Source organism: Pelecanus crispus, chromosome 2 (assembly GCF_030463565.1).
Source record: "Pelecanus crispus isolate bPelCri1 chromosome 2, bPelCri1.pri, whole genome shotgun sequence".
Taxonomy (NCBI): Eukaryota; Metazoa; Chordata; class Aves; order Pelecaniformes; family Pelecanidae; genus Pelecanus; species Pelecanus crispus.
The window spans coordinates 27,986,303-28,040,309 of record NC_134644.1 but is presented as its reverse complement, the minus strand read 5'-3'; the positions used below and the strand labels follow the sequence as shown (position 1 = coordinate 28,040,309).

Below are 54,007 nucleotides of genomic sequence, written 5' to 3'. Positions count from 1 at the left end.
GATCTAAGTCTTTGATGTGATGTTTTTGCTTTTGCTTTAAAAACACTTGTACTAAGAGGCTTAACTAACAGAATATGACCTTCTCTAAAAACAGAACAAATACATCTGCAGTGAAACCACTGAAGCCCACATCCTTCAGCAGCTCTCTCGTTATCATTTTGTGAGTCAGCCCTTCTCTCACAGGGAAAACTGATAGGGCTCTCTCTCCACTGCCCATCTGCCTGTTTTTACGGTACGTGCAAGAATTTAATCTTTTTGAGATGTCTTCCTTTCTATAGTGCTGGAGCATAAGGATCTAAATAGTAGGAAAGAGGCAATCAAAATGCTGTTTTCAAAGCTGAAGGCAAACACTCTGGCGTACTATTGGCTTGGGAGCAGGAAGCAGACAATTAGCTGGTAAAGAGGTGAGCCTATAGCCAAGAAAAAATGCTGGCCTTGATCTAGATGCAAAAGAGCAGCTAATAAAACCAGAAGAGATCTTTGGTCTTGTCTGTTGGCTTCATCAGACTGCTTCCACTCTACAAATAAGGCACCAGTCTTAAAAACACCTCCTGGTTTTCAGAAGATGGCTCTATGCCCTCAAGGTGGCAGAAGAGTGCAAAGCAACTTGAAAATGGAAAAGAAGTCCCTGTTGGTTTTCAACAGACTAGCTCCAGATCATATCAGATAACCAGTTTAAAGCTGTTATTTTTTAGAAGGTCATGCTATCATAAATTTCAGAGCTTCAGATAGTAAAAGGCTATGAGTTTAACTGAAATATCTATTAAACTTCATAACCATGCTAAGAAACAGAGGAAGGGGTCAATAGGAATCAATGCAATTATTCTTCGTGTTGTGTTTGAACAGTGCACAAACTGTTTGTGGCAAAGAGGTAGAAGAGTTGTTTAGACAAAGCCCACAGAAAACAGCTACTGAGTTGTTGCATATGAAATTTCCGCTGTATTTATGCAGAATTAACATAGAGAACAGGTTTATAGATTAAGCTTCTGGAACAGAGGATAAGGAGAAGATAAGAACATTGATACAGACCGGGGAAGAAGGTGAGAGAGAAACTCAGTTAATCCAAAGGACAGTCCTTGGCCGTAATTTATTAACAGTGTGGTCACACCTGGAATGGATACCCAAGTCTTATTACTAAGAAGTGATCAATGAGATCCTGATATATGGAAAACACTAAAGGCTATGGAGATGGTAATACCATTGTATACAGGGCCAGAGAAACACTGGCTTAAACATGAGCAAGGTCTAAGAAACAGTATTGTTTACTATTGGACATGCTTGTCAAAATGCGTATAATGGTTAACCTTCAGCAGGGGGTGGGGTGGGGGGGTAGGAATGTCATTCCTGAATTCCCAGGAGGGTCAAAGAGCTGGTACTCCCAAAGGAGCCGAGGGCATCCCAGCTCAGGAGGAGGGAGCTGAAACGTTAGTTCCTCTCACCTGGCAAAGAGAGCAGGCACGGGGAACGGAGCCAGCCAAGGACATTCTCATCTGTAGGCACAAGCCACCAGTTTGCCTTGCACAGGGAAGGAATTCTTAACCTTAACTCTTAAGATATTCAACAAATTGGAGACTGCTAACTAAAACAATAGTTTCAAAGTTACAGGAACTATATGAAATAAAGTATTTGAAGTCTGTATCCCAGAACCAAATACAGAACTGAAAAAGTTCAAAGGACCTCTTGTATCTATTTGCAAAAGAAAGTAGCTGAGAGAAATGAAAGTGATACATGCTTTAATTCTACCCTTTGTGTACTGTGAGGCAGGTGCTCTGCATGGATGTGGTTTGCCCTCTTTGCTCCTCTTCAGAAGAATAAGCAGAGGTCCTTTGGATCTCATTGCAGACTCTGGGGAACCAATCATTTCACGTGTGTGCAGCTTCTGCAGTAATCGAAATTTTAGATGACTGTGGTAAACCAAACATGGTGTAGAGAGAGGTACAACAGTAATAGCCGTGGATGCTCTTTTGAACTGAGGAATTAGTGTCTTATTCCCTGTTAAATGCTGAAAGATAAAAATTAAGGAGAAGGTAAAAACGACTATCAACCAGAAACAACTGTATACATGAAAAGCATTTTGCCTAAATTAAGGAAGGCTTTGTGTGGGTGATTCTTCTTGACACATATTCTAGGCATTGTGTAGAGAATTTACTGGGAATCAAGAGACTAACACCTTGAGATGCTAAGTACCTTAACCAAAAGGTAGTGGTAAACCCCTTTGGACAAAATTGCCCAGAAAAACCTATAATCATTATGGAGGGAGGATTTCATGAAGACAAAACCCTGCCCTTTAGACCATGAAGTAGAGAAGATAAATTCAGCAATTAGGCTATTGCATGATTTTTCCCAGGCCTGAGAACCTGGCCATATCTACTGCTTCTGGGAAGAATACAAAAAACATTTGGCTATGGCAGTGGGGTAATGGAAGGATCCACTTAAAAACTATCTAAGTGTAGAAGTAGAGCTGGCAGGGTGATATAGTTTGCCATACTGGCATTAAGGATGGAAGAAGGTGTGGGAAGAAGAAAGGGACAGATACTCCTCCAACAGTCATGAACATGGTAGAACCACTTGAACAGAAAACCAAAAGCAAACACTGTTTTTTAATGGGAAATTTCTAATTATCACATTATGTAATTGTTTAATTGTTGCTTTTTAATAGTATAATACCAGCATTAATCAATAATGTCCTAATTAAATGTAGTTAAATGGTGAATTGATTAATATCATTAATATTTACAATAATTATCTAGTTATTACTACTACATTATTTACTTACTCAGACATCCTACTGTTCCTGTCAGTTTTTAGGTAATCTAGAGTTTTTTTCAGAAAGCGTATTGGTAGGCTGAGGAAATGCTGCTCCTCTGGATAGTTTGAATTTTACCAAAAAAGTTAAACCACAGGACACAGGACCAAAGATCCCTTTCTTGCTTTCTGAAGTGAGTACTACCTTCTGTTTGAATAAAAGATGCATGATGATAGAAATATGAAGTCTGTGCCATTGCCTGCCTTTGCAAACTGTAAGTCACGGCCTGATTCTCCCCTACTCTGACTCTGTAATACAGAGGAAAGACTTTCTGCACTCCTACTGTGGAGTTAATGCTTCAGGAACTTGATGCAGAGGTTGTTCATATCAAACACCCAATAAATGCTACAGCCAATGTGTTGTCATGGTAAGAGTCTTGGAATACGGGCATTTCTGAAATAACCCCGTCGGACCATCAGTGAGGAGAGGGCATCCAAACACATTCTTACCTCAAACTGGTTTGCTACCATTTCCCCCCATTCTGAGCCTCATGTTAACCCTGTATATATATTTGTGTAAAGCATAATTGTTGATGCCCAAGTCCCACCGTGAGGTCTGGAGGCTAATTTAGTGGGTTGTGAATAGTTTACTCGAGTGTGGGTGCAGTTGTTAATGGCTTCCACTTACTTCTCAGGACAAGGCTGCCTTTGCCTTGCAAAAAATAACTTTTGACCTTTCCAGAAGTGCAGGCAGACAACAGGAGCAAAAAGTTGAAACCTCACCCTGGATTAAGATGAAATTAAATAGTCCAGGGTGATTCCAGTGTAAATGGATTGCTTAGAAAGAGAGGCGGTATAAATGCTCTACTTCTCCAATCGATTTTCTTGTCCGAAAACACAGCGTATGTGCAAAGGCTAAGGCCCTGACCGTGGGGGCTGAGTAAACATCTAGCAGTTTGTTAGGAAGATAGAGAGGAAGAAAGAGACGCCTGTGAGATGCCATCTTGAATTTCCTTTCTGCCACCTGTGTCCTTATAAACCTCATAGCAGTGTTGTGCAACAGAAAGAACTCAGTTCTGCAGTTCCTCTGTAAATTAAATTCTTTTTGCTCTGACCTGTTCCAGATCACTACCAGGTATTGCATACCTAAAATGACAGAAGTCCATTTAACAGCAGGATCTTTGCACAGAGGTGGTTGCAGGAGACTGATAGGTGAGTTACAGGCAGCATGTTAATAAGCATTTGCTTCATTGGGGAGCTATTAATCAGATGAATTTGCATCTGCTGTTTCAGATTCATAGAACATGACAACTAAAAGACTATATTATTGTCTTGAGTCTTCTCTACCCTGAGTGAGACTGCAGTTTGCTGCCAGGAGCTTTCCTGGTTTGGACGGGTGTTCTGATAAGCTAATATATTTTTAGGATGAGTTGTGATGCTGGTATTTTGCAGAAATAACCCTTGGGATATTCTTGGCCACAGGCAGCTCAGAAGATTTGGATAGTAGCCATGAGAGTGAATTCAGGAAAAAAAACCTAGAAAACTTCTCTTTGGGGCTGGTAATTGGTGTCTAAGTCAATAGGTGGTGCACTACGTGTGTGGAAATGGTGGAGAACTGTTCTTGCTGTTTCACTAAGGCATTTGGGAAAACTTGTTTCATTTCACCAAAGAACCAATTTTGGTAGCTTGAAAGCAGTAAGAGAAAATGAAATATATACATGTTTTTAAGATGGTGTTGACAATAATTATTGGAATGAATTACACATATTTCAAATGCTTGTGTTCAAAATGGCATTCAAATGTTGTATTTATTTGTTTGGATACTTATATTTGGCTTAATGAGAAACATCATTTCATGAGTATTTGGAAATTATACTTAAACATGGAATCATGTTTAAGAAAGTTTGCTCATGTAACACCTATTTTCCAGGAAAGGACAAGTTTACTCTAGCCTAAGAGTATGGAAATACAGTAATTTCTGTGGAAGATCTTCGTTTATGCACCATAGATTGCATTCATTTTGCATCTGAGATTTATGGGGGAGCAATACAGAAAATTAGTGTGTCCTGGTTTCAGCTGGGATAGAGTTAATTTTCTTCCTAGTAGCAGGCACAGTGCTGTGTTTTGGATTTAGTAGGAGAAGAATGTTGATAACACGCTGATGTTTTAGTTGTTGCTAAGTCCTGCTGATGCTAGTCAAGGGCTTTTCAGCTTCCCATGCTCTGCCAGGTGCACAAGAAGCTGGGAGGGGGCACAGCCAGGTGAGCTGACCCAAACTGCCCAAAGGGCTATTCCATACCATATGATGTCATGCTCAGTATAGAAACTGTGGGGGGTTGGCCGGGGAGCAGCGATCGCTGCTCAGGAACTGTCTGGGTATCGGTCAGCGGGTGGTGAGCAATTGCACTGTGCATCACTTGCTTTGTATATTATTATTATTTTTATTATTATTATTATCATTACTATTTCACTTTATTTGAATTATTAAACTGTTCTTATCTCAACCCAGGAGTGTTTCTCACTCTTACTCCTCCGATTCTCTCCCCCATCCCATCGGGGCAGGGGGAGTGAGTGAGCGGCTGCGTAGTGCTTAGTTGCTGGCTGGGGCTAAACCACGACAAGTGGTATTTTAATGAGCTCAGAATGAAGCCTGAGTAAAGCTAGTTGAATTAGAGATTACTTCTGGTAGCATGTCTAAGAACTTCTTTATTTGAACTTGCTATTATCTCATTGTTTGAAATTGGTATACTTTATTCTAATACTGTAAAACACTGCATCAAGTGGGTAGTAGAAAAAGAGCTTCTAGGAGATCCTGTCTGAAACCACTAAGCGTAACAGCAGAACTAATCAAAAGTCATGTCAAAAGCTGCAATTTAAAGCTGTGTGGTGGAAATGTAGATCTGTTAATCTGTTAATGTTTTGTCCCTTACTTGTATTAAAGGAAATTTGTGTATTCATAGTCTTTGACACAGTATTCATACTTTAAACTGATAAAGAGAGATCTCTAAGATAATTGCCAGTGACTCATTATTCTCTTCCCAGTGAAGCAGCCTGCACAGTTACAACTGTCCCTTCTACAACAGCTTTCCAGGTTTTGAAGTTTCTTTTCACTCTGCCTTGGTTGAATTTACTGTGTTCTTATCACATATCTATTTTTTACCTACTTAACGCCACGTTCACGCAAAAGCACATGCTACAGGGAGCCCAACGTGCTGCCAGCTGAGCCTGCTGAAACGGGAAACAACATATATCAGCCTGACACTGGGCCCAGGAGAGTGCCTTACGCTCAGGAGGAGCAAGGAGAGGGGAGACTGAATCCATCACCCCCTGGCGACTGCTGGTTTGTTTGGTTCCCGTTTATCCAAATGATTCCCCTGCATGCTGGGATCACAGGCTGACTGAGAGCAAGTTGTGCTCATGGAAATACATGCTTATAAAAGCACAAACCAGCCCCAAGAGCTGTTGCCCATCACAACTAGTAAAATTCAGGTGTCAAGAGGACTACGTAGCAAGCCCAGTTCATACACGCAGAGGCACTTTAAGCACCGCTGAAGACTTTTTAGTAAGATTTATGGATACAGTAAGGAATATTTGCACTGGAGACTTCAGGCTTCACCTTAGATGCAATGTGAAGCACCTGCTGACAAGAGCCTTTTAATCTCTGTTCATCTCCTGGGGAGACGGCGCGAGGACGCGTTTATTGATCGCAAAAGTGGGTGATCAGTCCCACAGAGGCCAGGGAGGAAAACGGTCTGAATGCTGCAGTACTTGAACCGACACAGTCACACCACAACTGAGCACTGCGTACGGCGGTGAGCCCTTAGGCTCTCCGCCCAGCCTTACGCAGCTTCCCCAATTCTGTTCCTATGCAGTACAGCCAGCGCTTGCCGCAAACTTTCTCTTTCAGTTACTCCAGCTGTTTTCCTTCCCCTCCAGGTTTCTTTCTTGTTCCGAACGCAAACTTTAACCTATTCTAACCCTATTGTTTTAGCTAATTTACGCTAATGGTCTAGTTGCATTACTGCTGATGCATACCTGCTTATAATTAAATTCTCCAGAGATAATCCTTATAGGGAGGCAGACTGCTCTCAAAGAAGATTAAGCTCACTTCACCAGAAGTTTACTCAACATTTCATATTCCTGAAATTAGACAATATGAAGGCTCCCTGCGCTGTCTGCAGTTTATCTCACTTATTTTCAGCTACGGTCCTTGAGAGGAAAGAGTTTCTTCAATATTGTGCATAGCATAAGCAAAATGCTTGATCGGGTGGTAAGTCCTGATAAGCTCAAAACCTGCAGGCCAAACTGAGTATCTTCTCGGTGCTAATGAGGCTAGAAGTTGTGAGGTAGGTGCTATGTATTTTGTCTGGTTTAATTTCCAAATGAGTTACTTTTGTGGCAAAGGTGTGAAAACACAGAAGAATTTGAATGTTACCAGTGGGCTGGTAGAAAGGAAGCGTTCCCTGCCTAGTAGAACGTGCTGTAGAATAGGTTGCAGAGAGCAAAGGAGAAATCAGAAGATGACAAAAGAGACAGCATTTGCCCTTTGTAGTTTCCTTTCTAAACCTCGTGTTACTTTAACTGTGGGGTTTTTTTCCCCTTCCCAGGCAACAATAATCCACTTCCTAGTCCTAGCAATAACCTTTGTGTATATCCTAGTGGATCACATACGCTGAGGGATGTAATCTTATCTTTTCACTCCTTGTAGGAACTTCCTGGCGTGTAGCTAGTCTACGTGAGAAAAGAAACTCTTACCATTTTAAAGCATTTAATCATTTTCTTTTTACAGCAACAACAAAAATTAGATTTTGAAATACTAAGACAATGATTGAAATACTAACACTTTAAGAATCATCATGGTCCAATGAATAAATGCAGGTGTTTACCTGCAGTATGTTTTACTCACTTAAGAAAACAATGGGCTATATTTTATCATGGCAATTCCCCTTCTGTTAATTCAGCACACAGCAGCTGCACTTAGGGCCATGTTTTGGTATTTGCCCTTTTTTCCTTAATCAACTCCTTGCAAGCAAGAATGAAAAACTTTCTTTAGGAACAGTTTTCAATGCTTATTCCTCCTTGCACTGTTTGGAGCTGCCTTCAGACTCTCAGCCGCTAACCTCCGGAGTGGTGCTTTCTTCGGGTTACAGGGACCTTCTTCTGGATATTTTCTTCATGCTTCCCTTTGGGGGTTCCTGCTGACTAAGCCTGTCTCACCCCTCCCCTTACCTGCTTTTGCTGTTGTCCTCATGGTCCATTGTGTTTTCTCCCAAGCGCCTTCCCAATTCCAAAAACATGGCTGTTGGAATTGCAGTTCATTTAGGGTTTTCAGAAAAGCACTGTATGACAGCAGTCTCTTAAAAGGCCTCAGATAAGAACAGTCTTTGCTTCTCATGGTGTTTTTTGTGATACTAAATTATTAAGGTTAGCAACAGCTAACAGTTCTGTGTCTCATACAGAACTGAACGAACTGGAAGGGCCTAACAAACCCTGATCTTCCTGACAAGACAACTGAATTTAGAGATTCCCTGCATGGACTTCTGCACATCATTTCAAGAGCACACAGCACAGTTGTGCTGTCATGCTGACAGCATGGTGTCAGCCAGCACAGCTCTCTCAACACCAAGGAACTTTCTGTCATCAGGTGTAAGACAGAAGCCTCATTTTCCTTCTTTTGGCTGTTAATCTGCTTAGCATTTGGAAAAAAAAAAGGAAGGAATTGTCTCTGCTTTTGAACTTCTCATACTATGAGTGCAGAGTTACTGAGTTTCTTGTGGACTTTTCGAAAGATGTTGAAGAGTTGAAGACAATCACACCCATAAGACAGTTGTAGGCAGACTTTGAATGCTCTAAGCAAATGTTTTACAGCAATGGGCTAAGATAGTTGCAGTAATGCAAACATATTGTAAATTCTGGGTATGAATATCTGCCAATGCATCTAAGCAAGTAACTCATTAAATAGTTTCTTTTGGAACACTGGACATGCTTTATTTCATTTTTTCACAATTTATTTAAACATCTCACATATACAAAATACATTTTCTTTCTTTTTTTGAGAAATGATGATTTTTTTTTTTACCCATTGTAGAAGATGGAAATGAGATTTGAAAGCAGGAGCACCTGATTTTGGAGGAAGAGGACGAAGATGAGGAAAAATGATCCACATGCTTAAGCTGCGGGTGAGACAGGACATTCTAAGTTTTGAGACAGACTTCAAAGAAACAGAGAAGTGATACTTCAAATGCTACTAGCACCATCAAAGTTCAAGTATTGGAAAGATACTCTGTCATAATGCAATTAGCACCACTGTATTTTGAGTGGAACTGGAAGTACCTCAGATCATATGGAGAAGTACCTACAAAAGATGTGGATCACACTTGATTTAGTGTATGAGGTAGTTTAAACCTTTGGAAGTCGTGGTTTTAAACTTCCTCCGTGGAAGATATTCAAAGGCCACAAGTGGTGCAAACTTTCATGATTTTTTATTTTGGTTTTTTGTCTTTACAAAGGTTGACATTTCCCAAAACAAGGTGTTAAATCTTGAAAGACTTCCAAGTCCTTTTGGGGCTGTATTAAATTTCATTGCACAATGCTCCAATCAATTCTTCTCCTTCTCTTTCGCCCAGAGTTTAAGCAAGTAGATGAACAGAAGAAATGGAAGGAGTCAGCTTTCATTATAAAAAGAAATGACAAGAGAATAATTTGGGAGAGGCTTTAAGTTAATTTTAGTTCATTCATTTGAAACAGACTGGGCCAATGTCCAAACCGAATTCTTGGTCAGCGCCGCCAATATCCAAAGGTGCAATGTCAAGGATGGGCAAGCGAGATGGCTTATTTGTTCTGTATTCAATGATCGTTTTGCCCCATTCATTGTTCTTTCTCTGCAAGAGAAGATTCATTACAACTGTTATTGCATTGTTCATAGAACTGAGAATTGTTTCACCTGAATGGATAATTTCTGAAAGAATTTCATATTAATTTTTCTGCCATTGTTTGCAAAGCAGATACCCATATCCAACTATTTAGATCTCTGATACAGAGAAAATATTTACTTTAATCTCCTGAAGTCATATGTGTGATGGTCTACATAAACTACCATATTATTCACACTGATGTTAAATCCTCAGAGAACCCTGCCTGAGTTTTTCAGGACTTAAAGATCTTGCCCCTCCTACAGCTTGTGCTTGATTTTCTCAGCAATCTTCAGCTTACATAGAATTTGGGTCTTGTCCTTCTGAAAAGCTTTTTTTTTTTTTTTTGCCACATTGCACTGTACAAGGTAGGCTTTGTTTGTACCCCAGTCCTTCCCACTTGTTAAAGACCTGGCATAGTTGGTTTTGTAGGCTATTTATCTTCACTGTGTAAAATTTTTCTGGCCTGACTAATAATCTAATCCTGAATCAAAGCACAACTCTGTCCTTAATCACGTGCTTACAAATGGGCAATCATGGTGCCCATGGTTTCTACGTTACTTACAGAGCAGCCATCCTCAAGAACACTGAAAGTGAATCTGCTGTTGCCTTCAGCTCGTAGTTCAACATCGTTGGATCCCTGCAGTATAACAGCCTTTTTAAGGTTGCCAGTTTCCTCATCCATGTAGGCAATGCTGTTTTTGCAGTGGTAGGTGATGTTCTGGGAGGCATGGTTGGCCAGCAGACGCATGAAGGCAAGTTGGGTGGCCATATCCTTTGAGGTCACTCCTTCATCATTGTATTCAAACTGAAAAAGAGAAAGGAACCCAGTCAATTGTATTGCTGGGGAAAGGTGGATGTTTGTAATGGAGGTATGTGACATTTGCTCTAGGAACATTAAAAAAAAAATCACGTAAGTCTGCAATCACTTGTCTATTGCAACTAAAGAACATCAAATAAAACTAGTAGGAGGTAGGCTGAAAACCACACAGGAGTGGATGTAGCTAAATTGCAGAACTCTGTTCCAAGACAGGGTGTTAGCAATTTATGTGGATTCAAAGACAAGATCAGACAAGTTCGAGGAAGATCTGTGTTTCCATAGTTACACAGAAACAATGCCTGTCTCAAGAAAACCCTGAAATTTTTTTTGAGTCTAAGAGAATAGTGTCTGTGGATATTACAAATGTTTACTTCATTCTTATATTGTCTTACAGCATCTACTTTTAGCTGCTGTAAGAAATAGGACCCTAGACTATCCTTGACCCTTGTTTAGACATGGTGTGATCAATCTTATGTTCTTATATTAAAGATCTTGGACACTGCTATTTCATTGTAAGATCAACTCAGTTTCATTTAAGAATTATGTAATTAGATCTCCTTAGCTGTACAAAAGTGATTTATTTGCAATTGGCTGGTACAGTGTCTAATGTGCAAGTAGACATATTTCTTGGTTTTACTTACACTGGCAATTCTGAATGTTACGGTGACATACACTCAAGATCTGTGATGTGTAATATAAATATATTTCCAGGAACAGTGTCATATGTAAAAAATCTCTATTAAAAGCATAAGCAAAGATGTTTTTCTTAACTTTTTCAGACAGTTTCTGGACTGTCTTTATACTAACATACCCTGTTCCAGTCCAGGCTTCCCTTAGCAACAGCCATTAGTCATGCTGAATTGATCATTTGCAGACACCAAGAAAAATGAGAACAATACTGAGAAATCCTTTCAGCAAATTGTGATCCAAACCAGAACTGGAGCTCTGTTCCCTTGAGATGAAAGGTGGTTCCCTTTTTCATATTTCTCCTCTAAGAGAGTTTAATTTATGTGTTTGCTTGCTGAGAGTCAGTGAATTGGGAATTCTTCAGACAACACTGTAGGAAACAATCATCCTTCCATACACCACTTACCTGGCTGCCGCCATTGATAGTTTCACCAAACCATACGTGCTTCTTGTCCTTGGGATTCTTGTTGACATACCAGTTCTTAGCGGGAATATTGTCAGGGTTGGCATGGATGCAAGTCTCACCAGTGGCAAAGTCACAGTATGCTCTAATGGCATCTGCAGAGCAGCCTTGGTTAGGATCAATCCAGTAGAAGCCTGCCATCGAGGAAAGAAATGCAAATAACAGTCCACTCAGCCTAACATTTGCATTCAGTTTATATTCATTTGTTTGATATAGGAACTCAGAGAGGTCATCAATATCACAACTAGGTAGAATATTAAGGTGATAACTGGGATAAATACATATTTTAGATTGTTAATGTATAAGAAACTGTATTTCAAAACTATTTTTGTATTACTTTGAAAAAATATTGCAATAATTGCGCTACAATAGCTAATAAAGAGCTTTTCAGAATGTCCTTGTATCTATTGTCAGTGGAGGCAGAGACAACTTTTTCATTGGTCATTTAAGTATCTTCACTGAGTGGCCAAGGATACCATTCAAAGAAAGCTAATAAACTGGAAGTACTCCCTGAGCCAGAAAGGGCAAATATGTGGCACTAACATACCGCTGCTCCATTCTGGGTGGCTAAGTCTTAGGTCACGGCAGGTGCGAGCTGGGTTCTTTCTGGAGCCTTCTGGGGTCAGCAGGGTCTCAATTTGGTTGTTCAATGTTTTCAGAGTGGCATCAACTTCATAATCCTTGGGTCTGAGAGAAGGCTGATCAGCCCGGTAGTATTCTGCATCATAGCCAACTTCGTATCCACCACCATTGGGACCAGGGGGACCAGGAGGACCAGGGGGACCAGGGGGACCCTAAAGTTTTTCAAAAGCAAAAGACAAGAAACATTCTATTAGACATATCGTTCTCTCAATTAAATGCTTCCACACATGCATAGTTCTACTTAACTCCTAGCACCCTCAGCTCTAATCTGAGGCAGCACATATGGACCTGCTCTGTCATGACTACTATGGGCTGAAGCAGCAGAAGATGCACAGTGTAGGACTACCACATCTTTTTGTGTATTTGCTGTCTGGCCATAAGGAATGAACAAGGAATTCAGCTTTAGGCTTATTAGGGAAATGTTTAATGCTAAATAACAACAGACATTTGGAATCTTTTTTCTTTAACAAACCAACCCACATCTTTTCCTAAACTGCTAGGCTTTCGAAGTGATTTTCTTGTAACTGTGACATAAATGTAATAAGTTTACTCACAGCAGGGCCTTGGCTACCATGAGAGCCACGCACACCAGCAGGGCCAATAGGTCCAGGGAGACCATTGCGACCATCTTTACCAGGAGGACCAGAAGGACCAGGTGGACCCTAAAAGGAAACTCAAACAGTTTAATGACAGTAAAAACCACTACAAATAGAGATTCATATAAATAGGAGTGTACATATATATTGCACAAAAGGAATGAGAGAGTTATTTGAATATGTTCTTAAATTCACATACCCTTGGGCCAGCAGGGCCGTTGTTACCAGGAGGACCTTGATCACCATGTTGGCCCTATTGGGAAAGACACATGCATAGTCATTAAAAAAATGCAGTTGCACATATTTGTATTAGCATGATTCAGGAGGGAGCTACAGTCAGCATGTGTGTTTGGGCTCAGAGAATGGGAATCTAGGGCTAATGGCATTTATTAGTGCAGCTGGGGTATAAAATGCCTGTTTTGGGGAGGGAGGAGAGAGTGGGCGTAAAGAGGTGTGTAAGGGGATAACCTATAAAAGTCTCTATATTGTTTCTTCAGATTTTCAGAGAAGGCTTTAAAATAAAAGTCAGAATTCCTAAAGGGGATACCAGAATTTAAAGGGAAGAAAACCTACAAATTACTTCTGCTTCTCTGTGATACAACGGCTTTCCAATTTCTGGCCAAAATAGGAAATAATATTAAAACAAAGGCAGAGTTTTTTGAATTCTGTGCTAGTTGAGTATCAGGGCAACTAATGGTACTCACAACTATCAATGGCAATATCAAAATTTGCCATTTATTGTGAAGGGTGTTGAGTGTTAAAAGAATGTTATGGCCTTTGAAAGATGATGCAGAGCGGAGTGGCATCAACCTGCTGGGTTGTGCATATGTAACTCTACACTAGGGTGACCTTATTTCCTTTTTTTGCTCTTTATATTCAAAATACTGAAAATCATTTACTTACAGCAAGACCAGGAAGACCCTGCAATCCGTTGTGTCCCTTCAAGCCAGGCAGACCTCTAGGCCCCTTATCACCAGGTTCACCTTTCTCACCACGTGGACCTTGTGGGCCCTAGGAAGGGATACAGGTGTCAGAGAAATAACATAGAAGACTTCAAGTACATACTACTGTCAAAGCAAAAATTAAGCATGAGCATTCTACATTACGCCATAGGTTGCCCCTGACACATATATATATATATGTGTACATCCAGTTAAGACACCAGGAAGAGTGTCAATCCCAAAAGCTTCAGGATCAGTCCCATAAGAGAGAATGCTGATCAAGATTCTAGGTCTATAAATATTTACAGCTCCTTAAGCACTACTTTTTGGGCCCATATCTTGAGCACAGTCATGAGTCCTTATTAATAAAGCATGTCTTATTAATAAAGCATTTTTTCTCTTCTTGCATCAATGTGGTAATGTATTTAGAAATCAGACTTACAGCAAGACCTCTTGGACCAAAAGCACCGGCAGGACCGACAGCGCCAACAGGACCCTGAAACGGGAATAGAAAATGCATGTCACTGCTGTATATTATACCTAATAAAGGTTCCATGCTCAACACATCTCTGCAGAAAGCGAAGTAATTATCCACATATTGTAGGGGTTTGATGTATCATGTATATATATGATGGACAAATGTTAGTCCTGTGTTAATCAAAAAAATTAAGGTCTCATCAACGTACAGGATCACCACGGTTTCCAGCCTTTCCAGAAGGACCAACTTGGCCATGAGGACCAGGAGCACCCACAGCACCACTGGGACCAGGGCTACCAGGAGCACCACGCTCACCCTGGGAACAAAGGAATGCAAAGGGAGAGACTGTGTTACTACTGACTTACACATATTGGAATATTTCTTCCATGATTACGAAATAAAAGAAAAGAACAAGTTACCTTGAAACCAGGAGCACCATCACGGCCTGGAGGACCATCGTTTCCAGGACTGCCCTGTTAAAATACCATGAAAAAGCATTAAATTCCATCAACCTTCATCTCACGTGGAACTGTGTGTCAGTCTGCTCCCACTGAGAGTAAGAAGACACTGAGATGCGATAGCATAAATCTTGAAGATAAAACTCTTCCTTATAGATGCCACTCTCAAATCCCTTAAAAATATTAATGTTCTCAGAAAAATAAGGTGGTCTTCAAATATTTTAGGTTTTACAAGTTGAGTATAGAAGAAAATTACTGGGTTTTGCTGTATTTCTCTAAATGAAAAGGTCAAGACAATAGTGGTCTTCATCTAGCTTGCACTCTTGTAAAACAGAGACCTACTTTTTAGATGAAAAATGCCAGCAGCAGGAAAAGGACTTCAACAGTAGTCACAGCTAAATTACTTTGTTGTGGCACTTCACAAGCTTAAATGGCTTCCTTTGTGAATGTTAATTTCACTTCAACTATGTACAGTTCAACACTGTGTACACTAGCAAACCTTTTCCTTCAGAAAATTCCCACAGAACAGAAAGTTTATTTCTTTTTAATACTTATAAAATAAAACTACCATTCTCTGATCTCTTTGAAATCCTGTGTCTCAGACTTGCAGGAGTCCTGTATTAACAATGCTTCAGGTTATCATATAAGCTTCCCTGATAAGGCCCAGAGGAAGCTTTATATAGTTATCCTTACAGGAGACAAGATAATGTGTTAATACTTTAACTGTTCTTATAGTGTAAGTCTTGTATAGCCACTGTATGGATACCCTTCAAGCTGAACTACTAACTTGGATGGTTAAATTGGATGGGTAAATTTATTTGCTGGTCTATGAAGAACTGGGAGCAGGGCCCTATCTGCCAAGTAATCACCCATAAGGCAGGGCATTAGAGGGAGCAATTTGTTCCACTCCAGTGTTCCCACATTCCCCCTTTTGCACAGGACTCAGGTCCTCCATTGTGGCTTAACCTGCATTGATCTCTGTGGTTCAGCAGTACCTGCCACACAGGCCACAGCTTGATCCGTTGTGTTTTTAGCCTACAAACATACTTTACATTTTGTGGTGAGGGAATGAACACTGGGAAACGTTCTGTAGCTCAGCCACAATGTTAAAATGTATCTGTTTTGTTAGGACTCCAAAACAGTGCTGAGTGTTGCACAAGTCCAATAACTGAATTCGAACATTTTGTGTTATGTGCTTCATATGCCTTCTAAGTGGGCCTTAAGTTAAAAAACACTTTGTCTTTAATACCACAAATCACTAGCTCCCTCAAGTAAAAGTGACTGCAATTTTTATACTTCCCTGAAAGATATGTGTATTGCATCTAACATGATGCTTAAGAAAATTTGCTGTTAGCAAGCTTTCCTGATATATTGTTCTCTATAGCCAAAACCTTATCCCTTGGGATGTACTATTTTTCCCAGCTTCGACAACGAAGTAAATCTTTTTCCCTCTCCATCTTTCTTGGCAATTAAGTAAAAAGTCAAAAGATTCTGGCAGTGACTCCAGGATATATTTCAGACACAACTTGTGCCTTGAAGAATTTGTCACCTAGTTGGGGGCAGGAATCCGTATCTATTAGAATCCTGCTATAATTTTCCCTGAAGACACCAGAAGGTACAAGTTTGCTAGCAGAACAATCTCCAGTTGCATCCATCTTTTCTGTGTCTTTAGCTCAGCATAAAAGAAAAACAGTCCTGAAGAGGAAATAAGACATAGCTTACATCACGACCAGCTTCACCAGGAGCACCATTTGGACCAGGAGAACCCACAGGACCAGAGGGACCACGGGCACCAGGAGGACCAGCAACACCCAGGGGACCAGGTTCACCCTAACACAGGAACAGTGGTAACAAAATGTGACATTATAATACAACACAAACCAATCTTACAGAACTTTTGGCCTATATCTAAGAGAAACATCTCTCTGCAATTGGTTCTGGAAGTGAAACAGATCCAGGACACAAGAAACATATCTAACTATACCAAATATTATCTTAATTCTAAATTTTCTACCTCTTCTATCGGAAATCTCTGATGCCATTCAAAAATATGCTCACCTGCAGACACAAGTCTTATTTGTCTGCAGCAAGCGTTAATTTCTTCCACTGCTCTGTTAGGTCCACATCCTCTGTTGGCAGCAGCAATGGAAACAGCAGACTCTACATCTCCTTTTCCCTGGTTTCCCTTAAGAGAAGACCTCAACTTTTTTCTTTACACCTATCTGTTTAAAGCAGTTAACTAGTCATATACTCACTGTTGCTCCAGAGATGCCTGGAAGACCACGTTCTCCCCGAGAGCCAGGCAGACCAAGGATACCAGGAGCACCAAGAATACCCTGAGGACCTGGGGTACCAGGAGGACCCTATGACACAAAGAGAACATTATTTATATTACAGAGAAAAATCAATTTTTATGGCCCTCCACATTTCTCATTTGTTTTGCTCTACAATAGTACCAACTGCTTTCCAAAGATCTCAGTGTGTGTCAGTGCTAGCTCCTGCATAGAAGAAGTTGTAACCAAGCCATAAGACTTTAAACTCCAAAGCTAAAGGTCTGTAAGAACGTAATGCTGGTTGTACTCCCCTCACAACTGTTTTCCAGTGAAAATGCTGTTTCTGAACAACACTATACACATGCTTTTTCCCTTCCCATTCAATAACAGGGGGTGATGCATGAAAATTGCAGTATTCAGTACAGAGAAGATGACTATGTAATGGGATTCCATAGCAAAGAGACTGATCATCTGAGACTGATCCTGAGACAGCCTCAGAAGATCTCTAGGTGGTATCTGACATTTCCAAACAACCCTTAGAGCTCTCTACTGACCATCTGAAAGGTAAAGATTGTTTAGTTAAGTGACTTCTCCATTTCCTTGAAATTTGAGCATGTGGTGCTAGACTTGGCATAAGTAATCATCCTGACAGATTGCCCTAAATTATTATCCTAACTTACAGTCAGGCCTACTAGTTCAATTATGTTTTTCACAACTGAAATGAAATTAGAACATAAAAATTAGAAAAGATATTGCTTTATACTGGACATTAAAGGGCAAATTTTCAACTGTCACTTTCAAAATTTTAACATACATCTCTGACAATGACACTGACAATTTCATTCTTAGCTGCAACTTCTGCAGATCAGGGAAGAAATTCCTATAAATTTTTATTGGGAAACAGCAGAGTGATAATTCACACAAATGCATATTTCCGTAAGACAGCAATGTGTCTGACTAAAAATGCCAGTAATTCTGGATGTGCAAGCTTAAAGACACTCAAAATTAATTTATTTATTTGCATAATTATAAGCCATCCTGGAGTCAGACAACTTTAACCTTGTGATCCCCACAAATTAGAGTTTCTGATGCAGAAATGAATTGAGATTGTTCTAAATGGATGTTCACATGTTCCTCGTTTTTCCATCCATGATGCTCAATTTCAAAGCAGGAGACTCTGCTTCCCTTTCTCAGACTAAGTAGCAATTTCTTCTGCAGTTAGCCTTGTTGCTTTTACTTGGGCTACTTGCAGAGAAAGATGCATCTCACCATAGGAAGACAAAAGAAAAACCTGACCCAAAGATCAGGTTCACTTTTTACGGCATGTTTGTCCAACATGTCTATAAACACTTTCTTTAGTCTCAGCGGAGCTTCTACTTAAAAGCTTTGCTAAATTTGCAGATAAAGGAGAAAAGCCCTTCACAAATACCAAAAGTATCTTAGAAGCCATAACATTTACATGAAGAGAAACATTTTTAACAAGACGTGATACTCAGTAACTTACAGCAGCACCAGCCTCTCCAGATGGACCTTTCTCACCAGCAAAACCAGGTGGGCCAGCAATACCTTGTTCACCAGTACGGCCAACTGGACCAACATCACCACGTGGACCTCTAGCACCATCTTTGCCAGCTGGGCCAGGAGGACCAGGGGGACCAGTGATGCCCTAGGATTGAGTATGAATATGACATCATCACAATATACCTCCATTAACTGGGGAGAACAGAGATAAGTTTCATTTTATGTCCATGTACAAAAATTGTGCTTTGTAATAAACAGGTTATCAGTTGTTCTGAAGCAGCAACTTCTATTGCTTTTGTTAGTAGTGGATAGCTGGAATCAGTAGAATTATTGAACTGAGAGATCGTTTTTTTTTTTACTCAGTGCAGGTGAATGTGGCAAAATTTGGCAGGAAAATACTGATTTGGCTCTGGAGACATGAATTGCAACTACAAAATCTATGAAAAAACCCTCTTCCAATTCAACAGGATTATTTGCCTTGGACACTGGGATTTACAATATATTTAAATGTAAGGTATCTAAGGAAAGAAGTGCCTTATGGTAAAGGTTGGAAACACCTTGGAAAAGAAAACTACAAATGTCAATCTGAAATGAGAATTTCTGGCTGAAAAATAAAGCAGGGATTCACATTCTTAAACACAATGAGAGGTTGCCCTACTTGAGACAGTGGCTGGAACTGCAGGTACTTTAGAGTGGACAGAAGATAACCTTGACATTCTTTTTCAACTAGGACATGACCTTCTTATTCCACTCCAGATCAATGGCTACGCAGTTACTTGCAGTGAACAAAAGCAAGAGAAACAGATTTTTACAAATGATTAGGCAACTCAAGATGCAGAGGGATGCTTGATGGATTGTAAAAAAAGAAACCCAACAAACTAAATGCATAACTCCCATTCTGGAAGTTTAAGCAGTTAAGAGACTTTTTCTTATCTCATCCAGTCCTATAAGGATCTGACATGATTCCAGTGCAGGTAGAATTTGTGTCCATGTAACAAAAATGAGGATTATCCCTAACCAATGCCACTTCTGACTTCTCCCCCATGAGAACTTCTTCATTAGTTACTTACAGCAGGGCCAGGAGGACCAACTCTTCCAGCAGCACCAGGGAAACCAGTCATGCCCTAAAAATAGAAGTGAAAAGGAAGATTTGGTTTAAAGGAAACAATGACTTCATGAAAAACAACAATGTCAGTGCCAAAAGCCTGAAGACTTACAGGAGGACCAGCATCACCACGAGGGCCAGCAGGACCAGCAGCACCAGCAGGACCCTATGTATGAAGGATTGAAAAAGACAGATGAATCAAGCAAGGGTGTTAATGTTCACTATGTAGAATAAGGGCTCAGTCTCACTCTCATGAAAGTTAAGTGCAATTTTGCTTTTTACTTTAACAGGAGCAGGACTGGGCCCAAAATCACAATTCCTGTCCTGATACTAGGGTAGTAAATTCTCAAAGACAGTTTAAATCAGTATCATAAGGACTGAGAAGAGTTGCATAAGGCATTTATGATTCAAATAAATTTGCCTTGCAAATGTTATGCGCATCTAAGTAAATCTGGAAGTCGAAACATGAAAGACATAGTAAGGCAAAGAACAATAAGTCCTCTGTTTGCACTGTATGACTAATACAGCCACGTAGCACAAGGGCCTGGTATTGCTCTATTAGAAGTATACAGTAAGAACCCCAAGCCATATCATCTTGCAACACTTTACAGTATTTGAAAAACCAGCGTCTGACTTTCTGCATCATTTCAACAAGTTCCCCAATAATGGGCTGCATGCATGTGAAGTAGTGTGTACCTTTGGGCTATAAAGGTGTTAGCACATAAAAAGCCTGTGTGCAAGTGGGTGCATGGACAAATTTGCACATATGCTTCTAGATGACTGGGTCTGAAAGCCAGACTGCGACAGTACATCCTGCCTTTGAGAGGAAGATACCATCATCCTCAGCTCAGAACTTACCCACAATCACCCCCTGAATGGCCCAAGATAGACTGATTTTGCTGATCTTCAGGGCAAGTTAAAATTTTTTTTTTTTCTCTTCAGTTCCAGACTCATGATTTGAGCCCACATAAATAGACTGACAAAGTTTATATAATGTGTGAAAATCAGTATGGTGACTTTCCTCACAGCCTAGTTTGAAGTTTTGTTTCTTTTTTTTAATTACATTTTCAAAATTTAATGCCTTCAGGCTAGCATATTGCTTCTATAGCACAGTTAGGAGCCATGCATTTTGAAAAGACACAGTTCACTTACTGGTGGTCCAGAAGCACCAACTGGGCCAATAGCACCTGTTGGTCCAGTCTCACCCTTTGGTCCTTTAGGCCCACGCTCGCCTTTAGCACCAGGCTGACCAGCTGCACCCTATGGGCAGAAAAACACACAGAACAAGGAGTCGGAAAAGCATGCAAAGGAAACAGAGGAATGGCATGGCATCAATAAGAGGAAAGCGCAAACGATACTCACAGGAGGTCCAGCAAATCCACTAGGACCTACGGGACCAGGCTCACCACGTTCACCCTAAAGAGAGGACAAAGAAGAGAGGACTGGTTGGAATGGGCTTTAAAAGGGCATTTTTCTGAACATCATGTCTTTGACACAGGAACAGTTGTATGGTTTGCTACTTACAGGGATACCACGGGCACCAGCAGGACCAGCGGGACCAGCAGGACCTGCTTCACCCTAAAACAGATGGCAGAAAACATTATGACACTCTGGGGGAAGGCCTCACTGCAGTCAGAACAGGTGTGATCTTGTGGTACAGACACATATAGCAAGTCACCCTGTGTCTCCAATGGAGAGAGTGTTACTGAAAATGCTTCTGTTTTGACCCGTCCTGTATTAATAATTTCTAACAATACTCGGACAGGATAAAGAATCATTCTGAGCTACTATGTGGTTGTTCATTACCGTACCAAAACCTCTTCTCACAGTGTGAGGAGTGTTGTGGGGATTAGCCTCAACTGGGAAGAATTAAGACAAAACCTAAATGAGAATCTTCTCCCCATATAACCCACTGCCATGTAGATGTGCATCCCTTCCCTGCCCTTTCAGGAAAAAGGTTTGGGGTGCTATGGCAAACTTCACTGAATAGTTCTACAATCCCAGTAACACTTGCCTCCGAAATCTGAAAAACTTGCAGAACTCATTCACACTAGAAAGATGGAACTGGTTTTTATGGAACTCCTCATCCTAAATAGTCATGCATGGGTAAACTGCATAAACAAACAAGACACTTTTTCATTCAAAGAGTAGACTCACCCGATCACCAGCACCACCAGCAGGGCCAGGAGCACCAATAGCACCAGGGAGACCCTATAGGTCAAGAGACAGGACACCATTTCTAACAAAATGTAAGTAGGAGTGACTACTTTTAGTATTTTTTCTCTTTCCTCCTGGAGACAGGTGTGTGACTTTCTTCCAGCTGTTTTCAATATAAAGGACTATGATTTTATAAAACAAAATCTATTCTGTTATTTTCCTTCCAAAGTATGAATTCTAGGACAGGCAGCCAAAACCTCAAATTAATTATAATTTTGTGTGGCTTTACAGGCTGCCTTTATAATCAGCTTTCTGGGCTGAGCCCATAAACAGGAGAATGTCACACTGAACAACTGTCTATGAAATACAAGGTTCTCATCTGATGTCATTTCTCTGCTTGTATGCATGAGAAGTTACAATTTTTCTCTCTCTTCCCATAGATTCAAGCATCCCTGGACAAGGGGCAACAAAATCATATTGATTTGTATCAAAAGTGAGCAGATATAAGAGGAAATGCAATACAGTGGGAAATGTAAGTCCTGAACATCCTTTTTGTTCACTTAAGTTCTGAGGCGTAGCAAGGTAAACTCAAGTAGAACCAAAAGATACTCACACGAGCACCATCTCTTCCTGTTGCACCAGTATCACCTCTCAGACCTGGGGCACCCTAGAATACACACAGGGGGAAAAAAGCATTATATTGGTAATGAACACAATAGTTTGTATGAAAGAAGTCTTGAACTGTTTGCTGAGTATCCATGTATTACTTGCATATCATATGAGATGGTTATCATGCTTGTTTGTTTGGGGAATGGACTTCAGTATTTCATTCTTATTGCTGAGTATGTACTGACTTGTGAAGCGAGAATTTGCAGACAAAGGGGACTGATGTGCTTTTTAGAATTATGAACCTGCTTCTTTCATGGAAAACCTATTTATTTTCCCCCAGGTGGCAAGAATTTTGAATGGAATTAAAAATTCAAAACCAAGTTGATGTATATTCCAAATGATGATTGTAAATGCCTGCTCAAAATTCCTTTTCTTCTGGTCAAGAAATAGTCATACATAAAAATACTTCTGGGTATTCATGTTACGCTTTCTATGTGAAGCAGGAAAAGAACTGTTAAAAACAGTGATGTCATATGAGTGGTCACATAAAGCGCCATATGTTTTGTATAACAAAAAGTTATATCCAGGCCATCACTAGTGTCAAGGAATCAGACCAGCACTGTGTTCTATCTCTTTCTTGAATACATCCTACTCTTCTGCATTAATCTGTATATCAGTACATAGTGTTTTATAAAAAGTTGCAAGCAATTTTCATCTTAATTTCCTTACAACTCCATTTATGCTACATGACTATGGAATTTTTTAGTCAAAACAAATAAAACAGTTCTAGAAATCTCAGTTTAGAGTTCAAATAATGAACAGAAGACAACATGGAATGAGTTGTACATAACAAGATAAAAATCAGTTTTATAGATAATTATATGGATAAAGCAGAGGTAGCAACAGGGCTTGCAACCAGACCACAGCTTTATATAAGGGCTTATATTGGCTAAAATGTTTTCTGATTTTATAGACAACTGATATAATCACAAAATTTTTGTAACTGATTTACTTATATCATAGTCACTGCACCTAGAGCAGTCAAGGATTTGATCAGAGACTCAGTCCTTTGTGATCAGTAGGTCCATTCCTATTCTAAAGCCTGTACTCAAAGACAGCTTTAGTATTTCTTCTGTAAAGATAAGCTCACTGTTAACCAATCCTGTGAAGCACTAACTGCCACTTAAACCAATTCCAAATGCTGAGCAACGATCAAAATACAACCTTAGAAGAGACTGTCAGTCTGTTAGACCAACAAAACCTCTACTTACTGACTACTAATGAGTCATCATGTAGTACAGTTTCATGGTAAATAAAAGTCGCATTGGGGTAACTTGCAGGTTTTTTTACGTTAATGCAATTCAAGCATCTTCCAAACCTGTGCATGCCATACAAAGCCGGTTAGACCATCCACCTTACCTTTTCACCCTTGCCTCCTGGAACACCAGCAACACCTCTCTCTCCTGGGATTCCACCAGGGCCAGCAGGACCAGGACCACCAGCAGCACCAACATTGCCAGGCTCACCCTAGCAGCAACAGCGTATCGTGTAAGACAGGTTAAATCATTCACACAATTTGAAACAAAGTTTTGTCATTACTACTTTGCCAATCATTCTGCTTGCTTATAAATAGTGTGAGTAGTAGTATTTCATCTTAAGCTATTGTACTTATTTTACTTTTTCAGCTACTGAAGATGCCAGATGTGAACACTCTCTCTGATTCTGTGGTCTCCTGAGATTTTAGGGTGTCCCATATTCCAAACTAAACTTTTGTGGAAAGACTACCCACAAAAATCTTGAAAACTAAAACCCATATTCAATTAGCATTAAGCCAACATTATTTTGGTAGATGATGGCTCATTATTGTGCTAATGTTTTGGGGAAAATATTGCTTACTAGACACAAGAACTTCCTGTATATAAGTAGAGGTGGGAATAAATAGATGTCAGCATGAATTTTGGCCAAAATCTCGGACCTTATCTTAAAACAGAATAATGGTATACCCAGCTGACAAGCTGTATTCAAACAGATTCCAAACTGGAGTTCCCCTCCCATTGTCTATAGGGCTAAACATAAAAACCTTAATATTGCTGTGGACTAGCTGGGATGGAGCTTTACCATTTGAAGGAATGACCCAGTAGCCATGGTGTATAGGTAACTAACTGTTACCAGTAATCACTTATGCTCTTAGGAAAGAAGGTTTTGGATTGCCTTCATCAGGAATTCAACAGTGAGGCAATGGCAGCTGGAACAGTAAGGCAATGCAGCTGGAAAAGGCATACCTTGTTACCATCAGGGCCTGGTGGGCCAGATGGACCACGGCTTCCAATGGCACCAGCAGGACCAACAGCACCACTTTCACCAGGAGGACCACGTTCACCCTGCAGGAGACAGTCTGGTTTGAGTTTTACCTTGAATTGTTCTGTAACTTAGAGGTTTAAAAGCACTGCCTCATAGCAATGACAATGCAATGCATTTTTAGCTGAACAAACCATTAAGAACTGTATTAGAATTGTGCAGATATGAACTAAACTGGTCATAAGAATTGGCTCTAGCTTTTGACACAAATATAGCAAAGTGAAGTACTAAAGTCTTGCATCATGATAACAGCTGACAATTAAAGTACAAGTACTTCTTAAACATGGATTTTGGCTACTGTGCTCATTCCGGTAGCAGTGTTTTGCATTCTATTGTCAAATGGAGCTTCTCATACAAATTTCAGGGCAGATAGTGGATTCTAGTGAAATTAGAGCCATAGTAATTGGCAAACAATTATTTTTACAGTGCCAAATGCCTGGCGAATGTTGGAGAATAAAGGTGACAGCTAAAGCCTACTAATGTGACCTGTACATTATAACAGGTATAAGGATAAATTCTGAAACAGAGGTCATCTGAAGACATGGAAGTAGCCAGAAACTGGGCTTAAATGCACAACAGATCTATCAAAGGTGGAAATATCAGTTTTACTAAAGGCATCTTAAATTATCCCAGTGTGATCAAGCAGTGAATAATCTGGTAAGGCATAATGGAGATTTTTAGTTATGTTGGAGAGTCTGGGAGTTTGAATAAGAACTATAATGTGGTCAGAAAACTGACTCAAGGAGAGGAACCACACTGCTGAAAAGCACCAATGATGCAGAAGGCTAACATATTGTAGTGGTGCTCCCCAATTAATATATCTTTTCATTATTTTTAAATAGATTTTGTTAATGACAGAGAGGCAGAAAAGGAAGAAAGATATTTATAAAATATGCAGATGTCACAACGATGGAAGCTCTTGTCAACAGGAAGAAGGGCTGGCATACTACACAGGAAGAAGTGAATAACCTGCTGGCTTGCTGTCACAGTAGAAGTGGGACAAAATTAATGAATGCAAAGTACCAGGCCATTTATTCAGGTACCAAAAATGAGTATTTGTGCTGTGAATGGGGGTTCACCTGATGAAAAGGACAGACGAGGAAAGGCAATAAACAATAGCCAACAATATGATGCAGACATGAAAGAGGCAAATGTAATCTGGCACAAGCAGTGAGGTATTTTTAGGAAGTGTTAATTTTGTTGTGCAAAGCATCACTAAGACCTAATTTGGAATACTGAATGAAATACACTCTGGCTGGGTATGAGATGCTTAAGGCAAGCTAGGGTAGAGACAGATAACTGCTCCTACAATGATAAAGGGAACTTGGCTTGGATAGATTAGCAAAATGAAAGTTTAAAGAGGACATGGTTACTAATACAGCCCCAGGGGACTAAATATAGGGAGGAGAAGTGCTATTTAAACTGATTGATATGACTGATAGGGAGCATTTGTCATGAATACATTTCGTCTGGAAGTCAGAAGAAAAGAGAAAGAAGTAGAAGTAGTTTAAATATCAACCTTTTTACAGGAGGATTTGGAAACCAAATAATAAATGGAGCATTTTATAAACTACTCATCGCTCTGCATAAATGGGACTTTCCTGCCATGCAGGAAGGCCTCCACGCAAAGCTGTCTACAGATAAACATCTGTAGAGATTCACAGTGCAGGAATAAAGGGAAGTGGGGGGCAGTATCTTCTAATGACTATTCCAGGCTCTGGACTTAGCCCACCATTTGTTCACAAAGACATTACATGGGAGGTAGGAGCTGGCTAGTAAGGGATGGTATGGCTGAACTGGTCAGGGTAAGAAGGCCTGCGCACAGGCACCAGAGATGAAAATTCTCATATGCACCAGTCCTTAGTGTAACACTATAGGGCCAGTCTTTTGTAATCCACATTCTCATTGTGAGGTTCATTAATAAAAAAAATTAGATCAGCTCATCCAGATATCATTACTTGGGTAATATTCATATAGCTTATCTAGAAGTTTACTAACACTGGCAACTATTATGTTATATAATCATATATCCTGACACATACAAACAGCAGAGAAAATTCTCCTTTGTTCCTGGGAGTCTGCTGCAATATGTTGTATTCTGTAACTGAGAAGAGCCATTTGTCTTGAGAAACTTGGAAATGTATATAGTTACTACTATTACCGGACACATTATTAACACAGTCTGTACTAGATTTCAAATGAGTTACTCACTCTTGGGCCAGCAGGACCAGGGAGACCAAATTCACCATGAAGACCCTAGAGGAGAGTAGATGTATTAGTGAAGCTTATTTCTAAAGCAAACTTATTAGCTTAAATTGTGCTTTGTTTCCTAGTAGTAAATAGAAGTGCTTCTCAAATTGCAGCTGCATATTGAAAATCTTCAGACTAAAACCAGTCTTTTAGATACGCAGATATAAACCCTCTTCATATAGTGGCACAATATCTCAAAGCACATGTGAGAGAATAATTTCTCATCTGAAGAAAGAGTTAGCTATTAAATTCAAAGCTCTTTTTTCAGGTACATGCAAAGTAAACTCTTTTACAGGGACACAGAGAGATGTAACTATAAACTTTAAGGGTGGTTATGACACATAGGATGCACAATTTGCAGATTACATCACATACCTTAACTGCACAGAACCTAGAACCTGAATTACCACTGAGATGCCTCAGTTGTATGCCATATGAATTCACTGAAATCAATTGAAGTGCAAAAGCATACAATTGGAGTAATGCAGGTTAGACTGAACCTTGAAGATCTCAAAAGAAATTTGAAGTACAATATTTTTCATGTATTATCTTGTCTTTCAGGGGAGGGGGCATATTTTATTGCTGCTTAAGGCCCAAAAAGCAAAGAATTGGCTTTGCTCAGTTTCATACCAAAACTGAGAAAAAGAAGTATGTTGCACATTCCAACGGACCTTCTTCATTTGTGGCTAGCTTTAACAAAAGGGACTAATAAACTTTGCATATAACATGGATTGCTTTGTTTTGGTAAATGGATTCAACAGGCTTTTGCTTCACCACATGTGCAATTGTAAACATAATGCTTATGCAATGCCTGCCCCTACTTGTGGAGTACTGTATCTGTCACTCACCCTTTCGCCTGGTTTACCAGCTTCACCAGCTGGACCCGAGGGACCTGGCAGACCCTAAGTGTAAAGAAACAAGAAATCAAATAAAATTAAGGCAGAAGCACTTAATGCTTTGTAAACCATAGATAAGATTGAGCAGAGCACATAGCTACCTGGAAGCCAGGAGGGCCAGCGGGACCTTGTTCACCCTTTCCACCTTGGTTGCCCTGGATGGAATGAAAAGCAAGTGATTAACTTGGAAGCAGAAATACAGGAAAATGGATTTTAAAATGGGAAAACCCATTGATGAAAAGTAAATCACAAATTGGATTTGTGTGGAGGCCGTTACTTACAGTGACTCCAGGAGGACCTTGAGCACCGTTGTTGCCCTCTGGACCAGGAGCACCCTAAATGTGTTCAAGTAGAAAGATGTTAAAGTTTTGATTTGTTATGAATAATATCTCTCTAAAGTACTTCTGTGCCAAAAAACAAAGGTCTCTGGCTGCATATTTTTAACTCACACTGGTACACTTGAAGCAAAGTCCTAGGTTTATTTGACTTAACCATTTGCTTGTAAGAGCTTCACTGTCAAAAGGTACTAAAGATGCCTGCAATTTTAAATTCTGGTGATTGTTTTAGTTACTGCAGCACATTCATCCTTAAGGAAACTTCTTTTGGAATTACAGATACAGGGACTTGGCTGATAGACTGCATTTTTCCCATAAAAGACCGACTATTTGATCCCTTAAATGGAAGATTCAGTAAATTTCAACTATCAGTAAGAAGTTGCAAATTTACAGGATAAATTAGAAACCATACACTGTCCTCAAATTTGCATGAGGAGTGCTATTTTTACATCTTCATAAGATGCTAAAACCCCGTAAGTAATTACCCAATTAATACCGAAAAAGAGTAATTTTCATTTATGCCTTACTAGTCCCCACTGACATGAGGCTAGACGAATGCATTCCAGAGCACTTTTCTGTTTCATCATCTGTTCATGCTTGCATAGGACAATGCAATCTTATTACAGAGGTTTTGAAAATCTACTTTTTTCTCTCTGGAGTTTGTTAAAGAAAACATATCCACATACCCGTGGGCCAGGAAGACCAACATTGCCTTTTTCTCCAGGTTTGCCAGGTTCACCCTGAAGTTGACAGAAAAAGATACAAAAGTTAACCAAGACTTCATATCAGATGTACTGTACAGAGACTGACATTATTGCCAGAAGATTTACTGTAATATTTCTTTAACCCTAATTAAAAACCCCACAAACTCCATCTGGCTTCTTGAATCAGCTAGAAAGAATAGCTACACAAATATATAAATGTCTTTTCTTTTCAAAACTCCATTCCTTTATTTATTGAGATCATAATCTGTGAAACTCTGCATAGTATCCTATGCAATACACACAATATATATGTGTGCGTTTGTGTGTATGTATAGCAACACCACAGATCCAGGAGATGATTATTGTTATCGGTGGCCTCTGTGTGACACATCAAGAAATCACCAGTAGCTTTTCTTCTAAAGTGAGTGAGCCTTGGATTGTGCTCCATAAATAATGATACTCTGGAACTGAAACTTAGGCTTGGTGGCCAACTTTTATGGCACTTCTACTGAAGTGTATACACAGAAATGATAAAATGGACATGCAGAAATTATAATATAGACATATATTATTCTAATCACTTCAATGTTCAAATATTCCTAAAACAATTAAATTAGTTTTCATTTGTTTAATCATATTTTAGATAACTGGCAAATAATTTACAACAGAACTCTTGAATTAAGTGGATGCCATCCAATAAGCAGTACAGGATGACCCAGGGAGATGTGTTTGACTGTTAAGAGTTGGGGACCTACAGCTTAGTCTGGAAATGCCTTCATAGTAATGGAAAGTGTCTATACTGTACTTACAGTGGGACCTTTTGGTCCAGGGAATCCAATGTTGCCAGGCTCACCTCTATTACCAGCTGGACCTATTGGCCCAACCCTACCATCTGCTCCAGGGAAACCCTAGAAAAAGAAATCATACAATTAAATGGCTGGGGTAATTTAACTGGTGCTTAGAGTTCAGTTTTAGAGAAAATGTGTACTGACAGGAAGCAAATGCTATTTAACTCTTAAATACTGTTTATACACTGCATGCTCATGCATTCCTCCATTTTCTCCTTTTTGTAGAACTATTTCTTCTTCCCTTTCCAGGGCATAGGCCTGACCTGAGATCCACAGAAGTGAATGGAAAGTTTCTCACTGATCTTCTGAGTAACATGGTAGTAAAATCTTGCTGGTTTTACACATAGTTGTGTTAGAGCTCAGTGCTGAGCTGTCTGCTTTTTAAAATCTCAGTTTATGTCTATGTTTCTCATGCACTGGGGAAACAGAATGAAAAGCAGGGTACTTACAACGGGACCTTCCTTGCCAGCAGGGCCTGGGCTTCCAGGCTGACCTGGGAGACCCTGAGAAAGGAAAGGTTTCATGTTTTTAGAACGACCAACTCACCCAACAGTTAACCAAATTTTTTTTCTATATGTGTGCGCACACACACACACACACAGATGCTAAGTTATCAATATACGTTGTGGCAACAGGACTGTGAGGTTTAATTTGGTGGTGTGTACTCCCGTGCCAGTTGAAAATCAGTATAGGTAAGCACCTGTTTCAGTCAGATAAACTCCCTTAGGCTCTACCTTAGCAGAGAATGTGCTTAAATGTTTGCAGATGCCTAATAGTTCACACATGCATTGAAAACTCTTTCACTTCATGGCATGGGGTGGGAAGAGGAAGAGTAGATTAAAAATGATAATAGACAATGACATGGACATAATCTGGCTGGAGCCAGCACCACTGAAGTGGATGGTTATTTTCAGAGAAATAATTTGCAAAATAAAATTAAAATAATTAAGATCAGCTATCCCACAGCATTTCAGTAGGGCATGCTTTTCTTTCAGTTAGTTACAGAGAACACACACACTTCAGCTGTGATCTTAGTGATCACATTCTGTAAATAATCACAAGTGGAATCCCTCTCAGAAATCAATGTAGTATCCAGTACAAGGGGGCACTGCTCCATGACAAGGCAATCACGTGCTACCACATACAAAAGAAATTAATTTCAATAAATTTTGATGCTTCTTAATCATTTTCTCATGAATGTTTTTTCTACGGAGTGGTGGAAGTGCCCTAATTGTGGTTAGCACAGGCTGAATTTTTGCAGTTGGATTTCTGACTAATTTTGTGCCTAAATTGTAAGTAATTTTCTTTTTGCATAATTTAAACTTACACCACAGAGTTCAAACTTACTCTTGGACCCATAAGACCAGGCTCACCAGGACGGCCAGCATCACCACTAGGACCCTTAACACCAACAGGACCACTAGCACCACGGTTACCAGCAGGTCCCTACCAAAATAAATAAATAAAATTAGGCAGAGGTAGCAAAAAGCATCACAAATCTGTGTATAAAAGAGGATGGTTTAGAAACAGTGACCCAAAAAAAAGTCTTACCATGACACCAGCTCTGCCATCAGCTCCAGGGAGACCACGAGATCCAGGCACACCCTGCAAGTGAACACAAATCAAATCAAGAAAGGGAAAGAAATAAATCTGTTCCTGTAAGGTGGATAGTGCTTGATAAATTTCAGCCTTCCAAACAGGCCTGCTGAATTTGAGGTAAGTGCAGGTCTAAGCACACACACCTCAGTGTAAATGTATATTGTGAGAGAAATCTCTCTCACTTCCTTCAGATTTCTTTTTAGGTCTAATATGCTTGTATCAGAGCATTTTCAGTGTTCACTGTAATCTAATAGTGGCTCTAGCCAGCAGCTAGGATCCTACAACCTGGCCCACACTGTTTCACCTTCGCTTCTCTGTAGAGAGGTACTGACGTCTCTATGACTCTGTACACCCTACCCAAGGTGCAATACCGTATCCTTATCTCTACCAACAAAGTCTGGTAGAAACACTGCCATTTTTCCTATTATTTTCCTGTGAATTCTATTCCTGCATGAAGCCACATGTCTCCTGAAGTTCATGGAGTGGTTTCCTCACCCAGTGAAAGGGGTACTAAACACCCTTGAAGACACCGAATCGAAACTTTTTGCCTCACATTATGTGTAAGCCAATTACCTGTTTTAAGCAGTTAAATCCCATCGCAAAGCTTTAATTATAATCAAAGATAAATCACTAAATATTACACAATGGATAAATCAAAGCAACCTCTAATTACTTCAAGGATAAGATAGTAAACAGCATTAATACAAAGCAAAAATAGGTTTGGTCCCAACTAATCAAAAGGCTCAGAATTGCAAATGATCTTTGCTTAGCAGCATTAATGTAAATTTAATTACTCATAATTACTTAATTTGCCTTTGTGAGTCTAGCTTTATTTCCTCTTTCCTTTTTGCTTCTACTTCTAGAACATGAAAAGAAAACCTACTCTTAGACCAGCAGGGCCTGGGGGACCAGCAGAGCCAGGTTCACCACTGGTGCCTCTCTTGCCTTCCTCACCACTAGGACCAGGAGGGCCAGCAGGTCCAGCAGCACCCTATTTCAGGCAAAAAGAGAAAAAGAAGTAATCAGATGCTGTGTTGCAGATACCATCAGGCTTTTTCATTGAAAAAACCTTCACATGTTGACATACTTACAGGCTCACCCTTGTTACCACTTTCTCCCTTGGCACCAGCAGGGCCTGGTTCACCCTACAGTCCAAAACAAAAAGAGATCATAGAATTAAACACCATTCCAAAAATCTCTCTTCTACCTGGACAGCTTTTTCATGAATCAAAAAACTCTTTAATCATCCAGTGCCATGCCTGCCTCTATTGTATTAAATGATCAATGAACATAACTGTATTTTTGGCTTAACAGGCACAAAACCAAACATGTTAAAGATGCTTAGAAATGACAATAATTGAACTATGAAATATCCAGGGCTGGTTCCTCTACTGTGGATGCCCATTGACGGCCTAATTGTGAGATTGCTGCCACATCTGTCTTGATACTATCAACATGGACAGAGCTTAACAGTCCTTGCACTCAAAGAGAGTGCAAAGTGAACCTCTTCAGTCTCAGCATCTGAAGCATGCAGTGAGACACAGAAATGAACTACAATGTTTAATTACAGTGGAGCAAGAAAAAATGTGTGCATTAAATACAAAAATATATCCAGAGGAAATCTTTTACAACTGTGGACACTGTCTCCAATTTTCAGATGAAGACATGCAATATACAAGGACACTTACAACAAGTCCTCTAGCACCACTAGGACCAGCAGGGCCAGGAGGACCAGGAATACCACGGGGACCAGGCAGACCAGGAGCACCAGCAACGCCAGGAAGGCCCTGTCCAACAGAGGGGAAAAAAGGTGTTATGAGCCCATTATCTTTTCTGTTGCAAAAACCAGAGAATTGTTTTTTTAGAGCAAACAAGAAACAAGTGTGAGTATGGATGTACTTACAGCTGCACCTTTAGCCCCTGGAAGACCGTTAGCACCAGGGTTGCCCTATTAAGAAAGATAACAATACTGGTTAATTCAGAGTCTCAGGTGCATTCATCCAACAATAAAGTCTGGCAAGTTACTCACTGGAGGGCCAACGGGACCACTAGAACCGGGAAGTCCAACCTCTCCTCTTGGACCAGCAGGACCAGTAGGACCAACATTACCAGCAGGTCCGATTTCACCCTGTTTGAGAGAAGGATAGAGCTCTCTATCAGTGTACACAGTGTTACGTCAATAGTAGAGCAATCCTACATTAGCCTGACATTAAGAAGACAATCTGATATACATATGCCCACTTCAGAGGCCAGGAAGTCAAGGAGCTGAGAGCTTTTATTGGATTTTAAAGGCACCGAAGCTGGGATGCCTAGCTAGGCTCCACTGAAGCTGATGGCTAACACGGGAACAACAGATGCCTAGCATATCTGAGAAGCTACATTATTGCCGAGGTTTACACAGAAGGTTGATCTAGAAAATCAGAATTACGATTTCAGTCTTATCTGCAGCCATGTCCCTCCAGCAGTGGCCTGAGATGCCTCACAGTGTATGAGACCTAATTGATCATTACCTTGCACCTTAAGATGCCATTTGCACTGATGCAAAATGCAAAACGATGCCTGATCAGTGCTGTATGATAGTGTTCACAGTGGAGTAAATGACAGGAAAAAGTGTTCTTGGTTTTACTCTCAGAAGCTTGTATTCACTAAGTCTACTACAAAAGACTGAATATAATGACAGCTTCTCTTCAGCAATTCTCTAAGTAGTCAGAGTTCACCCTGGACACATAGGCAGGCTTCTCTTGAAATTACATGCTGTAACCACACTCACATCTGCATCAGAGAAGACTTCATGGTTTCCAAAAGTCTTGCCTTTTGACAAGAATAACCAGAATAGGATCTCAATTTTTCCTCATCTTCCCTGCAGTTAATATTAAGAGGTCTAGCAAATAATACTCTGTTTTCTTCTAAAGGTAGATCGAGATAAGACTGTTGTGTGTTGTGACACAGAGTTTGTGCACTTGTGTTAAGGGTGAAAACCCATATCACGCTACATATAAGCACAGGCAGCTCTGAGCTTCTTGGCGAACGGTCAGTGAAATTTGTAAATGCAGTATACAGGACACTCTTGCCCAAAATCCTCTGTCCTTCCTTAAACAAAGTGAAATTGAAAATAATGAGACTCTTACCCAGGTAAAAATGCTGAGATCCGAGCAATAAACTGAATCATCTAAGTTACAGTCTGCAAGAGCAAAATGGTACTGCCCTAAACCTGTAAAGTTTAAATGCAATTTCTCCATTGTAATTTCAAGAACTCAGGTTGGAAGGAGCTTGATACTCAACTGCAGCTTCTTGGTCCTTCACTACTTGTGTAAAGTGATGTAAACTACTTCTTTGCTTATTTATCATGATCCATGTCACCCTTCAAAGGTGTATACAAGTGCACCACATAGGAAGCAGTAAAAAAAAAGAGGTTATGTGTCTTCCTGAACCTGCCTAGCATCAATCTTCAGCTGTGAAATAACTGCTGTATTTTAAATTAGCATTCATATATGATGTTCTCCAAATACTGTAGGGATTCATCCTCATCCTGATCTGTAACTGATAAGAAAGCACTCCCATTTCACAGAGGGTGTCTTTCTGCTGCCTAGCAATACTAGTTACTATATTTCATCTTCACTATCAAATGTACCAGTAGAAGCAGATGTTCATACCTTAGCACCAGGAGCACCTGGGAAGCCTGGAGGACCAGCAGCACCAATAGGGCCCTAGGCAATGAAAGGGAAGCAGTTGTGTAAAGGTATTCAGTGATGACAGAAACATCTTGCTTGCTGAAGTAAACAGATTAAAAAAATGCACATTTACTTAGACATTTCTGCACGTTACCACCTCAGAATATCAGTTGCCTTTTGCAACTCCAAGCTGACAGATTTGGTTCACTACAAACAGTTAAGAGCAAGGTCAATGCTGAAAAACATTTGCAGTGCAGCTAAAAAGTCTGAATTAAGCAACGATTGGTAAAACCTTGCCTTGAGGCCAAACACCTGAGAAAGAATAAAGAGGATAGGCGGAGGCAGGCATCTGCAAGGCAAGATATCTTGCTGTACAGTCCCACAATGAATGGAGTGCTGCATCGTGGAAATCCAAGTCTTAGGTGGCTGTTGCCAACACATCTACTGTGCAGGGGTAACTGTGTGTGCTTTCTGGGCTACTGGTCACACACAAGAGCCCTGTGTTGATGACAGCATTTGTCCTTCACACATGGGAAGAGGGTTGGTAAGATCTCTGCACCACTTTACAAGCCAGTGCTTGGCACAACTTATATTGAAGTCAGTAAGAATGTAGTAGAAATTGGATCAGGCTTAACAGCAGCTGAGGGCAGGAGCTGATTCTAACATGCGAATGGATTAGAAATCTTGATTCACACCCAGAGTATACATTTTGAGGCAGTGAACACATGCAGCCCCAGTGCCCTTTCACTAAACTGTTTTTTTTTTTTCTTAATGTCAAAGGCAATGGCATGTCAGCTTGAAGAGGGCCTTCTACTGATTCTACTATGTCTAGCTATTGCTGTGAGATTTGTAATTACGATGGGACAAGCTTCCTAATGCACAGTATCCAGACACCACAAGAGAAGATACACTGATGGATGCATAGCCTTTGTGTATTGGGTTTGCATGGCAAGGTTTTGGTAGCAGGGGGGCTACAGGGGTGGCTTCTGTGAGAAGCTGCTAGAAGCTTCCCCTATGTCCAACAGAGCCAATATTGTTATTGTTTAATGCATACAAATACAAAGGGATAGTTTTTCTTCAATTATTAATGAAATATCCAACTCATTCATAGCTATTGGGGATTGGTATCTACTTTTTTGTGAACTAACATCTTTCAGTTATAAATACCCATGATAAAACTGCCTCACAAATCCAAGGGCATAAAACGGGTCAGCTGCTATAGCAAAGAGGAATTGGCTTCCAACATTCTATAACCTACTGTGTTTGTTATAAACTGGGTACCTGGAATTCTCACTGGTTTTGCATAAGCAAAGAAAAAAAGACCAAATGCCCTTTAAGATATGTATGAAAATATAAACTTTCAGAATTTCCATTGCAGTGGCTCTTTTTATGTTTTAAACTCCCAGTGGCAAGGAGAATAAAACACTATTTCTGTTTTAGTTTAAAAAAAGAGTGTTAGTAAGTGCTATGCGGAATGTTTACAGCATCATAACCTAGGTATGTGTAAAATAACTTCAGCCTGGCAGAGACACTGGGACCCTATACAACTCTGCTGCTGCCCATTCAGAGTAACACCTCTGCAATCAGAAGCTCAAGAACATTTTTCCTGTAGTAACTCAATTGCCTTCAAGATAGCTAAAATGTTTTGGTTCTACTACAAAGTATAACATCCGATCTTAGCTATAAGGTCTCTATTTGCCTGCAATTTAAATGCCCAATCACAAAACCCCATATGGGAGAACTGCAGTGAAATTCACACCTGTGCTAACATTCTACCCTGTTAAAGCACAACAGAGGTTTGCAGTGACAAAGAGTATTAAAATCAACTTCAGCAAAGTTAACAGAACCAAGTACAGCTTCATCATTGACTCCAATTTTGAAGGCAGAAAGGAAAAACTGTTCTGGGCTATTCCTAATTTTTTTTTACAGCTTCGAAACTATACCTTTATATACACATTTATTTCACTGAAATAAATGAGGTTTACTGAAGTTGGTGGTATCCTAAGGCAACACTAACTCCTTTGAAATGGACAAATCTGCATTGGATTAGCACTTACTAGAATAGTTATTGTTTACCAGTCAGATCAGGACAGTTGGGTCTTGCTGGCCTTTCCAACAGCTCATATAACTTGGGTATCAGTGGTGAATGAAAAAGATTAGCTCCTGTTAGTCAGACAGGACAACGTTGCAGGTGCAAAGCCGAGTCCTGGAGCACATGTAGTAGTTTCAGGATGTATATAATTACAGTCATCTGCAACATGTGCGTGGTATATATCTGTTAAAAGGTATAAAGTCTCTTCAATTTTGGAATAAGAACTGTTCTGTTAGGCTGTTGGAAATGAGAATTCTGTTCATTGGGTGTGTCCCTATGAACTCACCAGTGCAAATGACAGAATATTTGGTTCCTTTGATACAGATGCGTTTAATATAAATCCTGAGGCTCTTAGGATATTGTCTGCAAAGGGTTTATGTTTTATTAATTCTTTTTGTGATGGTCTGATAAGCAACAAAGAACTGTGTTAAAAATGTCCACACAATCAACTTCTCGGAAGCCCAGGAAATCCTCTATAAACAGAAAGAGGGACACAAGGCCTAATGGAACCAGAGTGTAAAGATCAAGACTGAAACTTACAGCAGGTCCGGCGGGGCCAGTGCTGCCATCACTTCCACGAGCACCCTGTGAGAAGACAACATGATAAGTAGAGTTTGAAAAGAGATTAGAAGATCAGAGAAAGCCACAGTAAGTGGCTGGTCATGATGACAAACAGACAGATGGGAAGCCACTTACAGCTGGTCCAGGGGCACCTACTCTTCCTCTCTCACCAGGGAGACCACGAGCACCCTGAAAGAAAAATTCACTTAGCTCATTTATACCTATTCACTGAACAAAGATATATAGATTTCTTTTCTTCTGCTAAGTCTCTATATGAGTGTTGCAGCCAGGCAATTCTGTTCTAAATATTCACATACTATTACATTCCAGTATCTAGCTGGCTGGAGTGTCACTGATGACAAAAATTGAACAAATGCGGGCTGAACCGTATCTATCAGATTATCATTTTCCACAGCAGCAGTAAATACTTACAGGTTGTCCTGGGGTACCATTTTCACCAGGGGCACCAGGTTCTCCCTATGAAAAAGAAAGTTTGCAGGCTTGAATTACTTAAACAATGCTTTGGACAGATAGCACAACACCATCTAGAGAGATATTAATCTGCTGGATCCTACTGTCTTTGTCTTCTGTAGGAGTTGCACCACAGTATACAATAACAGCATATCAAGTCCTGAGGATGCAGAGATTGTGACTGTCCCTGCATGCACTGGAACACGGCCAGTTGGAATCCTCTTAGAAGAGGAGGGCCAGAGCAAGTTGCTTCACTTACCCATCTCAGCTTTCTTTATCCTCTTTCTTTATTCTGATATTTACTCTGAAGCACACATCTAAGAGATAGGGCCTGGATAGTCAACTACCAATTCAGATCAATCAGCAGCTGTTTTTCAGCCAGAGCAGAAGCTGAATGATGCTTTCTTTTGTCTTAGGTTAAGGTGACAAAGTTCCTGTCAAATGGCTGGAAATAAGGATCTGCCTCAGATATTTTTAACTTAAGACCAGTAATATTGAGATATGAGCAACACCCATTAAAACATGACTCCTCTCCCTTTAGTATTAAGTGTTCTCAACAAGCCTGCAGTTGGTCTAGGCTGGTCTATAGTGACAAGATCTGTCCTAGAGCACTTGTATCCTGAATAGATCTGAATGCACCTAGTCTTAAATGCTGCAAACAGCACAAGTTTTTGCCTTCATCGCTGCTTTCAGCGCAGTTATGTCATGAGTAACCTTGATTTATTATGCTTGTGTTTTCCAGTCAGATTAGCACTCTTACTAATAACTGTTCTTTCCCTTACTTAATTGCTTTATCTGCTTTTAATCTCCAACAACTGGACAGACTGAGTGTTTGCTATCTCTTTACCAAATTTCTTCTGAAGGTTAACAACTTGCAGTGATATTGGAGAATGCTATGTTACAATTAATAACTCTATAAGCAAATAGTACTAAGCTCTTAGAAACCATAGATGGAGAATTAGTATTTGAGCTTTTCGTTGTTATACTAAAAGTTCTTGAATACAAATCTCTTGTGAATAAGTCAGCAGCATTAAAATTTCCTATAACCCAATATTGCAGTGGTATTTTTTAAGAATGTTGCTATGATTCTATGATTCTATTAGGCACTGAGGTGGAATGGGAGACGAAGAAACTAAGAGTTTGCTAGAGATCTTTCTAGACCACATTTTGAAACATTTTTTTAAGGATAGTGCTCAAATGTACACTAATCTGGAGAAGGTAAAAAGGAGAAAGACTGTGAAGATCAAATAGCCTTAACTCAGAAGAGCATGGCATCTATCCAAATTTTTAGCAGAAAGCCTAGTGACCATGTGTCTCACACAGCAGAATTTTGTAGAATAATTAGATCTTTTCATTTTAGTGTGCTTTAAAAAACCCACCAAAATGCAAAACACAATCCATAGAAAAGCAGAGATAGCAAAATCAGTCTTAAGTGCTGCTGGATAGTCAATCATCAGGAGCCCAGTTCTGCAGTTCTTACTCATTGAAAGTACTAACTTGAGTGATGGCTCAAGAATAAGGCCCCAGGAACGTTTTCTCATCTTAAGGTACACGTATGTGTCCTACATGGATCCACAGACTTACAGATTATTGCAGCTGCGCAATGTTTAATGACAACATGGAAGATTGATTGGAAGGGACTTCATATATCTTTCACTAGAAAGAGCTACATCCTACATTTTCAGCTTTCATCTTTACCTTGATGCCAGGAGTACCGGGTTGTCCCTTTTGACCATCCAGACCATTGTGTCCCTATATTGAGTAGAAAAATAAATATTAATGTATATTTTCCCCAAAATGGCTATATACAAACTCAGTCTTGTAAGGTAAATCCTTCTTTCCATATAAAATGATTTCCTAATATAATCTTATGATTTTTAAAAAAAAAAAAAAAATCACTCTTTCACATCAGGAGGTATTAAAAACTTCAGAGAGTTTCATGCACTCTTAACTTTGTGGGGATTTCCAGGGGTTTTCACTATGCTGAAGTGTTGTCAGTCTTAACTATTGAGGGAGAAAGTATGGATATACTCACCCTAATTCCCTTAAAGCCAGGCAGACCAGGAGTTCCAGGGAAACCACGAGCACCCTAAAAACACACAGTGAATGAATGATTGCCTCTCATATTATATACTGCAGTTAAAAAGAAAGAAAAAGCCTAAATCTTTCAAGAAAACTAATGAGTAGATTTGGGCTGTGATCATTTAAGTGAGGAACACAGTCCATTCCCTAACCTCCCAGGACCAGGCTTGTTCCAAGACTAACAGTAATCAACCTGATTTTCCAGTTCCGAATCTCAGAAATTTCATGCATTAACATGTGATAGCACAGCTGTTTTAGCTTTCTATGCCAAGGTGCCTGCTCACCTGCTCCTGTGTAACTCCTCACTATGTCACTTCTGTTACTAATTACACTAGCTTTACTGGGGGGCGGGGGGGAAACACAAAACAAAACCATAACTATATGATATCCCTGAAGGTAAGAAGTGAAATTGGATTAATGCATACAGGCATTATTACTAGACTGTTAATGTGGTGCAATTCAGAAATGCTGTTATGTTTCATTGATAAGAGAACTGTTTTGTATTGTATACAGTAGGTCACTACATACCTGAGGGCCAGCAACACCCCTCTCTCCAGGTCTTCCAGGTTTGCCAGGGTGACCCTAAAAAATGCAGTAAAATGCACTAAGAAGGAAATCTCATTTTATAAAATAACAACATAAACCCTTAAAAAACCAAAAAACGTTGGCAAAGTTTCTCTTTTTCAATAAATACAGAGAGCTTGTTAGCTTTCAAGTTTCCCTCTTCCTGTATTCAGGAAGCTAAATAATGTATTGGAGAGGTTTTAAATTTATCCATTTTTCTGTACATTTCTAACATACATTACCTCTTCTACTATAAAATATTTATTTTGGGGGTTTATTTATTGTATCCAATATTATAGAACAATGTAAAAATTACAGCCAACAGAATGCTTAGCTTAACAATAACCTTATGTTAGAGTTGAATCACAGCCCCAAAAGAGATGAGAAACGTTTAATAACCACTTACGTCTTCACCAGCCTTTCCTGGAGGACCAGGGGGACCACGAGGACCCTGGGGACCCTGTCAAAAATAGATTCAGGATTACTTAAAGCACTGTTCTTCAGGTAAGTCTTTTCTTTTCTGGTTTCTGACTTGAGTTGGGCCATAGCTGGAGCCTGAACTGAAGCAAGGTCTTTCCATCCTAACTGACTTTGCACTTTATGGTTCCAATCTGAAGGAGTCTGAATCTAAGTGTTCAGCTCTGTTTCTGCAACAGGATCAAGCAGGAATATCCGATTCAAACATTCAAGGACAGGCATACGGATAGCAGAAATTGGCCTAAGCATTACAAGCCTACTTTGGCATCCTATTTCTAATGCTAGTAGTGTCTGTATGTGAAATCTGTACTTACTGTTTGACCAGGTTCACCAGGCTCACCAGGAACACCTTGAAAACCAGGAGGACCCTAGAAGAGGAGGGAGATATTGTTAGTGTTTGAGCAAGCTATTTCGTGATTCTACAGGTATGTCAATGTTAATTAGTCAGCAGGAGAGATGAGACTGTACTTACAGGGGGTCCAGATGCTCCAGGTGGGCCTCTAGGTCCCATTAGACCCTACGGGAGAAAAAATACAAAATATTTAAAAAAAAAAAAAATCACCATTATATAAACTCATCTATAACACCAATTCCTGGTATTCCTAAAATATTGGTAAGCATTACAGTTTTCAGTGTGCAATGTCCAAATCAAGTTAGAGGGAGTTAAGAGATCTGCATGAATTTGCACAGGCAGTCCAATTGCAAACAGATCTTCTAATGGCAATGAACCAACGCAGAATCCAGTGAGATGATTAGGAATGCACCATTATGGCTGGGAACCTTGCGATTAGGCTTCTTAATCTATTCTGGCTTGCTAGCAAGTACACTGGTTCATTCTTCTATGTACCCTCTCCCTCCCTGTGCATGAACTTCCAGAGTTTAAAGACAAGGGTTGTAACAACACATTAAGAAAGGTTGTATTTGTGGGCCTGTCAATTTTATGAAGATTTTCAAGAAGAGATGTTGGAGAAAAAGATCATTAAAACAGTAGAGAGGTAAAAGGGAAAATAAGGTATATAAATGGCAGTATTACCATGAACGGGGAGGTTCACACATAATTTTGGAAAGAAATCAAACAACTCTTACATATATTGCATACACATCTATTTCAAATAATGATCAACTTCTATTTAAATATGTCATTGTTTTCTGTTTTTGATTAAATTCTCTTCATTTCACCTCCAAAATAAGTCACTAACATACTCTCCTTGACTGAATTTAGAATTTACATACATATTGAAAAAAAGAGACAAAAATCACTTTTAAGAAGGAAATTTCCATAGATCACTGCACTTTCTTAACCATTGTCTTAAGCTTTACTAAGCCAGCAAACAACTTTGAACTGAAATTTAATTTAGGCTTCTATTGTCCAAACAAATATTTTATGAGATGTTTCAACAGAAATCATTATGCTTTTAACTAGTTTTAAACCTTTCTTGGGAAATCTTTTCGATTTTCTCATTACAAGATTAAAATCATGTGCCAACTTTTCAATGGCTTATGTAGCTTCCCCATAAGACTAAATACTTTTTATGAAGGGGAATAAATGCATATTCAATACAGGTGTTTACTTACAGAAGCTAAAACAATCTTGTGGCTATAAAAATATGCAGTAATTCTAGGAAAAATAACTGTTTCTGGACAATCTGAATCATATGTGCTGCATAAGCCCTGTGAATCTCTTCACAAATTATATTCCATAATTGTTTTTCCCTCCTTTTCTATCTTCCCAATCTCTCACATTTTCTTTATGAAACTTAAAAATTCCTCACAGTAGGTAGATTCTACTACTGTTGCTGTCAGACAAACCCTAACTGACTCAAAAATTGGAACTTAGAAATTGTGACACCCCAAATAAATCCTCATCTACATTTTCTGATTTATTGTCAGACACTGAGGGCAGAACTTGATTAAAGATACTCCTATTTTCCTATATTTAGTATCTAAATGGATGCCAAAATATTTTCAATAATTCATTTAATATTACACTATTTTCAGGAATGGAAACAAGGTCGTGACCCAGAATAATCCTGGGCAGCCTTCATCCTGCTGCTCACCTGTCAGATGCATTGTCTGTGATGTCAGTGCGTGTGGTGAATTTAACCCATATTCTGCTATCTGTGTACACTGAAAATATCTACTAACATCAGGAAGGGTTAGAAATTCATGTGGAGAGGCAATAGACTCCTTAAATGTCCATTTGTACATAGTATACAGTAACCGATAAAGATTTCAGGTCCTAAGACTGTATTTCAAACACTTCACGCTGTCCTACATCAAAGGATCGGTTTACAGTCTGACTCAATATATGATCAAAACACTAATTTTAAAACTATGCTTTGCATTAATACAGCTGGATTAGACTCAAAGGAAAATACTAAACACGTTATCTATGCAAGTTATCAGGTGCTAAATCATATACCTACCATAGGTCCTGGGCCAAAATCAGCTGCTTTAGATGGATCATATTGGGCAGCGAAGTTCTGTAGGTGATAAGAAGTTTGAAATTAAAATACTACAAATTTTACTTCAAAAAGTATTGACAATTATCATTCTACATCTAACTGCCATCTGACTTGCTATACTTGCTACATGGTATGTTAAAGCAGCATACATAAAACTCAGCAAACATGTCCCTATTATAAATACATTTCTATTCACTTGTTTCCAGAAAGACTGGATTTTACTAGGAAGGCCCTTTCACACGATGGCCTCAAATATCTATGCAGTAGTGACAGAAAGGCATTGCAATAGTGTGAACTGAAAATTAGAAATATAAACTTAGCGCTCATGTAAAATCAAAAACTTTCTTGAAACCCTCAAATCATTCTGCCTAATTTCCAATGAGGGAAGTTTTACATATTTTTCCGCTGCACTGCTTGAGTAAAATTAATGTACCGGCCCCGACTATCGGATGAGGTGGGACCTTCAGCTTCAAAAAGATCTGAGGAGCATGCAGCCTCAGAAACACTGCACTGGATTTTTGATCTTTTATCTATATAAATTTTGTAGGCAAATATACATTTGGTTTTGTAGAGTACATTTTCCCTCTTCGCTAAAATGGAAAAAAGTTCTATACAACACAATCAAAAATCCTTTTCTTGCTTGTTTTATTAGCATATTAAAATAATAGCAATTAATGAAAGCAGTTTGGGGTTTGCTAATAGGAAAATAAATTATTGCTATTTGTATTGAAGGCAAAAGAGTATTCTTCCATGCAGGAGGATTTACTAAACTTGATCAATATGACATTGTCTATGTCTTCATGCTCCCTGTGCAAGCTTATGTCAAGCAAAGAGTTAAAGCCAGAATTCTGCAGAGAATACATGATGGACACTTCTGCAGAAAGTGTGTGTGCGACACAGTCCACTTATATTCTGCAGCATGAAAGCAGATAGAAATTAAAAATTCTAAAGGAAAATATTCTAAAATTCTAAAGGACTTTCAAGTACGGACTTTTAGCTTAAGGGTAGTCTTCTTCAGCTTATTGCAACACAGTTGCTGTCTCTTGAACCCATCCGCAAAGTGCCATTTCTTTTCCCCATCTGCTTAACAGTGCAGGTTTCATTAAGTTGATTCCCAATCCATATGCATTATGGCTGTATAAATTTAATGCTAATTAACAGCGTTGATTTGCTCCTGTGCATAAGTCCCTGTTGAATACAGAATCCAAATTTGCCACGGAAAATATACATCCCAAGGAGAGTTTCATTGGAACTGGGACCATCAATTTCTTGCCGATCACAAGAGAATGTTTCCTCTACTCTCCAATGCAACATCAGTGTGTTCCAGCAGATATGCATTTATTCTTAGCCACAAAGCACAGATTATTGGTTTCAGTAACAGAAAGTTTGGATGCCTTACTCCGCCAAGACCTGGAGGACCAGGGGGGCCTGGAGGACCTGGAAGACCATCTTCACCATCTCTGCCTGGTGGACCTGGTGGACCCTAGAGTCAAAAAGAGGATTATGAAGTGAACATTAGAAGTGGCTAGAGAAATCTCAGAAGTGCTAAATTCATTAGCAACCAGGCACCTACAACACACACTACAGCAGTGCTACATATGCAGTTTTAATAAATGGCTAACTTTAGAACACAAGCATAGTCTGAATTTACATTGCCTGGCCAAACCTCGTACCAGATATTTACTGTAGTTTCATATTTGAGAAGATTTATGGGGGCAACATTGGATCTATGCTACCAAAGCGTAATCTCCAAATTGGGAATTTTCATTTTAAGCAACCAAATTTTGGACCCATTGAGCCCCAAGTGATCCATGTGGACCCACGCAGCCTGTCAGAGTGTTAGTGAGAGCCTAAAATTTGACCAGCTGAGGACTGATAGAGGTCAGCTCTATTGGTATTAACTAACATAGATTCAGAGTAAGTCAAAGGCCAGTTTTTAACCAGTCTAGACTATTTGCTGGTATAATTGCAAATTCAATGACAATAAAGCAGTGCTCTTCTACAGATTTTTGATACTGTCACTCTGCTACCACTGTCATAATGTCTTTTACAACAGCTTGAAATTACATGTGTTCAGTCCAGCAACATTTGTCCTTGTATTCTTTCATCCTCAATGCACAAAGCTGGTCAATTTTTGCCATCGTGGCAATTGATATGAGGTATTTCATTTGGTCTGTATTTTGGACCCAGTTCAGCGCTAGATGAAATCCATAATAAAAGTTTTATTGATTTCTAAAGGAGCAGGATTAGGCTCGCTGCCTTCAGGACAAGCATGTATCTCATGTCATTAAACAAATTTAGTTAGTGGTAGCCTAAATCAAATAGCCAGCTGACCATACAGATACACTCTTCCTAATAGTGCCCATTATGTTTGTCAGCATATTATGATCTAAGAAATCTTCAAGAGCTACCTGTCAGTACTATGGCATTTTCATTTTCAGAAGATACAAAAAAGATACAGGATAACTACACAGTGCCCAGATAAGGATGTGAATTTCAGAATACCACTTTACGAAAAGCAGCAATGATGCAGAAGCAAATCAGAAAAGCAGGTATCAGCAATATGAATGAACATTACAATTAAATTATTCAACTGGCCTTATTTATGGTTACTTTTACAGTAGCCTTTAACAGTACAATATCTGCTTTGACTAATAGAAGGTACATGGCAAATGCCTAGCTGCCAAGAAGAGAGATTTTTCAAGCCATCTTTGGAGGCACAGATAATGAACGATCCTCAAAGCTAGCTTTGTCTATTTGGGTTTGATGTAGAGAGCTTATCTATATACCATGTTGTTCATAGACTACATCTTTATGTGCCAACTCTCCCTTCTGCATTTTCATGCGCTATTTCCACTGTGGGCAGTTGGAAAAAAATTTTTAAAACCATCACCTGGAATGCTAGGCTGCCATCTGAACTCAACCACATCTGCTCAGGCACAATGACCATAATAAGGTGAGTGAGGTATTGCTGGGGCAGAACTTGGTACATAGATAACTTGGTTTCTTTTTAATGAAATTGTACATGCAGGCTTCTATAGGTACATTCATTTAATCTCACATTAATGCCTAAACTTAATTTTTTCCTACTGGTCTTCCAACAACTGTTGTTCAAAGATCACAAACAAATGAATGTCAATCTAATTCCTTACCCTTTCTCCCTGTGGCCCTTTGTCTCCTCTAGGGCCCTGCTGGTAGAAAATAAAACTTGATGAGTTATGGTGGAAATTTTCCAGGATGATACAGGGAAACAGATACATTAAGAATAATTAATGTACATCAAAAAGGGAAAGAAGACTGTACATACAGGTCCGATAGCTATTTTCCACAGACAGCATATTCTTTTTCCACAACAAGCTACTGGAAATAGATTAGTCACTGTCATTACTACGTCAGTTAAAAGTATCACTGCACAGTCCACAGAAGTACTTGCAAAGTTGGTTTTAGTCTCTACTGAATTTAATTTAATGGTAGTGACTTTGAGAAATGAAATAGAATCTATTTAGCCTCTTAGACCTGTATGGACATTGCCGTACTGTTCACTTCAAGTAAATCTTTCCAAAGGAACTCTGGTTGAACAAGAATGCTACTTTGATGCAGTTTAGTTCTTGGTAGGTTTAGTTCTGCTCTTGGGTAAAGCAGCTTAAATCCAATATTTGAATTTACCCCGGTGTTATGATGTTGCACCCATTGTTCCCTCCTTTTTACTTCTTACTCATCTCAGTGCTACTGCTATTCTCAGGGAACACTGGAAATAATGAATGTAGTCAGTTTTCCTTTCATCCAATATTCAGCAAAATATTAATCTGCCTAAGAATATCTGATATCATCTCCATTTCCACACAAGAAAAATAAATTTGCTTACCTTCCGCCCTGCAGGTGCCTGGAAAAAATAAAGAAGAGAATTTAAAAAAAGGTACAATTTCTCCCAACATTTTAAACTAAAATAATACACAAACTTAGACTTATCTTCTTACATAACTATAATTTTTCTCAGTACAGTATATTTAAGTATGCCCTATGGTTTTAAATTACTATGAAGGCTAGGAGTTTATTATATAGTAAAGATACATGCAACTACATTAGAACATTCTGTTGAAGACTGACAATTTTATACCTATTACAGCCTACAAAACTGGCATAAAAAAGTCACACCTGAGTTCTTTCATAATCCTTCTGTGTAAAGAAATTGAGACTGGAAGACTGGCTTTAAAGTACAGTCATCTCCAATCCAAACTGCCAGGTACGGTGACCAAACACCACTGCTCCGTTACTTTCTCCTCATGGTCTTTACACCTATGAAGGCAGTCTCTTAAAAAGGCCGTCCCACTTCAGAAATTGGGGTGGGTACCTTTCCAGGCAGTCCCTTCAGGATTTAATCTGTATCTTTCCATGACCATCTTGGGAATTAACGTTAGTAAATAATACCGCCATGAAAAAGATGTCTAGCTTGTTAATTGAAGTTGAGTGTTACATATTAGAGAAAAAATAATTATACTGACCTCACTCACATCTGGAAAAAGAAGGAAAAGAAAAAAGGAGACAATTAGAGTGTGGATTCAGTTATTTTACAACTTTTACATTTCAATGCTTTTAAATCAAAATGCAATTTTGTTTATTTTCTTCATGCAAGAAACATTTTCTTAATGTAATTTCTCACTTTTACCTTAAACTGTAAAGCCTCAGAGGTGAGATTGCTATGTATTTCAAATTCAAAACAGACTTGCTAATGAAATTAAAACAAGTAGTATGGTTGATACAGTAAAAAGGCAGGTATCTTCAGTAAGCCTGCTCTAAATATGCTTCAACATATCTCCACGGGAAAAAAATTGCACATATATATTTTCACGTATGTGTGCATGCAACAGATGACAGCCAGACAGGCTGACACATGTGAAGATATTAAATTGTAGGAGTAATCTTAAATTTGAATATAAATGGCCCCATCTCACTTTTTATGGGGAATGGTTCTACTCAAACATACCTATTTCCACAATTTCTTGTAAAATGTCATAGCGTGAAACACAGAACCGTTTGAAGCTGTTAAACACCAAACAGCAAATAACTTTATATATGTTAACTACTACTAAGTACGCTCTTGTTAATTAGTTGGAGATACTGATTTTCAAAAAATCTGTTTTGTGAATTTCAAGCCATTAAAAACCTATTTTGGCTGCAACTTACCATGGTAAAAAAGGTCTCACGTCACACTTTAATACCAGCAATTTGCCATTATTACTAACTAACAAGTCGTTGGGTGTTTTTCCACCAAGAGCCACTAAATTCAGACGGTTCATGCAGTCCGGCAAAGAGGTAACAATGCTGAAGTGCTGAACACTGTAACGCACTGAATTACCACGGCAGTTGCCTATAGTAACCCAACATAAAATTAAAAACGTTACTGCCCCCCGGTGATGGTGACACTGGCGACGGCACTATCCTACTTCGGGGAAAGCGGGGGCGGTCGGAACGGCGGGGTCCCCTCACGAACGGCCCCGTCTCCTCCGCCTTCGCGAAGGCGCTGCCACCGCTGCCCCTCACGGGCGGGAACCGTCCCCGGGGGGGGGCGGCCGCGGTGCGCCGGGACAGGCCTCAGCCCGGCCGCCCCGCCAGAACGGCCCCGCCGCGGGCCCTCGGGCCTCCTCCGGGCCCCGGCCGCCGTGCGCCCACCGCCACGGCTTCCTCGCCGCCACCCCACGCCCCGCGGCTGGCAGCGGCCGGCCGGGGCGAGGCGGGGCACAGCGGGCGGCGGGCGGGGGGCACCTTCCCGCGGGTGGCGGCTGCTCCCCCCCCTCCTCCGCCTAGGAACGCGGCCAAAGCCCGGGTCAAAGCCAGTCCTGCAGAGGAACGGCGGCGAGGGGCTGAGGGGGGGCTTCGCAGGATGCTGCCCAGCAGGGAAGGCTCCGCTTCTCCCCCAGCCGAGTGCGGGGGGCGCGTTTCTCTCCCACCGCCGGGGGGGGGGGGGGGGGCGGAGCCGCGCTTCTCCGTCAGCGCGGGGGGAGGCGAAACCCTCTTCCCAGCGAGCGGCGGAGAGCCGCGCTGCACCCCCGGGCGGCGCCGTTCCCTTTTCTCACTAGAGCTAAGCCATACTCCTTCCCTGCCTCCCTCCTCCTGCCTGGTACGGCCTCTCCGGAGCCCCCCGGGCGGGCGGGCGGAGGGTGCGGGCAGGCACCGGGGAGCCGCCCGGGGCTTTCCCCCGCCGGGCTGGGTCGGGGGGCGGCCAGCAGCACGGCGCGCCGCCAGGGGGCGCCGCCGTGCGCGGCGGGGGCTCCGCGCCGGGGGGCTCCGCGCCGGGGGTCCCGCACCGCGGGGCTCCGCGCCGGGGGGCTCCGCGCCGGGGGTCCCGCACCGCGGGGCTCCGCGCCGGGGGGCTCCGCGCCGGGGGTCCCGCACCGCGGGGCTCCGCGCCGGGGGGCTCCGCCCCTCGGAGGGCAGCGGGGAGCCGCGGCTCTCCCGCTCCTCCCGGCTCCCCCGCGTCGCAAAGCGCGCCTGAAGTCTCATAAAAGTGCGGTCTGGGTGCAGCCCGGGTTCCGCCGCTCGCCGCAAAGCCTCTCCTGCTAGCCTTTAAGCATCTGCGCTTGAATTAGGGCTTTGCATTTTCCTTTGGATACGAGCCCGTCGTTCTTTTTTCCTTTTGGGGGGTGGGAGTGGGGGAACCTCGTTGACTTTTGCCATCCTTTTCTATTTCTGAGGGGGGAAAAAAAAAAGCAGCTAGATTCTGATCTGGGACGGAGGTGGCAGTTTTATGAGATGAGATGGCCTCTATAGCTTGGGAAGCTGCAGCTCCCCGCAGACTACCGGCCGTGGGGAAGACGTCAGGACAGAGCGCAGAGAGTAGGACAGCCACCCCCTGCCACCACCCATGCCACAAACAAGCTAAAAGCACTTACGTTGGCCTGTTGCTAGGTATGAAGTTACTGCAAGCAGCAACCAAATCCGTGTATCCACAAAGCTGAGCATGTCTAGTTGCAAGACATGCAGACTCCTTGTGGTGCAGAGTCCCTGGTCGGTGGTTAGCTATTACCTATGGGACGCAGGCATACAGTCTTGAGGAGTAACTCCAAACTTAGCAGAAACCTGCTGCCCGGGATGCTAAATTAATCAAGCGCCGCTCCGCCCTATTTATACCGCAGGAGGGTCCCGGGGCCGCGAGCCACCGGCGGCGGCGCAGCCAATGGGCGCGCGGCGGCGGCGGGGCCCGCGCGGCTCCCAGGCCGTCACGTGCCCCGGTCTCCGGCCCGCCGCGGCAGCCTTGGCAGCGCCGGCCGCGGGGCGGGGGGGCGCGGGGCCGGGGGAGCCAGGGGGGCGGCGACCTTAAATTGGTTCCATGCTTTGAGGACGTGGACACTTTGAGGCTTTCGGGAGGAAAATCTGACTCGTCGTGCGATTTTTTTTTTTCTTTTTTTCTTCCTTTTTTTTTTTTTTTTTTTTTTTTTCAGACGTCCCCCGCCCCTCGCCCTGTTTTTCTGCGCTGCGCGGCCCGGAGCCTCGCCGGGCGGCCGGCTGGCAGCGGCCGGGAGGGCGCTCCCAGGGCTTTCAAAGCGGGAGCTGTCCAGGGCCTGCGGAGCCTCCCGCCCCGCTCCCATCGCGGCGGGCAAGCGGCCGGGGGAGCCGGGAGCAGGCTGCATCTCCCCGCCGTCCCACCGCAACCGAGGGCAAAAGGCGACGCTGCCCCTCACCAGAGGTCCCGAGGCGCCCGGCCCCCCGGCAGCCTCTCACCCCGCTCCCTCGCCCCTCGCACTTCCCCGCCGGGCTGCCGGCATGGGCGCTCGGCTCCCCGCGGCGAGCAGGGGGCAGCGACAGCCCCACCGGCCCGCCCGCAGCCGGCCGCGGCAGAGCCCGCTCGCCTCCCGCCGCCGCCGGAGCTCTCCCCGGGGAGGGCGCGGGCAGAGAGCCCCGAGTTTCTCCTGCCGGCTCCGCGGCCGCTCGGGCAGCGCCGTGCGTGCGGGGGGAGCCCGGGGGGGCCCGGCAGCCGGCCGTCCCCAGCACTCCCCGCCTCCCGGCCCCTTAAACAGAGCCCGGCGGCGGCTCCCCGGCGCAGGAAGGAGGACGGGCGCCCCCGGCAGCTCCCCTTCCCGCGGCCACCCGCGCACCCAGCGCAGGGGAAAGCTGGCGGGGTTGCTTGCCACGTCTGTCCGGCAGCCGGATTCTCCCTTCTCGGGGGGGGGGGGGGGGGGGCGGGGGGGAGGGAAAGGGGGGAGGACGCCGACCGCCCCACGGCGCTCAGGGAGGCCGAGGGGGCTGAGAGGAGGTGCCCGCGCCGTGCCTCGGAGCGCCGGCAGGGACAGGCCGCCCCTCACGGCGCGCAGCGGGGCCCCTTCTTCCCTCCCCGGGCGCCTCTGCCCCCGGGACTGGGGTCGGGGGCTGCAGTCACTTGGGGTCGCCCACCTCGGCCCCGCCGGCCTCTGGCCCGCGGCGGCTGAGGGGAGCTGACGTGGTCCCGCCGGCCGGGCCAAGCGGCGGCCGCGGCCAGCCCGCCTCCCCGCCCCGGGGCTCCGGCAAGGCAGGCAGCCGGCCCCCTCCCGGGCCCCCTCCGCTCGCCCAAGGGAGTCCCGGGCAGAGGTAACGGCGAAGGCAAATGGCAGCCCCGCCTCAGCGCGGGCCCCCCTCTCCGGGGCGGAAGGGGCGAGGGAGGGCGCCGCGGGTCGCGGTTCTGGCTCCCCGTCCCTCCGCCAGCCCCCGGGCGTGGGTCGCCAAGCCGGCGGATCCCGCCCAGCCGCCCCGGCGAGGCGCAGCCAGCCCCCGGGCCGGCGGGGGAGCCGCGGCGGGGCGAGCGGGAGGGCTCCCGGCTCCCCACCCCCGAGCGGAGGGGTCGTCGCTCCCGCAGCCTGCCCTTGGGGAGGCGCAGGGGCTGTATCCAGCCCTCATTTGCAAGCTGCCCCCGGGGGGGACGTGCACAGAAAGCATGGGGACGTGGGTGTCCCTCTGAGGGGGGAGCCCGCAGAGGTGGTGTCCCGGGGCTGCCGAGAGCAGCAGCCCTGTGCCACGCTTCCACGCGTGTCGGGGAGAGCCGCCGTACCCCGGCTGAACAGCCTGCCTGAAGCCTCCACGTACGGGACATTCCCCAGCTAGCAAGAGTGCCGACGAAGTGGGCAAGGTGCATGAGTGCGCGCTGAATTAAACCGCATGTGGGATTAAACCTGTAGTCTGGCTAAAAAACCCCACCGTACCATCAGCATTAGAAAAAGGTGATCTAACAAAATATGTCTGACCACAAAATAGAAGCCCAACAGATGATGACATACTGAAACATTGTAATAAAAATATATGGCACAAACAGTACATAAGTACTCTTTCAGGTCGTATCTTTCATGTGAATGGTATCAATTTAAATCGAGCGGGATTTAAAATTAACCTGGGCAGCAAAGTTAACTCAGCTGCTTTGAAATTTATATCCAGCATAAACCTACAATAGCTCAATGACCTTCCAACAAGTTGAAATAATGATTGAAATTAGACCCAAAGCACTGAGGCTCAAGTCCAAGTATTTCCTGACACCTCCACTTCCAGTGAATAGTGTTGTTGGTTTGTTTTTTTTTTTTTTTAAAAAAAAAAAACTTGTCCCTTGAAATCAATCATTTGACTTGATAGTTGGAGTTTTTCTTCATTTTGTCAAATGAATTTTGACTCTGCTGCATCAGGAGAACATTTATTGCCTGCTTATAATAGCAATTAGACTCTTTTGAGACAAAATCTGGTGTAATTGCATATATATAATGTCAGACAAATACTATTTGCCTCCTTTTATGCACATTTTCAAGACATGATTGGTTAGAGCGTGGTGCTAATAATGCCAAGGTCACGGGTTCAATCCCTGCTCACTGCAGGGGGGTTGGGCTCGATGATCTCTCAAGGTCCCTTCCAACCCAAAGCATTCTATGATTCTATGATTCTATGATAGCTCTTCCCTACTAATGGAATACTCCGATGGTGCAAGAATGTGGACACACGTATCCTGACCAAACCAAACTAAACCACCATTCCCCTCCATCCTACCCATGAAGTTTCACACATGAAAGATAAGCCTCCACCCCAAAGAAGGGAGCTCCCCCTTCAAAGACACGGATTTCCAACTGCCGTTTCTAGCATAGAGCAAATGGCTGAGGGAGGGACATAGCCAGAAGCTCAGCAACACGCAAAAGCTGTTGAGATGATACGAAACTACAGCTCCTAGGCTTTGAAAGAGATGCATTCTTGGTGTGCTCCAGCCATTTCAGGATTGGTGCAC

General features: G+C 41.7%; 1 protein-coding gene across 1 annotated transcript; it reads right to left on the bottom strand.

Moving 5' to 3' along the window:
- Window positions 1–9,479: 9,479 nt before the first annotated feature.
- Window positions 9,480–50,739, bottom strand: COL1A2 (collagen type I alpha 2 chain). The gene is made up of 52 exons (XM_075705507.1): window positions 50,670–50,739; window positions 48,282–48,292; window positions 47,645–47,662; window positions 46,932–46,967; window positions 45,179–45,262; window positions 43,741–43,797; window positions 41,787–41,831; window positions 41,629–41,682; window positions 41,244–41,297; window positions 40,802–40,855; window positions 40,227–40,280; window positions 39,890–39,943; window positions 38,153–38,197; window positions 37,856–37,909; window positions 37,700–37,744; window positions 35,050–35,103; window positions 33,426–33,524; window positions 33,300–33,344; window positions 33,085–33,183; window positions 32,488–32,541; window positions 32,280–32,387; window positions 31,349–31,402; window positions 31,145–31,243; window positions 30,247–30,300; window positions 29,759–29,857; window positions 28,932–28,985; window positions 28,192–28,245; window positions 28,012–28,065; window positions 27,863–27,916; window positions 26,976–27,020; window positions 24,689–24,787; window positions 23,826–23,933; window positions 22,411–22,464; window positions 21,798–21,851; window positions 21,165–21,218; window positions 21,003–21,056; window positions 20,793–20,900; window positions 19,753–19,806; window positions 19,606–19,659; window positions 18,519–18,680; window positions 16,997–17,104; window positions 16,464–16,571; window positions 14,703–14,756; window positions 14,492–14,599; window positions 14,248–14,301; window positions 13,768–13,875; window positions 13,064–13,117; window positions 12,823–12,930; window positions 12,174–12,420; window positions 11,570–11,760; window positions 10,222–10,464; window positions 9,480–9,626 (listed from the first exon to the last, which is right to left on the bottom strand). The coding sequence occupies exons 1-52, from the start codon at window positions 50,737–50,739 to the stop codon at window positions 9,480–9,482; spliced, it is 4,092 nt and encodes a 1,363-aa protein (XP_075561622.1).
- Window positions 50,740–54,007: the final 3,268 nt, after the last annotated feature.

Coding starts and splice junctions, on each gene's coding strand:
- COL1A2 (XM_075705507.1), bottom strand. CDS start 50,739: ATGCTCAGCTTTGTGGATACACGGATTTGGTTGCTGCTTGCAGTAACT. Junction 21,057..21,164: donor CTGGTGCCCGTGGTATCCCT/GTAAGTAGCAAA, acceptor TCCTCTCTTTAG/GGTGAACGTGGTGAGCCTGG. Junction 19,660..19,752: donor GTGGTGATGCTGGTCCTCCT/GTAAGTCTTCAG, acceptor TTCTATTTTTAG/GGCATGACTGGTTTCCCTGG.